We start from the raw sequence: 72,089 nt of genomic DNA, 5'->3' as shown, positions 1-72,089 counted from the left end.
AGGTTGAGTAAGACACTCAGCAGCATGGCTACAATATCATGTAGTTTATCAAATGATCAAAGGTTCCTAATAGCTTAGAGGTATGGAATATTTATACTAGCAATAACCCTGCTAGATGGGTATGAAAACGAAATAGAGTTTCTGAGGGAAGGCAATGTGAAAGGTCCCCTCGGAATGGATTCCCGAACTGGCTTCGCGTGACTGTTGGCCTCCAGAGCAGTTTACAATAAACTGACCATAACTTCTTATTGAGAAGTCCAAATCATGAACCGTTTCTTGGGTGTGAAACTAGACTCCAAGTGCTTTCCAGCAATGTATGCCATGCACTACGAAACATTGTAGATTGGTACAGTTTTGCACGGCAAGTGGTACCAACATTATGTCACGACAGACTGTTGACCTTCTGAGCAGTCTTGACTAATCCAAGCATAACTCTTGATTGCGACGTCCAAATGAGATGAGACTTGAGGCATTGGAAATAAGACTTGATGAGCTTTCAAAAATGTCCTTATGGGCCTTCATAGCTTTTGTGAGTAAAAGGTTATGAAGATTTCTTTGCACTGGTCCGTTCTTGACTCTACTGGTCCATTTTGCTAGTCTGTCAGGGACTTGCACTGGTCCGTTCTTCACTCTAGTGATCTGATTTGCTAGTCCGTCTTCAGGGTCCAATTCATCCTTCTCTTCTTCTATATACCTGAGTACAATCAAGGTACAACACTTAGGTAGTATATAATTCTCATTAATATTAAAATGAATCTCACAAAGTAGCGCGTGGACCTCTTGTTGTAGCTTCTTTGCATGACTTTGTGTAACCGGTCCATTGATGACTTGGGCTGGTGTCGGTGTAGGTAAAACTTGAGTGGTTGTAGCTTGACTTGGAGCTTGTGACATCTTGCTTGCTGGCATGGTCATATCACTGTTGGTGCTTAGCAATCCACACTACTACAAAAAACTTTTTGGGAGACATTTTGCTTTGGGCTACGGAGGCGGCCGGCTGGCAGCCCGCCTCGGTTAACCTGGGCTGGGCTGCCAGTCGGGCAACCGTCACGGTTATTACATTAACTGTGGCGGTCACTGTAACGAAACCACCACGGGTAATCCCTCATTAACCGAGGCGGTCGGCCTAATCAAACCGTCACGGTTAATATATTAACCGTGGCAGTTTCTTTAGAGGAACCGTCTCGGTTAATTTTTTAACCATGGCGGGCGGCTTAAGTGAACCGTCACGGTTAATATATTAACCGTGGCGGTTGCTTTCGTGGCCACCGCCACGGTTAATGTGTGATTATCCGTAGCGGTTGCTTTAAATGACCCGCCACGGTTAAGGGTGTGCCTATAAAAGCAGCAGCTCGGCCCCTTCTTCTTCCCCGTGGCCCTTCTTCATTTATTAGGGTTTTGACCTCAAAACCCTAATATTTTTCTTATACTCTTTTGTAATTTTCTTAAACTCTTCTGTAATTTTCTTAAACACTTTTGTAATTTTCTTGATGTGTACCATACTAGCATGAAGAATGATGTAATCTTATTTTCAGATGAATATATATAAGTCATGATTCCTTTATATATTTTTTAGATGAATGTACATAATATCATCTTCATATATTTGCAAAATGTCCGTATAACTATATCTTCGTCATAGCTTCCAATGTCGGTCGAGCGTGCTGGAGAATGGCGTGAGCCAAGCCCGACATCGAGTTATAAGGAAGGCTCATCGTCATCAGAAGACAGCACCTCATATGAGGCGGAGGTGCTAACACCAAGGCTAGAGAAGAAAGGTAGAACGGAGGAAGAACAGGATCCAACCTATACGCCAGAAAAGACGGGGCCTTCATCACGGAATTCATGCACCACAGCACAGAGTGAAGAGGGCCGCATAAGTAAACAAGTAATACAATGTCAGGGGATCTCATTTAAAGAAGGAAACTAATGTGTGTTCTTCTCCTATCCAGCTACCGGTGGTTCCTATGGCTTTGGAGTTCCCTGGGGAAGAAAAGGCAGCAGAGGAGGGGCATACCTCTGTTCCCACCCCGAGCACTTCAACCAACATCGCCACTGACAAGATGTCTGGCCTAAAAAGGGGCCAACACGGGAGGCACAAGGTGAGCAAGAAGGTGCATGTCATAACCAAGATAGGGCCACATGGAGAGCCCTTGGAGCCACTAACTGTGATCAGCGTCTTCAGCAACCAATGCTCCTGTCTAGTCAGAGAGCATGTGCCGATCACTTGTATGGATTGGAGAAAAGTCCAGGAGGACCTCAAGGATAAAGTGTGGAGCGACGTGAAGTGGTTCGAATATCCACGAGACCAAATCAATGAAGATCTTTGCAAGGGGCATGCTATGGTTATTGCAGGCAAAGCACTTCGCAGCTTGAGGTTAAAACTCAATAAGAACTATGTGCAGAAAGGGAAGACACCTTTTGAGGACTACAACTTCATCAAGCATCATGTCTGGGAGGAGTTCGTCGAAAAAATGAGTACCTAAGAAGCAAAGGCCAAGAGTGAGAAGTTCACTGACCTTGCAAAGCGGAATACGCTCCACCACCATGTGGGCATGACAGGGTACGCCGCTAAGAGGCTGAAGTGGCGACAGGAGGAAAGGGAGGCAGCTGAGGTCGGGCTGGATAATCCGTTCGAAGGAGTTGACGAGCGAGCACGTGACTTCTTCTATGCCCGTCAGCCGAAGAAGCTAAAGGAAGGAAGGAACAAGTACAATGAGCCACAGACCGAGGAGGCAGAGAAGGCATTGCTCGCGATCAAGGCGGCCAAGGAACGAGGGGAGTTCCAACCTCGCAGGGATCACGACGAACTGACCGAGGCGCTGGAAAACCCCGAGCGCCGTGGCCGTGTTCGGGGAGTATCCTCGAGGCAGAGCTAGAAGAATGTAGAATCATGGCAGTCTGACGCTGCCTCTTACCACACTAGGCAGAGATACAAGGAGGAGATATTCCAGAAAGGCAAAGAAGAGGCCATGAGAGAAATAGTCATGGGGACGATACAAGATGCTTTCACCAGCACTGACCTGAAGATGGTAGAGTTGAGGGCGCAGATGTTCCGACAGGCAGGTGTGCTACCACAACAGGGTGAAGCCATCGTACATATGTATTTTGCTTTGTATATGTTTCAACCTAACAAATTTTGGATTCAAATTTGAAAATAAACTGAAATGAGGTTTTTTTACTCTGGATACACTTAAAGGAGGCGGGCAAGTTACGAAAACCGCCTCTATTAATTCATTAGTAAAGGCGGGCATTTTAAAAAAAACCGTCTCGGTTAACATGTTAACAGAAGCGGTTGCTTTAAAACGGCCGCCTCCGTTAAAGCTATTAACCAAAGCGGTTTTTTAACAGCGGCCGCCTCAGTTAACATATTAACCGTGGCGGTTGGACAACCGCCACGGTTAAGGCAACAATTACCCGTGGCCTTTCATCTGTGGCGGTTGCATTGCCCGCCACGGTTAAATATTTCTGTAGTAGTGCCACTTGCTGTACACCAGATTGGGAGTAGGATCGGTTTCCTTGGGCGCCGATGGGTCAGCGGGTGCTTCCAGCGTCAGGAATTCGGACGGTGGTTTGGCGGAAGGAGATATGTAGCTCAGACACTCGGCTCCCTTGAGAGTGGAGGATACTTGGGCATACCACATGGAGTACTTGCCCTTGGTGAGGACAATGGTGGGAGGTGGAAGGAAGCCAAAGGAGAGAGCAGCAGTTTGCGCCATGGATCGTGAATTGTGTTCTGTATGGAAGGTTTAGGCTGATACCATGTAAGAAGAATGGGTTGAACGGGTTACCCTTCCTGGGTGCCCGGCTCCGTGTTTAATAGGCAGGGAAGAGCCCCCTGCGTGGCATTTACATGCATGGTCAAGTATTACAGTTGTTGATCCTAAGCATGCACTCAACAAAGACTAATCTCGCCCACTCAAAATTCCTGAGCATGACGTTGTTCTCATGATGCTATTCTAGCCACACGCACATACATACTATTCTTAACAAGGATGATATCATCATATGCATTCTGGAGAAACTAATAGTATCATTGATCATTGAAACTAACACATTATTCTGCGAGAGCTCCTATTTTAGTTATCATGTCCTAAGGACCAAGGGGGATTAGGTATTCTAAATTTAGAATTGCAAAATAAATGCCTTCTAGCCAAATGGTTGGTTAACTTACTTAACACAGAAAGTATTTGGCAATCTCTTTTGAGGAATAAATACCTAACATCCAAAACCCTAACTCAGGTGGTAGCAAAACCCAACGACTCTCATTTTTGGAGGGGTCTCATGCATATCAAAGATGAGGTGCTGCATAATGGTTCTTTCGATATTAAGGATGGAACCAACACTAGGTTTTGGGATGATAAATGGGTAGGAGATAAGCCACTTAAAGTGAAATATCCATCCTTATATAATATAGTGCGGGATCCTCATACAACAGTCTCAAAAGTGTTGACTACTAGACCCCTAAACATCTCTTTTACAAGGGCACTGGTGGGTAATAAACTTACAGAGTCGCTTAGTTTAGTAGCACGGATCTCAAATGTAGAATTGGTGGAAGGTTCGGACTATTTTAGATGGAGGCTAACCAATTCTGGTTTATTCTCTGTCCGCTCTTTGTATCTCTATAATATGGATACACAAACACCTTTTCGGCATAAGAAGATCTGGAAGATGAAAAATCCTCTAAAAATTAAGATATTTTTCGGGTTTTTGCAAAGAGGTGTCGTTTTAACCAAAGACAACCTCGCTAGGAAAAATTGGAAGGGGAGTCAGAAGTGCATTTGCTGTAATGGGAATGAAACTATCCAACACCTATTCCTGGATTGTCCCCTCACCAAGACGATTTGGAGGATTATTTTCTTTGCTACTAGTTTGACCCAACCTAGGTCAATCAACCACATGTTCGGTGGCTGGCTTTCTAATCAAAATAAAAGGATTAGAAATCTAATCTGGGTGGGGGTGGCTGCCATATACTGGGCAATATGGAGATGTCATAATGATGTTATTTTTAATCAAATAAAATCTAACTCCATTATGCATGTAATTATCAGAGGAGCATACTGGCTACGAACTTGGGCCCCGTTGCAGCATGATGAGACAGCCGCGGACGCACTCTCAACAATGAGTAAGAAATTAGAAGTTATTGCTTTAGAGTTATCCAATAAAGGATGGAAACATATTTATTGTTTGATCTAGCGTCCTAGTCGATCTATAAGACTAAGACTTCTCTTTTCTTTTTTCCAAACTATGTAACAATTGGCTGTGTACATCCCCTGGATGTAGAGGCCGGATAGTTTTTATTCATTATCTAAAAAAATGTATCATTGAAACTAACAGTCTAACACAGTATCAATCTTGTAGATCAACAATCATAATCTTGGATATTTGGAATGGTGTGTTCTTTTAAACATTTTTTTTTGGAGAAACTCTGCAAGGATCTGTTTCATCTGGTAGAACACTAGCTTCCTCAGCATGTGTTGGATAAACTAGGAACTATTTTTTCTTCACTAATCTTTGAGGTGTATTAGACTTCCGCTCTAATGTTTGCAAATTGCACTACGGCTTATGCTAATGTTGAGATATAATCCAACTGCATATATTTAACATTTTCTGATTTAGATCAAGTTAGATTCTCGCCAATGTCCTACCTACATGGGATTTGTTTTTGTTGGCACCTATCAGTGGAGTTCTTGATCAGTAATATTTTAGTTTCTTTTTTGTTCAGGTGGATCAATGAAATGGTCATAACCAGGATCCATAAAGCTAGATCAACACACAGGTAACCCTTCCTGTGTTCTAGATAAAAATTTCTGGATGGTTTCTTTCTCGATCAGGTTGCATCTTATCAATTCCCTAGCGCCTAGACAATTAGTATTGTTGCAGATTGTCTAGTCATATCACTTTGGACTAATGTACCGAGATTACATGCCAACTCAATAAGGACCTATTTGAATTTTTCTACGGGCATAGTAATATTTGATTTTATATTATATATCTTTTTTTATTTTGTACTGTACAAAGCTTTAGCTGGTAAAAGTATTTAACAATAGATTGTATCATATTAACCGTATATGGATTTGCTTTATCAGTCAAATTAATTGAGACTATTATGTATTGCCTAATATTGCTAAAGAATTGTGTTGCAGACCTGCTGCTACCAATCTGCATCCAAGGTTTGTCAACAAGGAGCAAGGATATGAACTATCAATTTTTACTAGTAGATTCAAGATATGACTTTTTTTGTTTACATAGATCTCATTTTTGTACTTGTGCTGATCCAAATGTTAGAGTCAATAGTTTCTGGCCATATAAAGCCATGGTATTCTAAGAGGGATCCCGTTATATTTTATAATTTACTCCATAGAGCTTGTAATCTAAACAAATATTGTGTCATCAATTTTGTGGATGGTAGTCATTGTAATGCAACAAATTATTTATACCATATGGCTGTGTATGCTTATTTTCTTTGTGTTGCATAGTCTTGTGTTTCTCGTTAAATTGTATAGACAATATCTCTATATATTTGACTCAAAATTAAATAATTATCATATTATTGTCTGGATGGTTTATAACGTTTCTATATTACTATATAATGTTTTTATATTAATAGACATGAAATATAAATTTGTTTATCTATAATTTTTGAAACGCAAAATGATGTTACTAGACAATGTATCTATATTTGTTAGACACATAATATAAATGTATCTACTCAAACGTCTATATACTTTTTAATACACAATATGATGTCATTACAAAACATGACTAAATTAGTACTCATAATACAAATGTATCTATATAACATCTCAACACTTTTTAACACAAAATACAACGTCATTACACAACATGAATATATTAGTACACACATAATATATGAATGTATCTATGAGAATGCCTCTATACTTTTTAGCACATAATAAAGCGCTGCTATATAATGTAACTATACAGATAGACATGTTATATAAATGTATTTATAAAAGTGTGTCAATATCTGTAGCCATGCAAGTGACGTCTCTACAAACTGTTTCTTTATCTCCCTTGACACACTAATGGAACTCGTCTCTAGAGATTCTAACACGGTCCATGCGAAGACGCTTCTAACACGCTTTATAAAAACATGCCTACAACCTTTTAGAGATTAAATAAAACACGTCAAACATATAAATAAAGCGTCACTACAGAGATAAGCATCTCCTAAGATCTAATACAATTTGATATCTAGAACTTAGTAAGATCAAGAACGTACTTAACACATGCGTTAACTAATTTCATCAGCTCTGGTCTTGGATCTAGTTAGTACTAAGGAGGCTTTTGATACCAATATCAAGTGCTAAACCAAATGGATTTTTGTCATAGGGCTCCAGAACCCAGAGAGCAAAGGGCATCTTTGCAGTTTTCACCTTAGTAACTTGTATAATTCACTTTTATGGTGTTGGATATATGAATGCCATATATATTCAGTTTAACTTAGGTACGTAATAATGTAACCTTATATACTCATATCTTGATAATCAAAGTTGAGCATGTTTAACTCCGCCGCCTACAATCAATCATTATATAGATGGATTTTTTTTCCTTTCCGTTTTGGCATTTAAATACAAAGTGGTTCCCGTTTGAACTCCCCTGTCTTGTAATATAGTGTATTCTACGAATTTTAAGACAAATTAAGAGAGAATATAAAAGACGCATGTACTCTCATTTTATTTCCTAATCAGACTCTATCATCAATGTGACTAATGATGATTGGTTGATATATGGAAAGTATTTAATGCAAAACTGTTTTTTATCCTCTAGAATGTATTATATTTGAGGATAAATTTTGAATGATAGATACTATATTATAGGACGGAGGGGGTACAAATTATGGTTAATGGGAAAATGTGACTGATAGGTCAATGCTTTAACAATTCCACTTGCCAACATTAGAAATTAGTATACATTGTTACTCGGCTTGGTCAAAAGTTTTAAGAGTGTACGTGCAAGGACCCCAAGGCTACTCGTGCGTTCATATATAACACACATACCAAGATCACATTTGTTTAATATAGGTCATCTCTAATTCTCGATAGTTCTCACGAAAATAGTCATTACTATAGATCGACCAGCAGATGGAAGAGTTGACCTGAAGTGGTAATAACCAAGTTTTGTAGTCATTGTCATAGAGTTGAGCAAATGCCAGCACGTGGCGTGAGCATGAAGAACATTGTTCGCATTGGCTCAGACTACACTTTCCAAGTTTCATCAGACTTGTGATACAATTAAAAGAATAAGCGCGGCCAACCAACACGTTTTGCGGTCTGAGATGCTTGTACAATAATCAGCTGATTGGTAGATAAAGATCTCTGCCAATGGCTTTATAGAAGTACAGTAGTAGTAGTAGTGTTTATTGTTGTGATTAGTGAAATTCTTATACAATGTTTTGACGTGTTAAAATGGTCACGAAGCATAGAGAACCAATCTTGAATATGTAGATTCCCTAAAAAAAGAACAATCATGAATTTATAGATCGAGCCAACGAGAATAAATAAAAATATAAAAAAATCTGCCGACTCCTCTCTTCTCTACCATGGCCGTGCATAACCAGAATTTTAGACTTCTCCTAATAATATAGGTTTTTTTAATATTTTAGCACTCAAAATTTAGTATAAACTTACCCTACCAAATGCCTCTTAGTGACAATTCTCATGTTCTATAATTAATGGTAGTGTTTTATTACTTAAAAACATTAGGACAATCCACCATTTTGTTCGGCTTCCTCCTTCCTCAGCTGCCACTAACAAAATGGTGGAATTCATTATGTGAAAGACAATGTTTCTCCTCGCCGACGCACTGCCCCATGTTAATAAGGAGTTTATACTGTCTTTTAGGTTATTTAAATTTGAAAACCAAATTGACGTAAGCATAAGCTAGAATAAACAATATTTCCTTCTTAATAAGGACTTGCCAGTTAACAATCAATTAAATACTTCCTCCGTCCTAAAATAAAGTATATTATAACTTCTAAAATTTGTATTGAAATACAATGTATTCTACATAACGACAATGTTTTGATTTCACAAGGTTTGTTAAAAAGGAAGCCATGATTTGAGAAAAAACTCCATAATTAGAATAATTTATGGGTACATGTGTCATTTGATTGTTTCCTTAAGTTGTATTAAAATTTTTAGAATGCACAGGACAGTGGGAGTGTAGACAAAACAAAGAAGTTCGGGGGAACAACATGCATGGCTACCCATTCATGGTCCTATAGAGGTAGTCGTTGTGTTTGTCCTTATTGGTTAGTTATTTTGGTGATATCTTTTACAGTTAGATCACTATAACAAGGTCTTTTTTGGATTTATTTTCTGATAATAGTTAGCTAGCTAATACCTCATTATCTTATTTGGTCTAACTACTGGAAAGTTATTATCTAAAGGTCTAGTTAACAATTAGCTAGCTAGTCTATTATCAATATCTGTTTGGATCTAAAAGAGATAATTATTAGTAGATTACTACTATATATAGGGATCCAAACAGGGTCCAAGCTTCAAAGTTTCAATGGGTCGAGCTACTCTATAGTTGAATGTATGGTATAAAATGTTATTTGGGAAGGAGTGCTCATAGTCTTTTCTTTTGGCAAATTTAAAATCCTCTATTGTGGAGTTTCGAGTTACTCCATGCATCTTGAAATATAATGTATTGTGACTTTTATAATTTATACTTAAACATAGCGTATTTTCTGTAATGACTATGCCTAGATTTGATAAAATTTTGTTAAAAAATAAACCATAGTTTAAAGAGAAACTTCTTAATTGGATATATATAATCTATGAGTACATATGTCATTTAAGTATTCTTATAAGTTGTTTTAAAATTTTTACAATATACTATATTTGGAACGAACGAAGTAGATTTGACTCCGGTGGCCTTGTTTAGTTCTAAAAAATTTTACAAAAAGTTTTAGATTCCCCGTCACATCGAATCTTGCGGCGCATGCATGGAGCATTAAATATAGATAAAAATAATAACTAATTGCACAATTTACGTGTAATTTGCGAGACGAATATTTTAAGTCTAGTTAGTCCATAATTGGATAATATTTGTCAAATATAAACGAAAGTGCTATAATGTCCATTTTGCAAAAAAAAATCGAACTAAACAAGCCCTAGCCTTTTCTTTTGACAAGCCCTAGCTAATGTGAGGTTCTTCTTCTCGCAGAGTACACTCACGATAAGTGCTGCTCAAACTAGAAATAGTGTATGTTTGGTTGAAGTTGTTAAAGTTTGATAGGTAGTGTCGTATTTTCATTTTATTTGACAATTTGTGTCCAATCATGACCTAATTATGCTTAAAAAATTCGTCTCGTAAATTACTTTCTAGCTATATTTTTAGTTTCATAAATAATCTATATTTAGTACTACATGTATGTATCTAAACATTCGATGTTGACCGACAGCAGGCGCCTAGAGCCATTCTTGTTGATCATCAGATTCATGGCCAATTTTTTATTGAATTGTCAGCATCAGATAAAATACGACGAAGAACTGAACCAACCACGCGCCGAGACGTGGGTTCGTGCCTCCTGATCGTTGCATGTGCGAATGCTACAAGTAGTCAGATGCAATGCAAATTAAACCAACAAACGCATTCACCCAGTAGTTTACTGAAATGCTTACCTGTGAAGAATTTAAAGTATATATTCAGCTGAACATGGCACGCAACCACGTAACCATTGACTTGACCGACCTTGGAATATGGATTTCTTGATAACCAAGGCCCTGTTTAATTTATAAAAACTTTCTTTTCATTCCATAACATCAAATCTTTAGACGTATAATATGAAACACTAAATATAGATTAAGAATAACTAATTGCATAGTTTATACGTAATTTGCGAGACAAATTCTTTTAAACCTAATTAGTTTATGATTAGATACTATTTATCAAGCTAAGGAATTGTTTAGTTCACCCTAAAAATTCTAAAAAAATTTCAAGATTTTCCGTCCCATCGAATTTTTGAATGCATGCATGAAGTATTAAATATAAATAAAACTAAAAATTAATTGCATAATTTACCTATAATTTGTGAGACAAATCTGTTGACCTTAATTAGTCTATGATTAAACAATAATTGTCAAATACAAATGAAAAGTGCTACAGTAGTCAAACTCAAAAATTTTCGTCAACTAACCAGGGCCTTAATTTTTTTTTTGGAACTAAACAAGACCCAAGATGGCATTGACTGATGAGCATCGATCGCCGTCGCTAATCAACGCTTAAACCAACGCCCTGCTAACAAACGCTCAATCTAACGCTCTGCTAATCAATGAGCCATGAGCACCACCCTCGCCGTTGCAGTTGCAGCGGCCCTGCAGCTGATCGGTCTCGGCTTCCTTCTTCTCCCACTGCCACCCGCCGGAGCGGCTCGCGGCGACATCCTCACCCGGGACGGCGGCGCCATCGCTGTCGAGGACCACGCCACGGACTTCTTGGTCTCCCCGGACGGCACGTTTGCCTGTGGCTTCTACAACGTGTCACCCACCGTCTTCACCGTCTCCGTCTGGTTCGCGCGCGCCGCCGACCGTACCGTGGTCTGGACCGCCGCGCCCGGGCGTCCCGTGCACAGCACGGGCGCCCGCCTCGCCCTCGACCGCCGCGGCGGCGCGCTCGTCCTAACGGACTACGACGGGGCGGTGGTGTGGAACTCCACCGCCGTCACCGGCGCGCAGACCCAGCTGCCGACGGCGTCGCGCGCTCGGCTCCACGACACGGGGAACCTCGTCCTCGAGGACGCGTCCGGCAACGCGCTGTGGCAGAGCTTCGACAGCCCCACGGACACGCTACTCCCCACGCAGCGGTTCACGGCGGCCAGGCACCTGGTCTCCCGCGGCGGCAGGGGCAGGCTGCTCGCCGCCGGCTACTACAGCCTGGGCTTCAGCGACTACGCCATGCTGTCCCTCTTCTACGACAACCACAACGTCTCCAGCATCTACTGGCCCAACCCCTACAACAACTACGTGGCCAACAAGCGCAAGATCTACAACTTCACCCGCGACGCCGCGCTGGACGCGCTCGGCCGGTTCCTCTCCAGCGACGACGCGAGCTTCGTGGCCGCCGACCTCGGCGCCGGTGCCGGCGTCAGGAGGCGCCTCACGCTGGACGCCGACGGGAACCTCCGGCTGTACAGCCTCGACGTGGCGACGGGGGCGTGGGCACTGTCGTGGGCGGCGTTCGGCAACCCCTGCACCATCCACGGCGTCTGTGGCGCCAACGCGGTGTGCCTCTACGCGCCCGCCCCGGCGTGCGTCTGCGCGCCGGGCCACGAGCGCGCCGACCCCGGCGACTGGACCAGGGGCTGCCGCCCGGTGTTCCGACGCGACTGCTCGCGGCCCACGAAGCTGGTGACGCTGCCGCACACCGACTTCTGGGGCTACGACCTCAACGACGGCGAGATCATCCCGTTCCACGCGTGCGCGCGGAGGTGCCGGGACACCTGTGCCTGCGTCGCGTTCCAGCACAAGCAGAACATGGAGTGCTACCTCAAGAGCGTCCTCTTCAACGGCAGGACGTTCCCTGGCTTGCCAGGGACAGTGTACCTCAAGGTTCCAGCAGACTTCCACGTGCCGGAGCTCCAGGTGCATCAATGGCGGCAGTCGCAGGACGGAGGCCTTGCCATCCAAGAAGACATTGCCAGATGCGACGACGACGACGGTACCAATCCCGGCACGGAGGTCTTCCTCAACGTCTCCACCTATAGCAGCACCAGCGATGCGGGGAAGCCGGTGTGGCCATACCTGTTCGGGTTCCTATCGGCGTTGCTCGTCGTCGAGGCGATCATCATCGGGCTCGGCTGCTGGCTCTTCTCTAGACGTGGTCTCTTCAGGCCATCGAGGGTGTGGGCGATTGAGGAAGGATACAAGCTCATCACCAGCAACTTCCAGAGGTACACCTACTCAGAGATCAAGAGAGCCACTGGCGATTTCACCTCCGTGATCGGCAGCGGCGGCTCCGGCGTCGTCTACAAGGGGATCCTGGGTGACGACAGGGTGGTGGCCGTCAAGGTGCTCAAGAACGTGAGCCAGAGTGAGCAGGAGTTCCAGTCTGAGCTGAGCGTGATAGGGAGGATCTATCACATGAACCTGGTCAGAATGTGGGGGTGCTGCTCTCAGGGGAAACACAGGTTTCTGGTCTCTGAATTCATCGAGAATGGGTCACTTGCAGAGATGCTATTTCACAGGGAGAGGGAGATGGCATCAGATGCTGCTGTTCTTGGCTGGGATCAACGCTTTCGGATCGCTTTAGGCGTTGCGAAAGGATTGGCCTACCTTCACAGCGAGTGCTTGGAGTGGATCATCCACTGTGACATGAAGCCTGAGAACATACTTCTGGACAAGGATTTGGAGCCCAAGATAACGGATTTTGGTCTGGCGAAGCTGCTAAACAGAGACGGTTCTGACGCGGATCTGTCTCGGATTAGGGGAACCAGAGGGTACATGGCGCCGGAGTGGGTGTCTAGCCTACCCATCACAGAGAAGGTTGATGTGTACAGCTACGGAGTGGTGCTGCTTGAGCTAGTGAAGGGAGTGAGGATCTCAGAGTGGGTGATCCATGGGGTTAGGTTAGCTGACACGGATACTAGGATGGTTGTTAAGGCAGTCCAGGAGAAGATGGCGATCCATGGTCATGAAAGCTGCGTGGAGGACCTTATTGATCATCGACTGAACGGTGAGTTCAATCGTGTGCAAGCGATGGCGATGATTAAGGTCGCCGTTTCATGCGTGGAGGAAGACAGGGGCAAGCGGCCCAACATGAGCTCTGTTTTGCATGCGATCTTGTCGGTTGAAGATGAATAAGCAAGGTGATAGATCTGTTGCTCTCCTCAAGGGATCGTCAATTTTGAGGCAGCTAGTGTCTTGTGGATTTATGGTTGAACACAAAATTATTGTTGTCACGATAGTACTCTGACTTCAGTTAGATTATGTATTTAATGTACTGTAATTACTTTTTATTAGGTGGCCAGTGTTAACGGTTAGTAGATTGTGCTGGACAACATGGTTTAAAATGATACTAGCCAAAATATTCCTGCTCCCCTCCTTTTTTTAAGTACCCCCTCTATCTCATAAAGTGTTATTCCGCTCTCTGAAAAGTGAAAAGTTAAACATTATTAACTTTGACCAAATATATATAAAGAAAAATATTAATATGTATGATGCATAATCAGTATTATTAGATGGATCATTGAATATATTTATATAATACACTTCTTTAAAGATACAAATATTACAGATATTTTATAAACTTAGTCAAACTTAAAAATATTTGACCAACACGAATTCCATAGTGATATTTGTTAGACCTTAGGATCAACTAGGAGTAGATCAGTGGGGTAAACCATTCTCCATTCGGGATAAACAAGTGACGTAGTACTAGATCTACGAGATCCAGGAAAAGGAAATGCACTGGGGTCATACCATCAGAGAAGGTAGGAGCAGGTGCGGTGGAAGATCCGGATCCGGAGGCTGTCATGTCTTCGGTAGTGGATCTGCGCTAGGCAGCGACGGTCGGAGAAGACTCGTGGTGTAGTGGCGGTGCTGGGGACTTCCCGTCATTGCCTGCGCCCCTACTCGAGATCGGGTTTAGGGTTTGTCGGTGGAGAGTGACGACTCACGATGAACCTTGTCCTGAGAGCCGGCGGCCCCTACCTTTATTTATAGCGCAGTGTGACAGGGGTCCTCCAGCCATAGATGGGTTGGACGCCCCCGAACAGGGCGTAGGTAAGGCCCAATTAGGCCTTTGGGTCTAATCGGTGGGAGATCACTCCAACAATATTATTTTTAGGACCGAAGGAATTGCTGCTCTCTATGACTATAATTTTCCTTGGAGTGGCGGTGGAAAGAAATGAGAATCTCACTAAATGCATGAGAGAATAACATCATACGAGTAAGGTCAGTTTGGAGGTAGCTATAGTGTGGTCGGTGGTTGTTTATATTACAGCAGTAACTGATAACCAGACACAGCAAGTGGAGGATGCCAGGTAGGCCATTATTTGGGCCGTTGGGGGGAGAGAGCTTCATGGTGGCGTCAGCCGCCGGAGATGCTAAAGGTGGTACAAGGGCGATATATGGCGTCGTGAAGAAAAAAAATGGACTGCCACAAACAATCAATCATCGTATAGACAGATGGATCCTTTTCTTTTTCATTTTGGCATAAAAATAGATATATCAAGATCATTGGTTAATAGTAGGTCGCAAAAAAAAGAACATTTGGTTAATATATGTTATCTCTATAGTTCTCACCAAAATAGAGTAATCGCTATAGACCACAAGAAGATGGAAGAGTTGACTTGAGTCTTGAGGTGATAACCAACTAACGAAGTTTTGTAGTCATAGTCATAGGGTTGATGAGCAATTGCCAGCACATGGCATGAACATGATGAAAGGCATCGTTGTTCGCATATCGGAGTCTCATCAGATTTGTGTTATATTTAAAAAAAAAGCACTGCGTTCGAACCACCATGTTTAGTGGCTAGAGATGGTTATACAATAATCAGATTGCTAGTCAAAATAACTCTTCCAATAATGGCTTATAGAAGTACTAGTAGTTTATTGTTGCAATTACCTCTAGTGAAGTTCCCTCTTATGGGTCATGTGGGAGAAAAAAAAGTTTTGGATGACGGGCGAGCGTCATGCTAAGGGAACAGGGATTCTGACCGTATTCGAGACCAAATTCGTTTAGAAGTGTTTAGATCTATCCGTATTCGAGTTCGTATATTCAACATCTAATACCATATCCATATCTGAATACTTAAATCGTATATTTATGATGTTGACATCTAATCCTATCTTATCCGACATGGTTGACATTAACCGTATTTGAATCCGAATCCGACCAGAAATATAAAAACAAATATGATATCGATGATATCCGTCCGTATCCAATCCGTTCCCATCCCTATATGAGACTATCTCTAGTCAAATAATTCCATGCGAGATTAAACACTCAAAATCCTCATATTTATTGTGGCTCTTTGGGTTTATTTGATTTAATTTACTATAAAATATTATTGGACCGAGTACAATTAAATTCAACAGGTCTTGCTGCCAAGAAACTTTTTTAATATTTAAATACAAAATGGCTACGATCGCTTCCTTCTTCCACACATGCATGTTGTTCTTGGGTTCCTGTTAGGGATATAGTATATAAACTAGATAAATGCTCGTGCTTTGCAACTGAAAAACATAATACCACGATAACATATGTATGAGCATGTGTTATATTGTTCCCTAAAATAGATACTGCAATCGTGATATTCCAATCAATACTACATAAGTCTGTTTCTGAATTTGAATGCGAAACTGAAACATCAACTTCAGTTGTCCATAACACTTCATGACTACGATACGCGAAAGCTTGCATTCACCTTAATCATAACAAGTTTGTGTTTCATAATACATGTTTTATGATCTATTGTACAATTAAGAATTTATATTCTCAATAGTTTGTCCAGGAGAATGTGCTTTGCATGGACACCATGTTGCAGCTGGTCACCAATCAATCACCAATCAAAGATGATCCGAAACATGTTCCTAGCGTATTGTCAGTGTGTTGCAGCAGTTAAAAAATAATACCATAATAAGAAAGTAATCATTGCTAATAAAGGTTTCCGCTAACTCAGCAATCAACATACCACTTAGGAGTCAGAAACAACGCATAAGCTATTTTCTTTGACCGTTTTGATTGAAGACAAATGAAGGGGTTTGTGAACTGATGCCTAGCACCAAGCAGCAAGTGTCGCCAAAATCATAAAACAAAACCAACAATCAAACATGGACCCTTTTGTACACCCTTGACAAAACATTCCAGAACTACTCTACTCCCTCTACCACTGGAGACTAACATACGACAAGAACATTCTTTTAAGTTATGGTTTAGGTACAACCTAAGCAGCTGGGGTACGGTAACGTGGGCACATTCCCTATTCCGGGACTTCATTCCCAAACGTGATGGAGCGCGAATTGTATCCAAAAGCAATAAGAGGAACGCCAAATACCAAACGACTATGGAATGTGTCTCGCAGCCATAGTGATTCGGGGATATACGAAGCTTAGGCAGGGAAGAAAACACACCTCGGGTCGTGTCGCTTGTGGTCGCCGGCGGCGGCCGGAGTGCCGGAGTGCCAGAGCCCAGTCCAGGAACTAGTAAATAAAAAATGAACTAGTTGTTTTTCTCATAAGTCATAACTACACTAAAATATTAATCACTAACAAACGTTTTTATGATTACAGGTCTGCAATCTATATAAGGACATAAGGAGCACATGTGTACAAGAGAGAGATCATGAGGCTTCATGTCATATTGTTCGTTGCAACCTTCTCCAAAGACTTATTATCTACTAGTAATTCCGTCAGCCAGGATTATCATCGGTCGTTGCTCCATCGGCCGTTGCGGGTACAGAAGTCACGTCCCCTCCAAGTATGGCGGGATTGGTTAATGAACAATCAACACTGATGAGATCCGCTCCAATGACTTCAGGAGGACGGGTTCAGCTTAATACAGATCTATCATCATTGGCTTTGTTAGGTCTGTATTCCAAAGCAGTCAGGTTCCTCCTAACTGGTGGGGATATGGTATGCCTCTAGAGTTTTTATCAAATAATTATGGATCTCAAATGGCTGACATAACAGGGAAAGCTCCCATACCATCGGCACCTCCAGTTTCACCGATGACTCAAGTGCCTGAGTATTCCACGACAACTACCATGCGGCCAGTTGCTGGGAATTTTCAGATGTTAACATTCCAAGCGCCTAATGGAAGCCCATGGGCAAATCCGTTGCCGACACAACAGAGGTTTATGTCTCAGGTAGGGTATGTCAATTCAGCAATGACAGCCAATTACCAGCCATCGGCAAGTTTTGTGCCGATGAATGCCAATAATGGTTGGTTGGGACAGTTGCCCTTTCCACAAACAGCATAGCAAAATCATCAAGTTGCAGGGGTTCAACAAGGTCACATGTAGGTTGGCTTTCAGAATCAAGCACCGGCAGCTCAACTAATGAATCTTACTCAGCAGATCAGTGGCCCACAAGCAATGACCAATATGATGTTTGCTGGAGATCGTGTACCCCAGAGACACGTGGAAGCATATCCACAGCTGCAGGAAGTTCAACTAGCACATCAAGAGGATGTCGATGCTTATTGGGCCGATAAGATAGCAGAGGTCATGAGAGATTAGTTTGGGATAAAACCTAAAGTCAATACTTACTCTTATCAGACACCATATCCTCCTGCATATGATCTAATTATGCTTCCAAATCGGTACAAAGTGCCAGATTTTACTAAGTTCTCTGGATAAGATGACACATCAACGATGGAGCATGTCAATCGCTTTATCATCCAGTGTGGAGAAGCTACTAACAGAGATGAATCAAGGGTTCGATTGTTCTCATCATCTTTGTCTGGATCGGCATTTACTTGGTTTATTTCATTACCTCCAAACTCTATCATTACTTGGGCCGATCTGGAGAAATAGTTCCATAAATATTTATTTTCTGGAGTTCATGAAAAGAAACTTAGCGATTTAGTGAGAATGCGACAACGTAATGATGAATTGGTAGAAAGTTTTGTGCAGAGGCTTCGGGATGTGAAGATCAAGTGTTATAGCTTGGTTTTGGATGATCAGCAGCTGGCCAATTTGGCTTTTCAAGGGTTATTGCCATACCTCAAGGATAAATATGCTTCTCAAGAATTTGGGAGTTTGAGCCATCTGGTGCAGAGAATTTCTGATCAAGACACTAGGGTTTTTGAACCTAGAAAGAATAGGAATAAAAAGTTGTCATTTGTCGATGAGGCAAAAAATTCTGATTCTGATGAAGAACCAGTCATCGGTTTGGCAAAGTGGATGAAGAACAAGAAGCTGATGTCTTGTCCTTTTGGCTAGAAAGAGCCAGAAAAGTTTGCTTTTGATATCACCATGGCCGATAGGATATTTGATTTCTTGCTTCAGGAAGGACAGATTAAACTGTTGCCAAATCATGTGATCCCATCGGCAGAAGAATTGAAGAAAATCAAGTATTGCGAATGGCATAATGCAACTTCGCACGGTACAAATGAATGCAAAGTGCTTATGCAGCAGTTGCAATCGGCTATAGAATCTGGGAGAATCAAGTTTGATAGTTCTAAAACTCAAAAGTTGATGAAAATTGATCAGCACCCTTTTCCCACGAATATGTTGGATGCTAAGGGTAAAACCAAGGTTCTGACACCAAAAAATGCTGAGGAAAACGTATCGGTAGATCCCCAACATCAGGTAACTACCGATGACGCTAAAGGAAAGGGTTTGCTAAAGGAAAGTGGCAGTTCTAGAAGACCTCCTCGATCCAGCGTCATGATCACTCATAGGCAGCATCGGGAGACATGGCAGCAGCGTGAAGATCGGTATCGACGACAGCAAGAAAAGAGGCGTCGACAAGAGTGGAATCGACATAGAGATCATTGGGATTGTTCGTTCTTTGTTCATTGCTGGGAACAGGGTATCAAACTGCCGACCGTTCAGGATTGTCCCAAGTGTAATGGTTACCATCGGCACGATCGATCAAATCGAAGGTTCCAGCCCGATGATCGACGTTTTAATGGGCCAATCAGAGGAAGGACATCAGTTCATGATCGGCTGGGCGGCAGGCTTAATGTGCATGAACGACTGGGTGAACGTGTTGGAAACATCCCAAGGAATCAGGAGGAATTAGAAGAAATGGCAAATGCTAGGGTTCCTGATGAGGAAGTATTTTATAGGGATCCCAACATACGTCGTGTAGAATCATCTGAGGTTTGTTATCAACCGGTTTGGAAGACTAAGCTTCCCCGATGGTGTCTAGAGGGTTTGACCAGAACTCAGAGGAGAAGGATGCAGCGGGAATGCCAGGAAGATTTGTGTAGAGAGGAAAGTTCTTCTAAGCCTGAGAATCGGCAACAGCCAGATCGTAAGGGAAAAGGTCCATCAGTAGATGTCAATATGGTATTTATGTTGCCAATGGAGTTTTTGGCACCTTCTAGTGATGATGAAGCTAATCTCTCTGATCAAATAGCTCAGTTGGCGCTTGACCTGATGATGGCTGTTTTTGAAAAGCCAATTGATGATGAAAGACAGCAACTCAAAGCTTTGTTCGTTAAGGGCAAGGTTGATGGACAACCAGTCTTTAAAGTACTCATTGATGGAGGAGCTGCAATTAATATTATGCCCTATGTGATGTATTGGAAGCTTGGCAAAGGAGATCAAGATTTTACCAAGACTGATATGATGCTGAAAGACTTTGAGGGCAATGTGTCTCCAGTTAAAGGAGTTGTATGCGTTGAATTGACTATTGGCAGCAAGACCTTGCCGACAACTTTCTTTGTCATCAATGGTAAAGGTGCGTACAACCTACTGTTGGGAAGGGATTGGATTCATGCCAACTGTTGTACAATGCATCAATGCCTCGTTCAGTGGGTTGGAGACAAATTGAAGTTGTCCCTGGAGATTCTTCTTATATTATTGCATCAGCGGAGTCAGATACTTATGAGCGGACTAAGTGCATATCGGGAGAAGCCTGGGAAAAGGATTTCCTCAAGGTTGCCGATTATGAGATTCCACTGATCCAAGCAGTCGATTTTGATGAAGAATTTTGATGGATAGATTCACCGATGATGGAAAGTTAGGACAGGGGTTCACATCGGCCGATGATTTGGTAGAAGTAGATATTGGTAATGGTGATAGGCCAAGACCTACTTTTATTAGTGCTAAGTTAGATTCCGAGTGTAAGCAACAATTAACCAATTTGTTAAAAGAATATAAAGATTGTTTCACTTGGGATTATACTGAGATGCTTGGATTAAACCGATCAATTGTTGAACATCGGTTACCTGTCAAATCTGGATTTCGGCCACATCAGTAGCTAGCACACCGATGTAACCCTAATGTTCTTCCTGATATTAAGGCTAAAATAACCAAACTAATTGAAGCCAAATTTTTTCGGCAGTGTTGGTATGCAGAGTGGATTTCCAATGTTGTTCCTGGCTATAAGAAAAATGGGAAACTCCATGTGTACATTGATTTCAGGAATGTCAATAAAGCTACGCCGATGGATGGCTACCCGATGTCGGTTGCCGATTTGTTGGTTGATGCTGCAGCTGGGCATCGAATTATGAGCTTTATGGATAGTAATGCAGGATACAATTAGATATTCATGGCTGAAGAGGACATTCCCAAGACTGCTTTTAGATGTCCTGGTCATGTTGGTTTGTTTGATGGATAGTCAAGACTTTTGATTTGAAAAATACCGGTGCTACTTATCAAAGGGCCATGAATTTTATCTTTCATAAATTCATCGACACGTTGGTGGAAATTTATATTGATGATGTGGTGGTTAAGTCTAGAGATTTTATAAAGCATCTAGCCGATCTACGGAAGATACTCAAGTGTACGAGGAAACATGGTTTAAAGATGAATGCTAATAAATGTGCATTTGGTGTATCGGCAGACTAGTTCTTGGGTTTCATGGTGCATCAGAGAGGGATTGAAATTAGTAGAAGATCCATTGATGCAATTAACAAAGTAGTTGCTCCTGCCAATAAAACCAAACATCCGTCCTTGATCGGCAAGATTAATTTCATCACGAGGTTTATATCCAATCCGTCGGGTAAGATCAAGGCTTTCAGTCCTTTGCTCAAATTGAAAGCTGATCAGGAGTTTGTGTGGGGGATTGAACAGCAGTTGGCCCTAGATGAAATTAAGAGGTATTTGATAAATCCCACCTCAACGTAGAAAACCCTTCAGATTATACTTGTCGACCGATGATACTGTTATCGGGTCAGCCCTTATTCAAGAATTTGAGGGGAAAGAACATGTGATTTATTATCTAAGTAGGAGATTGGTGGATGCCGAGACAAGGTATTCAGCTATTGAGAAATTATGTCTATGTTTGTACTTTTCTTGTGTTAAATTGAGGCACTATTTGCTATCGGCCAAATGTACTATCATATGCAAGGATGATGTGATCAAATACATGTTGTCGATGCCGATTTTGAGTGGTAGAATCGGCAAGTGGATTCTGGTGTTGTCAGAGTTTGACCTACGTTACGAATCGGCAAAGGAAGTCAAGGGGCAGGTTATGGCCGATCTTGTTACTCAACATTTGAAAGCCCAAGTTTGGTTTTGGTAATTAATGACACCAAGTTGCTAATGCTTTGTGTTTAAGCGATTTGAGATAGGCATAGCAACACATGTGATGAAGGTGCATGGTGGCATGGGAAGGTGGCCACATCATCACAAAGGGATGAAGCATGAAGTGAAGATCATGGTGATAGACGAGGAGCAAAGTTATCAAGGCAAAGGTATAAATATAGGGTTTTACTTTTACCAGTCTAAGATGAGTAGAGAAGTGATTGACCAGGTTTAGGATAGATACCCGACTATCAAGAGGGGAAATCATGGTCATCTCTCGAATCAAGTGCTACTAGGTCCATATCTTGAGCATATGCATTAGGATCTAGTAAAGTGCTAACTTAATTCCTTTGGTGAAAATGTTTGTGAAAAGCTAACACACACGCACTTTGGTGGTGGACACTTGATGGTGTTAGCACATTTGCAAAGGAGATGGAGTTCCTAAGGTTGAGAGGGGTTTGGGTTCCTCTCTCCCTCCTGCCGAGCTTGCGAAGCGGGATTCAGCGCTTTTGAGAAAAATAAGTGTATATTTTCTATTGTACCGGTGGGAATTTTGGAGAAGTCACGGGAGTGTTTCTCACCGGACGCACTGCGTAGAGGCACTGGACGCTGGCCTTTAGCGTCCGGTGTACTGTCGGGTGTAGCAGAGTGCACCGGACGCACCGGAGTGAGTCCGGTGCTCAGCGTCCGGTGTGCGGGCGTTTTACGAACCTCTCTGGGTATGAGTCCGGTGAGCACCGGACGGTCCGGTGCTTAGCGTCTGGTGACCCTGAGGTTTTGCATACCTCCCTGAGTTTTAGTTTGGTGTGCACCGGACGCGTCCGGTGTGGACCTGCAGAGCGTCCGGTGCTTTGCAGGTAGCCATTAGAGACTGACACGGGAGTTTCAAGGACACGTGGCTAACTCCAGTGCACTGGATGCAGGGGATCGAGCGTCTGGTGCTCACTTAGCAGCGTCCGGTGCCCCCGTTTTCAGCCCAGTGAAAGTGGCCAACGACTAGTTCTTTGAGGGGGCTTATAAATAGGAGGTGGCTGGCTTTGGGAGGGCATCTCTTGCACATTTGATTACTTGAGGCATACTTTGAGATAGAGAACACTCCTTCCACTCATCTCCTTGCTTGATTGTTAATCTTTGTGAGATTGAGTGAGATTCAAGTGCTTGCATTGAGAGTTGCATCTAGTGGCATTTGATTCTTGAGTTTGCTGCGGATTTCTTGTTACTCTTGGGTGTTTTCTGACGGCCTAGACGGCTTGTAGCAGCGGTGGTGTTGAGCTCGTGATTGGAGATTGTTTCGAGCCTCACCAAGTGATTTGCGAGGGGTTCTTGAGCCTTCCCCGCGGGAGATCGCAATTGGCTACTCTAGTGGATTGCTCGTGGCTGGGAGGATCCCCATCATGTGAGTGGATGTGCGGCACCCGCTGAGGGTTTGGCTTTGGATTGCCAATTAGCTCGTGATCTATCAAGTGGGTGTATCGCCACAACGAGGACTAGCTTGTCGGGAAGCAAGTGAACCTCGATAAAAATCTTGTGTCATCTCTTGCTGAGGATTCTCTTATGATTGTAAGTGATTGGTTAGATATATCTCTACTCTACAATGTTGGTATAACAATCACTCTCCACTCCTTTACTTTCTTGTATACCTTGCTAGTTGTTTAGCTTGTTTAGTTTAGTCTTCTTGTTTAGGAGTGCAACTAGCCTTCTCTTGTTGTTGTGCTTTAGTGTTTAGCCTTGTACTAGTTTGTGTAGGTGGCTTGCATAGCTTAGTTGAGCTAGTGCTAGAATTGCTTCGCTATTTGTTTTACTAATTCACTTGCTTAGTGAAGTTTGTAGAAAATTTAAATAGGCTATTCACCCCCCTCTAGCCATTTGGACCTTTCAACATTGCAGTTCAGTTGATTCTTTGGAATTTGCTCCTTGGACGCTTTTCTTTGATGGATCTACATGCGATCAAGGAGCAGGTATCGGCATAGTGCTAATTTCTCCTCGAGGAAGAAAGTATGAGTTTTCATTGCTGATTGTTGCTACATCGACGAACAATCAGACTGAGTATCAAGCTTTGGTGAAAGGGTTAGAATTACTAATAGAGATTCATGCCGATGCCATGGAAATCTTTGGTGATTCTATGCTTGTTATAAATCAGTTTACTAGGGTTATGAATGTCGAAGTGAGGTTTTAATCTCACACTACAAGAAACATATGGTTTTTTAACGTTTAGTTATGTCACAATATATTAAATTTATGTTACAAATTAAGATTTGTGACATCAAGTTGACAAAAATCAAAACGTGGCAAAGCCCGCGTCATAAAATGATTATGTGACATTTGTTTAGTTCATGTCACTAGCTTATGACATTGCTTTATTGTCACAAAATCGTAGGCCTTGCCATGTGGCAGCTGACATGATAGGGAGAAAAAATGTCATAAAATGAGTTTTGGCCTACTAAAGCCCACATAGCTCATGGGCCTAAAATCTATTTAGAGTGGTGTTAGCTGGTCTATTGTTTTCAATTAGAACCCATATAGATTTCGAGCCGACAACAAGTCATCCCATATAATATTTTTTTTAATCTCATAATACATCACGTATTTTATCTCACATATTTCAGCCCATATTTTTCCCGAGTCCACAAAATTCAGCCAATTTTTTTCCCAGCACACACAATTCAGCCCATATAATTGCATCCATATAATTTTTCAACATATAAAACATCGGATCCAAATAAATTAACATCTCCACAGTAAATACAATATCATTACATCAATCCACCAATTCATTACACATGTAGGGTCTCAAGTCTCAAATTTAAACCTGCAGCAGCAGCACATGTGTAAGGGCATAACGGCATTCTAGTGATAAGCAAGTACCAATTGCTTTAGTCAGTTATTCCTCTGAAGTTTAGACCCTACAAATATACAGTAAAGGATAAGCTGCAATTATTCAAAAATCTCTCACAAAATATATAGACTCAAAATCTAGTGATTTCAAAGACATGAAAAAGATATATTTTACCACACAACAAGATATAATTCAAAGTTATTAGTATTACTGGATATCACATAAATATCTATGCATAAACATTATAATAATACAATGTTCAAAACCAATGTTAAGTTACTTCGTGCACATGTTTAGGCAAAATCAGCAAGTCTGAAAATTGAAGCAATCTGAATGTATTAGAAATAGAAACCAAAATTTACAACCGCAAGCAGAATGCAATTTAACAGGACATGCATGGCCTGATTTCCTGAATAGGCTGCATAGGGGTTGTCTGGCATGAAAAGCTTAGCTGTTGCAACCTTATTTTGAACTAACTAGTGCAGAGCGCGCCTAGCTGCTGATGGCTTGATGTTGCTCTTATAGTATTTTGGTTAATGAGCGGTTGCATTATGCCTTTGTCGGTCCAGGAGTTGATGCAGTCTGCATATGTTAGTAAGCAAGATAATGCACATTTCAGCTAACTGATAGTTAATGCACTTCTAGAATATCATCACTTGGACATAACTAGTAGGATTAACCTAGTTCAGTTCGCCATTTTCTCTGATGCAAAGAGAAGAAATTACCCAAATAATGTCTTCCAAGGTGCTGAATTGCTTCATTCAGCAACTTAACAGCGCCTTCTATGTCATCCTGACCAGTTAAGAATACCAAGATATCCCCTGATGGTTCTTGTAGAAAAATTCTGCAAGTGAAGATATGCTATTTGATTAGCCAGAGAACTCCCAGTGAAAAAATATGAAAGATAGTAGTTCCATATATTAATTCGCAAACTAGCCAGATCTTTCATTCAAAAAATTAAAGCACCAAAACTTGCTAGATCTCTATTTTTTTAATAATAATTTTCTAATTGCACGTGAACCATGAAATCGTCTACTGATGAGCCATGAAATCGTCTACTGATGAAAACTGAAAACCACATGACTGATCATAGTGTCGGCGTCTAGACTCGTGGTCTAGGCACTAACAAGTATAAGTCTGCGTGACTATCCAAATTTGGATGGTGATGCAAGTGAGACACAGAGAGTTTATACTGGTTCGGGCCAAGAATGCCCTACGTCCAGTGTGGCTGTGGATTCTGTATAACCTTACACCCAAAGGTGCTTGTAGTAGGGGGTACAAGCTGGTTGCGAGAGAGGGCTAAGTCCCAGGTCTCGGCTTGGTGGTGGACAGAGTGCGGGTTGCTGCTCTGAGAAAGAGTGTTGTGTGCGTGTGAACTTTTTGAACCCGTTTTTAGTTGCGAACCCTGGCTGCCCTTTTATAGTCTCAAGGGAAGACCAAGTATTTACATGAGTAGATTTCTTTTATTGAATGGTGAAAACACAGTCCCGACCCTGTTGAGGCTGGTCCATCTCGTCCTTGAGGGATGGTTGACAGCATGGTTGTTCCTGTAGGGGGTTACCGAGCCCTGTAGGGGTCGCGGGGGTCGGATCGCCAGCACTGCTGCACATCCCGTCAATAGCGGAAAAGACCCCAAATAGTGGTGCTGATTTACCTCTCCCATTCCCTTTCTACTGTGCGGCAGTACGCCACAGTGAAAGAGGTAAGGGCACACAGTGAAAAAGGTAATGCTGCAGTGCCCGGGGTGGTTGGAATAGTTGTCGCCTTGCCCTGCTGCGGTATGGAAGCCATCGCGTCTGTCACCTCGTGGGTATGGGCGCCGTATGGTGAAAGTCTTGTTGACCGGGTGGATCGGGATCCGGCGCCCGGGCCCATAAGGGGTCGGGCGAGACGGAACCTGCGTCCGAGACCCTGAGGGATCGGGCGAGTCGGAACTTGCGTCCGAGGCCCTGAGGGGTCGGGCGAGTCGGAACTTGCGTCCGAGGCCCTGAGGGGTCGGGCGAGTCGGGTTGGGCGAGGCGGAACTTGAGTCCGAGGCCCTGAGGGGTCGGGCGAGTCGGAACTTGCGTCCGAGGCCCTGAGGGGTCGGGCGAGTCGGAACTTGCGTCCGAGGCCCTGAGGGGTCGGGCGAGTTGAATGAACTGAGGCCCGTACCCTGGTGATTGTGGTTAGTATGTTTTTTGCATTTTTTATTGCTCTGATTTGGGTATCCCTTATTATGGTACCCAACAGTAGCCCCCGAGCCTCTGAAGTGGTGAGGTCACCTCTTTCGAGGTTCTTTCCCCACAGACTGTAGTCGACTAGGAGCCTTTTACTTTTCTCCGGGGGGTGCGCGCGAGCGCACCCGCCGGGTGTAGCCCCCGAGCCTTTTGGAGGAATGGTGTTTATTCCTTCAAAGGCTTTTACCCCTTGACAGCTATAGTCTGGAGTGTTTTAAGGGATAGGTTGCGTGTTCTTTACACGTAGTGCCTGTTCCCACGGTGCGAGGAAGTCCCCGAGCCCTTTCCCCGTAAGGGTCGATCAGGTTCTTTCTCGTCTTGTAATTACGTCCCTCATTCTTCCTTTCGCTCGGAGGAGGGGTGGGTCGTGCCGTACTACCCTCGATGGGCGAGTGACGATGCTTCCCGGGAGCTGCAGGCGGGTAGATCCGAGTGGATGTCCGAGTCCCATTCGATAGGGGTCGGCTAGTGGCCTTATGGGCACATCTCAAAAAGTACCCGAGGGCAGTCACGGTGGATGTCGGAACGGTTTGTTAGGTTCCGAGGGCTCGATGCCTCCCTCGGTGAGATCCAACTCACGTGATACCCGCATGGGTCTCGGATATGACTTGTAAAGATGCGCCGACTCCCTGTTGGGCTCGGACCTTGGCCTCTATTGTGCTCATCTCTAGTCATCCCTCACTCAGTCATCCTGAGGCGACTGTTCGAACCTGTGTCGCAGGTCAGTCTCGCAACCTCTGGAACGTAGGTGGCCATGGCCTGGGGATTTTGGGCCTCGAAAGGCTTTTTTCAGACTTGTTTTGTAGTGTTGGGGGTCGGGCGAGACGGAATCTGTGCCCGGCGGGAGACCGCCTTGCAACTTCAGCTCAGGGTCTTGATGGGGTCGGGCGAGACAGAAAACTGCGCCTGATGGAGACCTCCCTACGACGCTTGGTCCGCGGGGGGTCGGGCGCCGCGTCCCCTGGAAGGAACCGCCCTGACATAACTTTTCAGGGTGCTTCTTTTGAGGCGCGGCGCGCGGGGACTCGAAACGGCCGTGCCGTCTCGCCCCGGCTTGATGGGACGTTTCGTCTGCGAAATTAATGCGTGCGTGCGGCGGGCGCGGGAATCGGAGGGAGTTGGCGCTTCGAGTTTTTCACCTGAGTGGGCGACGGTTGCTCTCTCTCCCGCTTGGCCTTCCTCGTAGGGGCGTGGTCGTGGCTCGCCCCCTTCTATAAAAGCGGCTGCTGGGGGTTTGGTTTCTTTCCTCTCGCTCCTGCGCCACAAAACCTTTGCCTCCTGCCCCTTCTTCTGCCGCCATCTCTTCCACCTCCACCGCGCAGACTCTCCTCTTCCGCCCGGAGCCATGGCCGGCGTCGAGGCGTGGCCGCCCAGCAATGTGACCAAGTCCGCGCTGGAGGCGCGCGTGAAGGCCGGGATTCTCCGTCCTCTCAAGGACGTCGGGTTCCCAGAGTGGATCGTTCCCTCGGCGAACGACAGGGAGCCAAACCCGCCGCCGGGCTATGTGGTGTGCTTCCTGTCGTTCTTAGATCGGGGGTTCGGGGTTCCGACCGCCTGATCAGGGCCATCCTCCACTACTACGAGGTGGAGTTACACAACCTGAACCCAAACTCGGTGATGTAGGCCGCCGTCTTCACCACGGTTTGTGAGGGATTCCTGGGGGTTCCAGTCAACTGGAATCTCTGGCTTCACCTCTTCAAAGCGGAGATGGCGGCCCGTTACGTGGGGAAGGAGAAATTCCCCCTGCGGGCCGGTGGCTGCACGCTGCAGCTCCGTCAGCAGTGGGCCGGGCTGTACATCTGGAGTTCGATGCCCTCGTCGAACTGGGGGTGGCAGAGCGGGTGGTTCTACCTCCGGAACGACGGCGGCCTGCTGCCGAAGTACACCGGGAAAATGGTGACGGAGGTTCCCATGAAGTGGGCGTGGGGTGCTCCGGCCGAGGAGCAGAAGAAGCTCGCCCCGCTTCTCGCGGGGCTTCAGAAGTTGAGAGATGCCGAAGTCACCGCGGCCACGGTGGCAATCGCCTTCCACAAGAGGAGTTTGCTTCCGCTGGCGCAGCGGCGAATGCCCATGTTCGAGATGACCCGGGGGGTCCCCTGGTCAGGGACGAGGATGTTAGCCGAGCCGATATCGGCTTCGTACATCACCTCCCGGGTGGAGAAGACGACTCACTCGGACATGAAGAACTCCCGGGTGGTTCCGATGCGCCCGGAGAAGGGTTATATTTCTCTGGTAAGTGTAGATATTTGCGCTTTCTTCTCTTTTTTTGCATTTTTCTTAATCCCTGATTGTTTGCAGAGGATGGGAGTTGTCAAGGATTCCCCACCCCCTGTCCCGGAGGACAAGGAGATCCGGGCCAAGAATCGGGCCCGGAATGAGGAGCAAAAGAAGGCCAAAGAGGACAAGAAGGCCAAAGCAGCGCGGAAAGCGGAGCGGCGGGAGATCTCCGCCAAAAATCACCGTGAAGCCGAGAAGGCGGGGGTCGCCCCGCCTCCGTCTCCCGAGACTTCGGTCTCGGAGATAGAGGGCGGAGAAGACAACACCGACTGGCTCGACGAGCTGGCGGAGGAGGATGACGTTATCCCTCCGGCCGGCGGGGGGATCGAGGCCCCGGAGGGGTCGAAGGCCCGAGGGGGGTCGGAGGCCCCCCAGGGGGCCCAAGCGCCGGCGGCGGACAGGCCGCCCCCCACATCATTGTGGATGATGAGGACAGCGCCCCTCGTGAGGGTTCAGCCCCGGTGGGTCCTCAAGAAGGGGAGAGGGCGTCGGGGGTCGGATCTGAGGCGCCACCTCAACCGGTAGTGCCAGAGGCTCTGGCCGAGCCCGCCCCAGCGTCCGGGGCGGGAACCGGTGCCTTGGTGGAGGCGTTGCAGGCTGAGACCGCCGTGGTGTCTCCTGCGCCGTCGGCAGGCGAGGCGGGGGTCGGACCGGCGGCCCCTGGCGCCGCGGGAAGCCCCCTAGGAGCTCCGAGCTCCCAGAAGAAGTCTGCTCCCCGAGCGAAGTACGTATAGGATTTCTGATTCCTCTGCTGATTTTTTGTTTTTCTCTTTCTTCTAACCTGATGTTGTTCCCCCAGCCGTAAGCAAAAGGCGCCTTCGGTGGCGCTGGCCCCCCTGAAAGCTGTGAAGAGGGGGGCTCAGTCAACTCCCGGGTCGGCTAGGCCCGTATCGCCGCCGCCTCCGGGCTACGAGGAGGGAGGGCGCCACCGGAGGCAGGACACGGGGGCGCCGAAGCCCCAAGGACCGGAGGGGACGGCCCTTGCCCCCGGGGCTGCGCCTCCTTCGGGAGATGCTGATCTGGGGGGCGCGGTCCGACCTGCGCATACCGAGGAAGGCCGAGCCATCGTGGTGTCCAGCGCGGTGCCCGAGGCTCCCGCGGCGGGAAGGGAGGCGGATTCCGGATGGGGTAAGAGCCCCGTAATCTGGCCCAACCTCCGCGATGCCGAGGGGGGAGCCAGATTCGTTCTGGATGACCCGTTAGAGAATTACCTCTGGCAGGGTCTGGACGCGTGTGGGCGTGCCGGTGTCGAGGCCCTCAACCGAGCTTCTCAGCTCGTGGCCCGTGACATGTTTAATCTGGCTCAGGTAAGACTTTTATCCATGTTGTGAAGTAGTTTTATCCTCACTTTGCAATACTAACTCCTGGTGTGATCTCCGATCTTGTAGGCGCTCAAGGCCACCTCCCTGGAGAAGTCAGTATTTCTCCATCGGGAGAGGGACGCTCGGGCGTCCTATGAGAACGAGAGGGCTGCCAGGGAGGCGGCCGAGGGGGAGCTCGCGAAGGAGTGTGAGATTTCTGCCGAGCTTCGGCAAAAATGCTCGGCACTGGCCACCGAGGCTCGGGAGGCCCGGGACAAGGTCACCCCCCTGGAGGAGAGGATTGGGGCCCTTGCCCAGGAATCCGAGGCGCAGAAGGCGGTGGCTGAGGGGTATAAGGGTGAGGTTGCTCGGCTTGAAGCTTTGCTCGCCGAAAAGGACCTCGCCCTGAACCAAGCTCAGACCGACCTAGCCGGGGCTCTAAGCCGGGTGGCCCGCTGGCATCAGAGCTCGGCGGAGCACGAGAAGCGTGCCGAGGGTAAGACTTGCGCCCTTTACCCTGGACTCCTTTATACTTTTGAGTTAGCCTTTCCTGAATTTTTGCTTCTTACTCTGTTTTTCAACCAGAATTGGAGAGGAAGGTGGTCGAGATGACCTCTACTGCCGAGGCCCTGCAAAAGTCCCTTGACGCCGAGGCTTCAGACCGCTCGGCTCTTGAAGCCGTGGTCACCTCGGCGTGTGAGGGGCTCGGGGTATCGGCGTCGGGTCGTCGCTGCGGAGTCGGGTCGAAGCTCTTTACTCCCGGGCCGGGGAGAGGATGAGGGAGGCACTCCACGCCGGGGTGAAGAAAGCCCTGGCGGTGGTGAGCTCTCACTATGCCGGCATTGATTTGCCGGCAGTCTGTGAGGGCAACATTCTCCCGGATGACGAGACTGAGGCCCAGGAGGAGGTGCAGAGGCTTGAGGACGCCGTGGCTGCCCCCGGAGATGCCTTGGCCGCCTTCTTCGACGACGAGGTGGAGCTTCCGCCCCTTGGGGCTCAAGGACCTGGGGAGATAGGGCAGTAGGACTCTTAGTTTTCTTTTTTCTTTATGTGGGTGTTGAGGCCGGTGGGCCTTTGTATTATACAATGTTTAACGTTGAATGTAGGCATTTGTGTAATTGCTCTTTAAGCTTTTTTCATAAATGTCTTGTTTTCTTTTTCCTTATGCCGATCCGACCTCGGCAGCGCGAGGTCGGGTAAGCTACTTGCGATAGCCAGAGACCCCGAGCCTAAGTCTTTTTCCTTTTTCCCTTAGTAGTTTTTAGAAGTCCGAATCCGTCCCCCGAGCCTAAGGTGAGTAGGAGCGGTTTTTGCTCGTGAGCGCTGACTTTTCCTAGAGCTCATGCCTTAAGATTTGTGGGGCGAGTTTCTGGTTTTCTTAAAACATTCTAAGAGAAAAGGGGGAAGACCTTGGGTCGGAGTTCTTTTAACTTGCACGAAGAAAGGAAAAAGATTTGGAGTTGACACGGGGGGTTCCCCCCCATGTAGCCCCCGAGGGAGGCTCGGACTCTGCTGGGCAGGTCCGAGGCTCCCTGATTAAAAAGGGCCATATAACTTAATTTTTCATTTATTCCTCCAAGGTGATGAACAAACAAAAATTTTTACAAGAAGTTCTAAGGGTAAAAGCGACGTAGCTGTTCTATGTTCCATGCGTTTTTGAAGACCTCTCCCGCTTCATTGGCGAGCTTGTAGGTCCCGGGTCGGAGGACTTCGGCGATGACGAAGGGTCCTTCCCAGGGGGGTGTGAACTTGTGACGACCCTTGTTGCTCTGTCTGAGCCTTAGTACCAAGTCGTCGACTTGAAAGGCTCGGCCTCGGATCCGCTGCGCATGGTATCGGCGGAGGGCCTGCTGGTACTTGGCGGAGTGTAGGAGGGCTACGTCCCTGGCTTCATCCAGCTGGTCCAGCGCGTCTTCTTGGAACGTCTTGCCGCTATTCTCGTTGTAGGCTTGTACCCTTGGGGACCCGTACTCTAGGTCAGTGGGGAGGACGGCTTCCGACCCATAGACCATGAAGAACGGGGTGAAGCCTGTGGCTCCGCTTCGGGAGGTTCTCAGACTCCAGACCACGGCCGGTAGCTCTTTGAGCCACAATTTTCCAAACTTGTTCAGACGGTTGAAAATCCTGGGCTTCAAACCCTGGAGGATCATGCCATTGGCACGCTCCACTTGACCATTGGTCTTGGGGTGAGCCACTGCCGCCCAGTCCACACGTATGTGGTATCTGTCGCAGAACTGCAAGAATTTTTGCCCAGTGAACTGTGTGCCATTGTCGGTGATTATGGAGTTCGGTACTCCAAATCGATGGATGATGTCTGTGAAGAACAACACTGCTTGCTCAGCCTTGATCCTTGTAATGGGTCGGACTTCGATCCACTTGGAGAACTTATCGATTGCGACAAGCAAGTGGGTGAAGCCCCCGGGTGCTTTCTGCAGAGGCCCGACCAGGTCGAGGCCCCAGACAGCAAAAGGCCAGGTGATCGGGATCGTTTGCAGGGCCTGAGCGGGTAGGTGTATCTGCCGAGCATAAAACTGGCATCCCTTACAGGCCCTGACGATCTCTGTGGCGTCGGCTACGGCGGTGGGCCAGTAGAAACCTTATCGGAAGGCATTTCCTACCAACGTCCGAGGTGCGGCGTGATGGCCACAAGCCCCCGAGTGAATGTCCTGTAGGAGCTTGACCCCCTCTTGACGTGGGATGCACCGCATGAGGACGCCCGAGGGGCTTCGCTTATACATCTCCCCATCAAGGAGGACAAAGGTCTTGGCACGACGAGCCACGCGCCTTGCTTCGGCCTGGTCCAGGGGCAAAGTGTCGTCGACCAGGCGTTGAAGCAAAGGGTAGCGCCAGTCGGGCGAGTCGTCAGGTGCAGGTGGCTCTGGCTCGATGTCCATGGCCTCCTGTTCTTGAGCGGCAGCGTCTTTGGGGTCGGAACTTTGTTTGCTTGGGTGTTTGTCCGACCCCCCGTCGTCCTTGTAGTCGACGGAAGGTTTGTAGAGGTCACTGAAGAAAACATCCGGGGGGACCGTGGCCCGCTCGGATGCCATCTTGGCGAGCGCGTCGGCGGCCTCATTATACTTCCTTAGCATGTGGTTAAGTTCGAGGCCGTCGAACTTTTCTTCCAGGCGTCGAACCGCTTTGCAGTACGCGTCCATCTTGGGGTCATGGCAGCTGGATTCTTTCATGACTTGATCGATGATGAGTCTAGAATCGCCTCGGACGTCGAGCCGTTTGATCCCAAGCTCGATCACGATGTGGAGACCGTTAACAAGGGCCTCGTACTCTGCTTCATTGTTTGAAGCAGGGAAATGGAGCCGGATTGCGTATCGCATCCTTACCCCGAGGGGTGAGATGAAGACAAGGCCCGCGCCGGCCCCGGTTTTCATCAAAGACCCGTCGAAGTACATGGTCCAGCACTCGTGCTGGATTTGAGGTGGCGGGAGCTGAGTCCCAGTCCACTCCGCCACAAAGTCTGCCAGGACCTAGGACTTTATGGCTCTGCGAGGCTCATAGGTGATCCCATCGCCCATGAGCTCTATGGCCCATTTGGCAATCCTTCCGTTGGCCTCTCGGTTCTGAATTACTTCTCCCAAAGGGAAAGATGAGACCACTGAGACCGGGTGAGATTCAAAGTAATGTCGGAGCTTGCGCCGGGCCAACACTACTGCGTAGAGTAATTTTTGGATCTGGGGGTATCGGGTCTTTGTGTCGGAGAGTACTTCACTGATGAAGTATACCGGCCTTTGGACCGGCAGGGCGTGCCCTTCTTCCTTCCTTTCGACCACGATAGCTGCGCTGGCCACCTGATCAGTGGCTGCGACGTAGAGAAGTAGTGGTTCCCCCTCGGCGGGGGGTACCAGGATGGGAGGATTGGTGAGCAGAGCCTTGAGCTTGTCAAGGGCTTCCTGGGCCTCGGGGGTCCAGGAAAAGTGCTCAGATTTCCTAAGTAACCTATACAGAGGCAGCCCTTTTTCCCCGAGGCGAGAAATGAAACGGCTTAGGGAGGCTAGGCATCCCATCACCCTCTGTACTCCGTTTAGGTTACGAATTGGGCCCATATTTGCGATGGCCGAGACCTTTTCTGGGTTGGCCTCGATCCCCCGTTCAGACACAATAAACCCAAGGAGCATACCTCGGGGGACCCCGAAAACGCACTTTTCGGGGTTGAGTCTGATCCCTTTCGCCCTAAGGCATCAGAATGTTTCTTCGAGGTCGGCAACCAGGCCGCTCGCTTCCCTGGACTTGACGACAATGTCGTCTACGTAAGCCTCTACCGTTTTGCCTATAAGGTTCCCCAAAACCTGGAGCATACATCGTTGATATGTAGCCCCCGCGTTCTTGAGGCCAAAAGGCATGGTTACGTAGCAATACATTCCGAAAGGGGTGATGAATGAAGTCGCGAGCTGGTCGGACTCTTTCATCTTGATTTGGTGGTAGCCGGAATAAGCATCAAGAAAAGACAAAATTTCACATCCCGCGGTAGAGTCAACTATTTGATCGATACGAGGTAAAGGAAAGGGATTCTTTGGACATGCTTTATTTAAACTAGTATAATCTACACACATCCTCCACTTCCCATTTTTATTCTTAACTAGCATGGGGTTGGCTAACCACTCGGGATGGAATACCTCCTTGATGAATCCGGCCGCCAGCAGCTTGTGGATCTCCTCCCCGATGGCCCGACGCTTCTCCTCGTCGAATCGACGCAGGCGTTGTTTCACGGGTTTGGAGCCGGCTCGGATGTCCAAGGAGTGCTCGGCGACTTCCCTCGGTATCCCAGGCATGTCCAAGGGACTCCACGCAAATATGTCGGCGTTTGCGCGGAGAAAGTCGACGAGCACCACTTCCTATTTGGGGTCGAGGCTGGAGCTGATCCTCAACGCCTTGCCCTCAGAGGTTTCGGGGTCGAGGAAGACTAGCTTAGTTTCCTCCGCCGGCTCGAAGCTCCCGACGTGACGTTTGGGGTCGGGGACGTCCTGGTCACAGTCGCCGAGGCCAGTGAGGATGGCCAGAGATTCTGCCAGAGCCTCGGCCTGCTCGACGCACTCGACGTCGCACTGGTAGGCGTGCTGGCTGGTCGTGCTGACGGTGATGATGCCCTTTGGCCCTGGCATCTTGAGCTTGAGGTAGATATAGTTGGGGACGGCCATGAACTTGGCGTAGCATGGTCGTCCCAGGATCGCGTGGTAGGTCCCTGGGAACCCGACCACGTCGAAGGTGAGGACTTCCCGTCTAAAGTTGTCGGGGGTCCCGAAGCAGACGGACAGATCGATCTATCCGAGGGGGTGGGCACGATGTCCCGGCACCACTCCGTGGAATGGCGCGGTGTCGTTCCTCAGCCGGGACTTGCTGATCCCCATGAGGGCTAGAGTCTCAGCATAGAGGATGTTGAGGCCGCTGCCTCCATCCATCAGCACCTTAGTGAGACGGGTCTCGGCGATGATGGGGTCGACGATCAGAGGATAGCTCCCGGGATTGGGAATCCGATCCGGGTGATCATGTCTGTCGAACGTGACCGCGCTCTCGGACCATTTGAGGTGCGAGGGCGCGGCCGTACTGACTGCGCAGACTTCTCGGAGTTCGCGCTTCCTCTGACTCGCAGTGAGGCGAGCCGCTCGTCCCCCAAAGATCAGAACGCAGTTCTTGACCTTGGGGAAATCTTCCCCCTGGAGGTCGTTGTCCTTGGGAGGCTCTTCGGCACTCTCCTTGGTGATGATGTCGGTGTAGTATCGACGGAGGACGGTGCACTCCTCAAGGGTGTGTTTGGTCGGCCCCCTATGATAGGGGCACGGCTTCTTCAACATTTCGTCGAAGAGGCCGGGGCCAGCAGGAGCCCGCTTGGGGTTCTTGCGATCTGCCGCGGCGACCAGGTTGTCGTCCGACTGACCCTGCCGCCCCTTGCGGCCCTTCTTCTTCTTCTTGGGGTCGCGCTATCCCGAGGCCTCGGTGGCCTCAGCCTTCTGTTTCCCCTTGGCTGTGCTGTCGGAGAAAATGGCGCCAACTGCTTCTTCGCCTGAGGCAAAGTTGGTGGCGATGTCGAGCAGCTGGCTGGTGCTCGTAGGGGTCTTGCGTCCGAGCTCGTGTACGAGCTCCTTGCAAGTGGTGCCAGAAATGAAGGCTCCGATGACGTCGGAGTCCGTGATGTTGGGGAGCTCGGTGCACTGCTTGGAGAATCGCCTGATGAAATCTCGGAGGGACTCATCGGGCTTCTGCCGGCAACTCCTGAGGTCCCAGGAGTTCCCAGGGCGCACGTACGTGCCCTGGAAGTTCCCAACGAAGATCCTAAACAGGTCGGCCCAGTCGTGGATGATGCGCTCAGGAAGGTGCTCAAGCCATGCCCTGGCCGTGTCGGCCAGATGCAGTGGGAGGTTGCGGATGATGAGCAGGTCGTCGTCCGCTCCGCCTAGCTGGCATGCCAGGCGGTAATCCGCTAGCCAAAGCTCAGGGTTAGTTTCTCCTGAGTACTTGACGAGGTTGGCGGGCTGTCAGAATCGCGCAGGGAACTTGGCCCTGCGTATGGCCTCACTAAAGACGCGGGGACCCGGAGGCTCTGGTGACGTGCTGCGATCGTGATCGGGGTCGTACCTCCCGCCTCGGCGGGGTCGGTAGCGTCGGGACTCGGCCTCGTCCCTGTCGCGTCGCCTGGCCTCGAGGTTGGCTCGCACGTCCACACCTGCCCCGACGCGTTCGTGGACTGACGGGGCCCTGTTGCCCCTTTGTGGATCAGGGGACAGCGGACCCTGCACCGTTGGTGCCTTGTTAGGAGGGGGGCGGTCTTCTCGGCGTTTCGAGCCGTGGGATTGTGACGCAGAACTTTCCGCGTTCTGTACCACAGCCTGCTCCAGGAGACCACGTAGTCCCTGGCGCACTCTCCTTCCTTCAGGAGTCGATGGCTCGGGCATGGCTCTGAGGAGGAGTGCGGCGGCCGTGACATTCTGGCTGGCCGTGCTGAAGACCGGGGCGTCACCCCCTGTATCCTCGACGATGCGACGGTTGACGTCTCGGGCGCGGCGTCTAGCTTCACCTCCGTCTCCGCGGCCAGCCGGCTCTCGGACCAGGGCTTCGCGGAGTTGGCGGAGACGTGTGCGTTCTTCTTCGAGCCTGGCCTCCAGCTCGTCGAGCTGCACGAGGTCAGGGCGATGTCCTCCAGCGGGGGCTGATGCTACCCCACGGGCTCCGGGATTGGTTCCGGGAGTTGGATTGGGGGGCGGAGTTGCATTTTCTTGCCTAGAGGGCCCGGCGTCCCCCTGGGCGTTATGCGGCGTGCCCCCAACTTCCAAGTTGAAACACTCTTGTGACGGGTCGTAACTTCCGTCGTCGGAGTCGGAGTAGCCAAGACAATAGTTGCTGGCCTCCAAGAAGCGCATGATGGTCTCCGGGTCGCCACACTCGGAGAAATCAGCGCCAGCCCACTCGTCGTCACCCGAGGTGAGGTCCTCTGGGTATGATGAGACGGGCGGTGTGGAAACGAGGTCCAGAGTAGACCTCAAGTGGTGCCCCGGAAGTTCCGCATACGCACTTAATGAAGTGCTCACGGAAGAGGCATAGGTGGTGGCGGCGTTCCTGAGCCCAAAAGGTAACTCGAGAGGTGCCGCTGTTGCTCTTACCCATGGGTGGAGGAGGAACAGATGTTGAGGCCCCTTTGTCCCCCTTGCGGGGGACGGGCGCGGGCCGTGCCTTCCCCTTCGAACGGGGTGGGACGGGTGGCCGCGATGATCCTCTGTTGGTCCTGGGGGCGGAGCCTGATGCCCCGCGAGCCCTTCCTCTAGCGCCTGTCGGGCCGGAGGAGCGGGCGACCTGGTGAGGAATATGCGGGGGGAGGGCTGGACGGAACCTGGCCTCAGTGGTAGGGTCGGAGATCCTTGATCTCTGACGCCCCCGCCGGGCGCCCCCCGCATGGTGTCCCGAACGGCTCCCACGCACTGACTGTGGTGGGATCGGCTCGGGAGCAGGCTCGACATCACCACGTGGCGGGAGGAGGACCATGTCGTAGCCGGAACTGAGGGACATGAACTCCAAACTCCCAAACGTCTTGATGGTGCCACGACGGAGCAGGCGAAATCCGTCTGCCATCCAAATCTTCCTAGTAGGGACAGGTGGATGTCACGCAGAAGGCCCCTACCTGGCGCGCCAACTGTCGGCGTCTAGACTCGTGGTCTAGGCACTAACAAGTATAAGTCTGCATGACTACCCAAATTTGGATGGTGATGCAAGTGAGACACAGAGAGTTTATACTGGTTCGGGCCAAGAATGCCCTACGTCCAGTGTGGCTGTGGATTCTGTATAACCTTGCACCCAAAGGTGCTTGTAGTAGGGGGTACAAGCTGGTTGCGAGAGAGGGCTAAGTCCCAAGTCTCGGCTTGGTGGTGGACAGAGTGCGGGTTGCTGCTCTGAGAAAGAGTGTTGTGTGCGTGTGAACTTTTTGAACCCGTTCTTAGTTGCGAACCCTGGCTCCACTTTTATAGTCTCAAGGGAAGACCAAGTATTTACATGAGTAGATTTCTTTTATTGAATGGTGAAAACACAGTCCCGACCCTGTTGAGGCTGGTCCATCTCGTCCTTGAGGGATGGTTGACAGCATGGTTGTTCCTGTAGGGGGTTACCGAGCCCTGTAGGGGTCGCGGGGGTCGGATCGCCAGCACTGCTGCACATCCCGTCAATCGCGGAAAAGACCCCAAATAGTGGTGCTGATTTATCTCTCCCATTCCCTTTCTACTGTGCGGCAGTACGCCACAGTGAAAGAGGTAAGGGCACACAGTGAAAAAGGTAATGTTGCAGTGCCCGGGGTGGTTGGAATAGTTGTCGCCTTGCCCTGCTGCGGTATGGAAGCCATCGCGTCTGTCACCTCGCGGGTATGGGCGCCGTATGGTGAAAGTCTTGTTGACCGGGTGGATCGGGATCCGGCGCCCGGGCCCATAAGGGGTCGGGCGAGACGGAACCTGCGTCCGAGACCCTGAGGGATCGGGCGAGTCGGAACTTGCGTCCGAGGCCCTGAGGGGTCGGGCGAGTCGGAACTTGCGTCCGAGGCCCTGAGGGGTCGGGCGAGTCGGAACTTGCGTCCGAGGCCCTGAGGGGTCGGGCGAGTCGGAACTTGCGTCCGAGGCCCTTAGGGGTCGGGCGAGTTGAATGAACTGAGGCCCGTACCCTGGTGATTGTGGTTAGTATGTTTTTTGTATTTTTTATTGCTCTGATTTGGGTATCCCTTATTATGGTACCCAACACATAGGTTTTTGTACATGCTGCTTGATTAGTATAAGATCAGAGAAAGAATAGGTGTGTTTCCATCCAACTACACTAAGCTTAAAATATATATAGATACATGGACTACCTCTGTGTCTTCTATTTGTTTGTACACACTGAATCTAGGGGGACGAGCTATAAGAATTTTACTTGTGTCTTTGATTTGTCTGAACTCACTAAATTTTTTAGGTTCCAGTCTTTTTTGTACACAACAAATTGGAGCCATATTGTACTAAACAGAATCATACAGGCAATGTGAATGGCTCAGAAATCATATGATTAATATGTGAAGGTGTGGATTATATGGAAGGGAAAGTTTGTAGATACACTGAATCTATGGCAGCATATAACGAGAATTATAACTTTGGTTCTATTTCCTCTGAACTATAGGTACAATGTTTCTCAGTTCTAGGTCTAGTTTACTTGATAACATCATATTTAAACCATGTCTATGTTCATTAGGTTTCTATAATATCAGTATCCATATGCATGGGTAGGAGTCACTAAGCCAGCATTATTTTCATAAATCATAATGCTGCCTGCATGAAGTTTAGACATATTATCTTTTGTTCATGTTCTAGTGCTATCAACTGGATTCTTGCACAAGCACAAGTAGTGCATTTCCTGTCCCTCAAATAAATCATCAAGCTATAGATTCAGAATAATCAGTGAATCAGCAGTACATATGGGTGAATCATCATGAAAAATTAAAGAACCACAATAATTTTAAGCTAATCCATCTTACTAGTGCATCTCCTGGCAAAGACACGCACGCCCTCACTCCCGTCACAAACAGAAGCAAACCAACATACATAAAGCAAACCAAATTGATATGAGTACTCAAAGTTGAAAGTGTTAAAAAGGCATTCCACTTCTAATTCAAAAAATCTACCAGCATGTTTGTGTTTCACTCCCTGCACCAACCAAGCTATATGAAACAAACAAAGCAAGCCCAACTATGTAGAACACCAGGTGTATCCGCCTGCAAGCTGAGCTAGAGTCAGTTCAGTTCTAGTATTGCTCAACCAACAAACCAGCACTCAGATAGCACCACAATTTGGTTATACCTTGTGCGTGCTCCTCCCAGGGGCCAACGAAGACCTAGCGTATGGCAGCGGCGTTTGCCTAGAAGCCGCAACTGAGCCTGCGCATGACCGTGAGGCCACGGCTGAGCCCGCACGTGCGCCAGCGCTTGCGCCCGTCGGTGCCATGCTGCACGCCGTCGTCATGCCCCGACCTCGACCCACGCCGCCTGCCTGCTGCTCCTCATCGTCATCCTGGTGGAGGGGGCACCGAGCACCAGATCTGGTGGAGGCGGCACCGCCACCGTAGAGGGCCACCACTGGAGGAAGCAGCGGGGTTGGGGCCGGGGCGGGGAGGCGTGCTCGCGGCAGGGGCTGAACAGTGGGGCTGTGTGGCGGCTCGGTGCAGATGCGTGGGAGGAGGAGGGGGCAGATGGTGTGGAGTGGGGGAGGGGATAATAAGAAGTTAGGGTTTCAGTTTTGCAAAGATTTCATCCGTCCGACAGACAGAAAATCATGGGCCATACTAGAAATCATGTGCCAAATAGGAAATTGTGGATCCCTTTTTATTTTTATTTTTCTTTTTTCTTTCTATAAGTTTATAAACTTTTATAGTTTGGAGTAGTAAATGATTTCGAGTGAAAAAGTTATCATCTACAAAGTTCTATAACTTTTTTAGATCTACAACTTTTATTTTGGTCATCCTTTTATGTGACTTTGTTTCATCAATTTAAAATTTGAATTTTAAAAAATATCAACTTGAAACAATATTTTAAAGTAGTAAATGATTTCAGTTGAAAAAGTCAAGATCTACAACTTTTTTTTGGTCATTTATTCATCCGACCAAGTGACAGTTACATTATTCACAAAACTTACATATTTTCTCATATGGAAAGTTCTTTTAAAAAAATTAATAAAATAATTTGTGACACACAAACAGGCCTTGTGACATAGAAAATAGTCACTAGATGAAATCAAACTTGTTAAATGACATTTATTGTGACATACCACTTTTAATTGTCACTAAGTCACTATGCCTAAAATATAATGTCACAAAATGGAGGATATAGTAACATTTTTACAATTGTCATACTAAAAACGTTAAAAAACCATATATTTCTTGTAGTGTCACATTATGAGAGATGTTTGCAATTGTTGAAAGAATTTAAGATTTTCCATTTGTAACATATTTCCCGATTGCATAATGAAGAAGCCAATCGGCTAGCTCAGTACGCCTCGGGATATTAGTCTGTCCTGGAGGTGCTCACATTGGCAACCAGTGCCGATGATTGGAGAATGAAAATCATCAATTACTTGAAAGATCCCTCTAAGAAAGTCGAAAGACGCGTTAGATTTCAAGCCACTAAGTATGCACTCCTCGATGATGACCTATATTATCGTACTTTGGATGGGATTTTACTCAGATGTCTTGGTGATGATGAATCAAAAAGTTTGATGGGTGAAATTCATGAGGGAGTATGTGGAGCACATCAGTCGGCTTTTATAATGAAGTGGATGATTAGAAGGAATGGATATTATTGGCCGACTATTCTCGAAGATTGTTTCAAGTATTTCAAAGGATGCCAAGGATGTCAGCAGTTTGGCAATATTCAAAGAGCACCTGCATCGGCCATGAACCCTATCATTAAACCCTAGCCGTTCCAAGGATGGGCTATTCATCTAATCGGTCAAATTTATCCACCATCGAGCAAAGGGCATAAGTTTATACTTGTTGCTACCGATTATTTCACTAAGTGGGTTGAAGCAATTCCTTTGAAAAAGGTGACATCAACCAACATGATTGATTTTGTAAAGGAGCACATTGTCTTCTGATTTGTATTCCTCAGACGATTACTACCGATTAGGGTACTATTACATCAGGAGAGTTTGATGGATTCACAATCGGTATGGGAATTAAGATTTTAAATTCCTCTCCTTATTATTCTCAAGCTAATGGACAGGCCGAAGCTTATAACAAAGGAATCATTAAACTTATCAAGCAAAAGATTGAAGAAAATCCTAGGCGGTGGCATGCAGTGTTAAATGAAGCCCTATGGTCATATCGAATGGCATGTCATGGTGCAGTTAAAGTGTCAACTTATCAATTGGTATATGGGCACGATGCAGTATTACCTTGGGAAATTAAAACAGGCTCTAGGCTGATATTCTCTCAGGATCAGTTAACTACCGATGATTATACTACTCTGATGAAAGATGAATTGGAAGATTTGGGAGGATATCGGTTGAAAGCTCTGATTAGCATTGAGGAGAATATGAGGAGAGTGGCCAAATGGTATGACAAAAGAGTAAAAACTAAGTAGTTTGCCGATGGAGACTTAGTCTGGAAATTGATTCTACCAATTGGGACTAAGAGTTCAAAGTTTGGTAAATGGTCTCCTAATTGGGAAGATCCTTATCGGATAAAATGGTCTGCTCCTAGCAATGCTTATATTTTAGAAACCCTCAAAGGGGTTGAATTTCCCAGAGCATTAAATGGAAAGTATTTAAAGAAGTACTATCCTAGCATCTGGGTCAATGCATAAAAGTTTAAGTGCCGATAACAATCCTATCAGGTGGACAAAATACTAGTGTTCGTAGAGGGGCTGGTACGACATATTACCGATGAAAGAAAGTTACAAGTTCAACAGAGTCTGGATAGGCAATATCACACGCAGGCGAATATGATTGGCTTCCTCTATCTCTTTGGTGTCTTCATCGGCTGAGCCCTCCACTGGCTTAAGCTTCTTCTTCATTAGCAGGGCTTTGCGGGCTTGGGCATCCCTTTCTTGCTGAAGACTCTTGATCATATCGGGCAGCTGACTTTCTTCTTGCTTGGCCTGAGTCATCGCTTCTTCGACCTGCTTAAGTTCAGCTAGTAAAGCTTCTCTCTTTGCCGATAGGTCTGAGACCTTCTACTTCAATTTAGTGCTTGAGACTTGCAAATTGCTGATGCTTTTGTGCTTCTCCTCGGCTATGGATTTCACTTGTAGCATCTCTTCCTTGAGTTGAGCTTGGGCGGCGCTATCGGCAAGACGTTGAGTGGCCTTTTGATATTGAAGCTAGCGACTCTCTAGATGAGCAGCTTGAAAAAGTACTTCTTCAGCATTGGTAGGAACCTTGAGTGCGGATTGTCTTGAAAATGGCTTTTGCTGGGTCAGAGTCATCCACCAGTTGAGTTGTGTCCTGCTGCAATAAGCCCAATAGGTCCTCCAGCTTGGATTTGACTTCAGCTGATACTGTAACAAGTGCTAGCATAGAGCTTGCCTCTTCTCATTCATCATCTGGAATGTCGATGGTGAAAGAAAATAAGCTATCGGAGGAGTCTTGTTCCTGAAAACAGAAGGGAGATGAGTCACTCGGAGATAAGTATGGATAGTGCAGATCGACTAAATCAAATGACTTACTTGTTTCAAGGCAATTTCTTGCCTTTGGCTGGAAGAGATGATTTGAATTACACCCTGATCGGCTGGATTTACCGATGAAATGTCTTCAGCTGCAAGATCGGTTAATACTAAGTATAATAAATGATCATCAGATAAAAATAATAAGTCGTTGAGGTACCTTGTGTAGGGACAGCTATAATTTGTTCGGGAACAATGGCCGATAACGTTCCTTGGTTGCTTGGATCAACTGTTTGTTCAGGTGCATCGGCCGGTTCGACATTACTCTGAGGTGTTGGTTGAGGAGGAGAGGATGGTGTAGCCTTCTGTCACTTCAATTGGGCCTTAGTGTCTTTTGTGACCTTGCATTTGGCTTTAGCCTTTGCAGTTGTCGGCTGGGGCGCATCGGCACCTGATGGTTGAATGCCTTGGATTCTTGCCGATGCACTAGTTTGTTGCTATAAGGTGCATACAAGATATAAATTTTATAAGTTAATATAAAGATTGAAAGTATGAACTAGGATCGGCATGACTAGAATGATCATGGGTTTTTACTTTAAAAGTCTGTGCCAAAGTGGTAGCTGTGACCGATGGAGAGGTCTTGGAGCATTTGGTAGTCATCTTCTTGAAACGAGCTCCCTGATGCATCAAAGCTGCCAGAGTTGGAGCGTTGTGGCCGATGAGAGAAACCGGGGATGTTGGTTGAAGGTCAAACGGTCGATTACTTTTGCTCATTATTGGTACTGGATCATCGACCTGTCAGATAAAAGAGTTAGTTACCGATGAAGTTAAAAATATATAAAAAGAAAATGCTAAGTGATAGAGAAAACTACTGCATCATCGAGGATAAAATGCTCTGAGTCGATGAGATGCCGATATTTATGAGCCGATGCTGCAAATAGCTGCCCTTTCCATTCTTGCCAGCATAATTTGTAAGATCCAGTGATGAAGGAGGCTGGTACCCAGTCGGATAGATTGTCGTCTGCAGTATCGGCATTGGGAGGAAGTTGAGCTATTCCGTTCCAGTCAAGACCACTGGTGATTGTCTCTCTTGGTTTGATCACATCGGCATAACAAAGCTTAATCGGCACTTGACCGAAAGCCAGTTGACGAGATAATGCCGATGGGTTGTGAAATTCGTAGGTAGCGCTGGTGTTCTTTCCACTACCAAATGTGTTTACTAGGATCGCCCTAGGAGTAATGATGGCCATCATCAGGTCATCATCTTTGTTTAGCGCTTCATCGGCAGGATGGAAAAGGAGAGGGAACTTGGAGTCCTCATTAACATAGGGCATCTAAGCCCGATGATCCTGAGAAAGGCCATTGTAGAGAGTCTGGAAGAATCTGCCGATCTGGTTTTCATTCACCTCAGTCCCATGAAGGACTATGATTGCTTCGCCGAAATTGAGGGGTGAGCGGGTTGCCGATTCATCCTCTACCAACTCATAATCTTCAGCAATGTCTTGTGGGAATTGCTGAGTGAAAAAATTCTATTGCAGACGTTTGTGCATGTGGGCATTTATCCACATGTTAATGAACCACCAGGGGCCTCCCAAATTGCTGATGGACTGACCGAGCAAGAGCTTCTCAGTTACTTGGTGGAGAAGATAGTAGGTGGAGCTCAGCAGGTATCGCCCAAGAGGGAATCTGGCGCCATTGGCTAAAGACTCAGCTGCTGCGAGGTAAACGCAGGTTGGCCCTAACAATCGACCGCAGAAAACGAACTTATCTAGCCACATGTTCAAGAAGATAGCATGTTCCCTCTGGCTGACCGATCTGGTTTGCTAGTATTTCTAGACATATCCTGTCCAACCGCCGATGTTATGGGTGTCTACTTTGTAATCAGACTTTCTGTTGGAGAGCCTACCGTCATCGGTAGTTGAAATATCCAAACCCGTGAGCATGTGCACATCGGCAAGGGAGGGGGAAGCTGGGCCATGACCCAACATGAAAGCATTGAAGGTGTCCAACCAAAAATAAGCGGTTGCTATCATCATTGACTCATTTTTCTCTATATCAGCAATGGTGAGTCTGATGCATTGGTCTAGTTTGTGTTCTGCCCAGTATACTTCATTGACCCTACTAACCCACAGAAACCAATTCTTCCATCCCTTAGTGGTTTTCGGCCAGGATCAGAAGGTGTCTTTCCACAAATCTAGGGAAAAGTTCTCAGCTCTGAATGGGATTCTGTTGGTTTCTATGTTTATTATATCAGTTGCATCCGAGTTGCCCATCGGGCCCAGGCACTAGATATGAGGTTGTTCGGTTGGGATGACTATTTTATTGCTCAGTTTCTAAGTTTGAGAGATCAAAGAAATAGAAGAAAAGAAAGGAAAATGCTGAATATATGAACTTGCGAGAGTAAAAGAAACTACAACAAAAAGAAAGTGGAAACGGGATTAACCTTAGGAACATTGAAGTTGATTGCCATCTCTTCCGAGCGAGATGAAGATGAGGCCAGGGGCTTGAAGATTCTATTGTAGAGAGTTTTCGCCGGTTGAGGTCGTGTGTTTGCTCGTCGAGGTCGCCGCCGGAGGAGATAGGTTTTGGAGATGGAGAATCGCGAGGTAGAAGATGAGTACCTGGGAAGGATGTATTTATAGGTTGAGTCAAGTAACGGCATTTCAGACTTATCTCTCTGCCGCATCAGTAAGATTTGAGGTTGTTCAGATGGATATGGTAACTATTTGTACGACAATCAAGGGATTGTGCAGATGATTTGATGGCAAGTAATCATGATTGTGCGCAATATTTCAATAAACCATCGGCAGCTGTCTTGGTATTGAGTTTTTACCGATGGGCGGTTTTCTCTATGACTTGGCATTAATCGGGACACAGGTGGTTGAGAGACGTGCGATGAGGCACGAAGATCAGGGTTGTGATTGTTTAGATTTGGTAACAGATTGTTGTCAAAAAGGAGATAATTATGTAAAGACAATATTTGGAGTAAATTTCGGAGCATTAATAATTTTATACTCCAAAATTGGAGGGCATGTGTTGACACCGTTTTTGGTACGGGTCAAGATAGTTAAGAAAGACTGATCAGCAATAAGGGAGTTATTATGTTGTGTCAGCAGAAAGGTGCCGATGGGATCAGATGGTAGAAGTTAGTGCCGATGGGAGGTGATAATCGGAAAAAGGCGTTCTCTTAATTTAAGTCAGGATGAAAGTAGAGATTGCCGATTCGATGATTGTCACCGATAGGCCTTATGGTTGCTGATGCCGATGAAGGAAGATATGAAGACTACTGCTGATGAAGTTCAAAGACTATAGGGACATGCCGATGAAGCAAGAGCCGATGAAGATTTCATCTTAGTTGGAGCGGATACTAGAATAGATAGGTGTTGTTTTCTATATCTATTAGAATATGCCTTAAATGTAAGAGTCTTGTTTACTTTATTTGAGTCCTAGTCGTATTTGGTTGTAACTCTTTATGTCAGGGTATAAATATAGACCTAGCAGCAATGTAATAGATATCAATCAATATCAAATACAATTTTACTCCTATTTTCGCATCTACTTTTCGATGACTTCATCAACTCGCATATTTCTTTTCTTTTTACGAGTTCTCATCGATTCGGCGAGTTACACTCGATGATCCTCGAGTTCCGCGTGAATACCTCTTGGCCATGACATCCGAGCGCATCGCTGTTGTCAGGACCAAAGTATTCGAGTTACCACTATCCTTGTCGATTACGGTCAAATCGACTGGCATGCCTTGACATCGAAATTGGGTATTAGCCCTTTGTGTTTGCAGATCTATTTTTGCATCAACAGGGTGCTTGCGGAAGTGCGGGGCGATGCCTGGGAGTGAGCGACGCGAAGTGCCGGTGGACGGAATACTTTTTTATCTTTTAGTTGTAGAGATAGAGATAGAGATATATATTGAGGCCACTAGACTTTGACAAGCTGCATGACTGAACTCTAAACTTTGAATTTTCATCATTCATACTTAAACCAACATTTGAAGTGAAACAATTAAACATGGATCGGATACCTTGTATCGGACATAAATTGTGCTCAAGTCGTTAGAACTTTAATTTAAGGAGATGTAAATATATAGCACACTCAAATCATTATGGCTATTTTTTCTTGACACATATAAGCTCTTGCTTGTACATGATCCTGTTGTATGCCACTCAAAAATATATTTTCTGGCACATGTGTGTTTTGCTAATCCACCATTATTCCACTGCTTGGGTTCAGCAGCTATCACTTAAGGTGTTTCGGTACTGCTAGGAATGGCTTAAAGGTCAGCACCAGCCCAATACATTGGAGCACATTCAGAATTAAGAACAACATGTGATCCCCTGCACGATTAAAACATAGTTGATGCTATACCCAAGATAATTAAAAACACTAATGAAAAAGAACAGGTACTAGGGTGGTACCTAAAAGAAGAAAATTAACTTTAAGAAATACCTGGAAAGAAGGCAGCATCTTGTCGTTTTTGGGTCCATGAGAATCTACATTGGAGAAACCCATCAATCAGATCTTTTTATAAAATCTACTAATGCATGGTGCATAGGATTCTGTACCTAACATCTGTGGTATTAGACAAACAAGGCACTAACACACTTAAATATATATGACATATCGATCTATTTGATCTGCCTCTTGAAGATACTATATGTACTATAATGTTTGACATATCATATTAAACAATTTATATTTTGGTGGAACACAAATTAATCTATGTTGAAAGTAAATCTGGATGTATGATGTGGGGACAATACTCACAAAGCGCCTGCTCCTGCTGGACCAATAGCCTTAAAGAAGGACATTGCAGTCGTCGCTATGCCATTTGCGGCGCCTCTTTGATGTTGTGGCTGTTTTCGAAGGTCAGTGTATTAGCTAAAATTTGTAGCATTTGAAATATAAAACTCAGGTAACCCAATATATGTGATACTTACCACAGCATAGTTCTGAAGAAGTGAAGTGCTTGTCAGCGTAGTTGTCTGATCACATTCATAAGGTGTAACATTAACAAAAGATGATACTGTAACTAAAGATTAAAATACAATATAGTTTCTAGGTTCTATCCCATGATGATAATAGAAACATGAGTTTGAAACAATTCTTCAACGACCAACAAATGATTTGAAGAACAACACATATGTAAGCCTTTATTTATTCGTGCTCAGTATAAAGTTACAAACAGGTAATGTTGGCAGAATACAGAGAATATGTGTCAGAACTTACCCCAAGAGCAGCTTTAAACGTAGTAGCAAAATAAAGAGCTAGTCCAAGTTTTAGTCCTGACAGGTGTGTCATGAAGGGAAAAGCAGCGATAAGTGGTACGGATAGGGCCTACAGTTTACATATGGAAGAAAGACAATAGTTAGTGGATAGGACTATGTGATGCAAGTTTCTATTTTTCAAGTCATTAGGCACCCACAGATGCAGCACGGCATGAATTTACACTTCCAAGATATTTGTGGACCGGTCTGTAGATGAATATTTGATACACAATAAGTCCAGCACCTAGAAAAAATAAAATGTCAAAATAATATCCAAGGTTTAGCAAAATAATACTCCCTCCCGAACTGTAAGTCATTCTGACTTTTATAGATACATAATAAAGTCATATATAAATCTACCTAGACATAACACATACTTAGATGTATAGGAGATACATAACTATGTACCTTGCTAGAAAAGCTAGAATAACTTACAGTTTGGAATGGAGGGGATAGTAAAAAAACATATTGTAGCAGTTATTGTAGTATAGAATTTATTACATCTTGAAATAAATATACCTGCAATTGCAAGAACTTGTCCAATTTCCTTAGAAGAAAAGCTTAGCCCACCATACTTTCTGTCACTTACGGTCCACAAGGAAAGTATCTGTTTTAAAATTATAACAAAGATGAAAAGGGGATTGTCATTTTTCTTGGATTGATTCATAGATTCAGGGTAAGTCAATCAACATATATGTATATTGAAATAATTACCTCAGTGTATGCGGTTTCTTGAAGCGTGAAAACACAGTATGCACTGATGGAAGACATCAATGGCCAGTTCTTATATAGACTCTTGTCTGGATGTATATCTTCTGTTTGCAGAGTCCTTGAATCTCCAGACATTTCTGCTTCATTGTCCATAATCTTGTGCGTATGAAGTGTCTCCTATAAACAAATATCAAATAATATGGATTTTTCTCAATCATAACTTTGTAATTTATTAATCCCGCAAAAAATTTAGCACAACACTAACAAAGAAATGGTTTTCACTGATGCCACATATTTTTCACTGGCGGTCACAAAAGTAGACACCAATATAGTGCATTAGCAAAAACCTGAAAGTTACTAATGGCTGATAAAAGACCTTTTGGATGCAAAAATGGAGCTCTCTAAGTACATTCACCCAAAAGGGAGCGCTCTTCTTTAGATTATAGAAAATGCATATGGAAGTGATTGAAATGACTTATTATTCAAAGAATATGGGAGCATGTATCACATACCGGTAACCATATGCAGCTTACTAGAACAACAGCAGAAAAGATGGAAATGCTTAGGTTTGGCAGGAGATACGGGAACCTTGGAAAATGCAAATATATATAGTCAGATCCATGAATTTAGCTTGCATTTGTAAAAATCTTAATCTCATTTGTTAGACAACAGGTGTACCTCCCAAAAACTGATTTCTCAGAGAATATGTTTGGATATTGCCGTGCAGGCTGACATACAAAAAGGAGAACAAAAGGTGCAATTTTGGTTACATTATAATAAATGGAAAATTCAAATAAATGTCACTCCATCTAGTCACAAACAAGTAATGTTTAGGGGTTACCCTTTAGTCAATTAATCATTCCAAATTTTGACTAGAAATACGTTTCGCATGTTGAGTTAATTTTGGAAGTTGTATGGGTAGATTTATCTTAAAAGGTAATTTTGTAATAGTATATGTTTGATATGTTTTATTGGTATATATTGTAGTGAAAAGTAGAGATCAGAAAGGAATATGGTTGACTTCTGACTACCAATAAAATTACTTATTTGTATATATACTACCTGTGCCAAGTAGCCTCCAATGGATGGGCCAACAATAAGACCCAAGCCCCAAGCAGTGCTTACCTGTATTCAGTTATTAAGCTCAACTCGAGCAATGATGAATGGAACTGCTGCTTCCTATATGTGCTTAAAAGTATGGATTGTATTTACTTACAATTGATAATCCAAGCGCTTGGTGTTCCGGTCGACAAATCTCTATTGAGTAAGCCTACCAAAAACGATAGTCATAACAAGCATATTTATAGAAATTGAAAGTAGCTGACATATATAGCATAAATACAATTTTTGCATCCTAAGGTACCTTTATTGGTGCAAGCATGCCATTGAGAGCACCTAAAAGCAATCTTGTGGTAATTGCCATCCAATACTTTACACTAAATCCAAACAGAGTGTTGAATATGACCCTGAAAAACATCCAAGAGAGAAGAAAACCAGTGTTGCATTACAGAGTTTATAGAAAGCTGCTATATCCAAGAAAATTGTACTCACACTGAAGCGACTGAAAATATAATGATTGGCTTTCTTCCAATGCGATCAGCCACTACACCCCAGAACAGCGAGGCAAAAAATCGACCAATAAAGTAAGATGCACCTGTGGAATACAAACAGTAGTGACTATATAGCCGTATGTTTTTAGGTTTAAGTGTGGTTGCTGAAACAAGTACTGTAGCATAAAGCTTCAGTTGTTTTTACATTTGAATCTTACCAAGAAAACCAGCATACAGTCCAATATCTTGTTCTGTTTTGGCCACGTGCAGATCTTCAATCTATATATTATTGTGTCATGAAGAAAAGCACAACTTAGGTTACATATTATTAGTCTGAATTGAAATGTTTTGCATTTAGATTCGGATGAAAAAAGTAAGATTATTGGATTGTCTGCCATATGCCTTTTTCTAAAAAAAAATATGCACAAATAGCTTGACTTAATATTGTGTGAACAACCAATGTGGGACACATGTTTGACTGACCCCTCTAGGTCTATGTAGTTGTGGATGATGACAACATGAATAAGAACTATGTTTACTCATATGCTTCAAAAAAATGTTTACTCATAATAAAAATGTTAATAAAAATTAAAGTGAGATCAACCTACCATGAAGTATAAGAAGGGAAACAGGGACGATATTGGCAAAGCTGGAAAAGAACATATTGTCAATGTAAGGAAACATCGTTTATATATAAGCGTAAATATTTTCCACACAATTAGTACACGAAATAAATGTTTAGTCATGATACATGTAAGCAGCATTGTAACAATAATACTAGCATGATTCTATCATGGATATTCTTTATATAATTTAGAGAAAATACTAATCCTACAATCTTAATATTACTAATTGGGGGCCTCTGTTGGATTATATGAAAAAAGAGATAAATTATAGAAATGATCAAAAAATCAGAAACATATGACCTTTAATTTAATAATAGTCTATTTACCACTACCAATAAATAATAACCAGTAAAGCTATTCTATTTTCTAAGTAATTACCCACATCTACCATTATGCAAAGTACATAAACTAAACCCAAAATACCCACTCATGCAATTATGAAAATAATTTAAAGCATCCCCTAAATTTGTATCTAATTTACCCACATCTACAAATATCAAAGATAATTTAAAATAATCCTTAAATTTGCATCTAAATACCCCTACCATTATGAAAGATTGAAAAGTAGCCCCTAAATTTACACATTAGTTGAGCACACTTGCCGTTATGAAATATAATACAATAATTCAATAACCATAAAGTGCATTATATATTTGTAAATCAGACACTTTATAATAGACTTATTTGGAGATATAAATTTTGCTACTATTTTCTATAAATCTAATCAAAGTTAAGAAAGTTTGATCAGCATGCATTCCATAACAATACTTATTTTGGTATAGAGGGAGTATATAATAGTGAAAGATGATGGGATATTATGTAAATGTTTTGATGAAACAAAAAAAAACATCTGTCTTCATATTGGATTCAAGAAGAGTACATGACTCTTTGAGCAAGGGTTTTGCTCTAGAGATGCGACATGCAAAGGAATCACACATATGGCAAGGCGTATAGTCAAAGTAAATAAAAGTATAGTGTGTCAAAAGGAGCAAAGGGTGACCGAGCTATCTAGGGCAATGTGTGTCTAGTTATTATGATCTCAGAAGAGAAGAGGCCAGCAACACAAATAAAGTGTATCCTCTACTTGTTAGCAGGCACTACTACAGATTTGGTCCTTCCCTGCCAACTTCATCACTGCTGGATTATAAAAAACCGACAGTGATAGCCCGTCACAACACATCATTGACGGTTTTTGGCTTAAATCGGCAATGATATATGTCCAACCGATTGATATTCGGGTCTTCACTGTCAGTTTACATCACTGCCAGTTTTAGCCAAGAATCAGTGGTGATAATGGGTCATCACTACCCGTTTTAGCCAAGAACCGACACTGATACTATAACTGTCGGTCCATGGCTTGAACTGACAGTGATGCTGCAAGAAAATTTTATAAGTTTCTCATATGATATCCAATGAAGACGAACTTTATAACAAAGTTGTAGTACTCGATGAGATTTACAACTTTCTAGTTCAAATGTTTTTAAGATCATTTGGGTATCCAAATATTTTTATTTGTAATCATCTATCCAACGGAAATTAATTTCGATATCTAAAATTTAAAATTTGAATTTTCGAAACGACCTCGTATGGACAAATGCCAATAAAAATTGTAGACCTGAAAAAGTTATGCAAGTTTATAATTGACAATATTTCATTCAAAATTATTTACTACTTTAGAATATTATTTGAAATTAAACTTTAAAATTATTGAAGAACTCTGTTTTCTGTTTTTGATCTCTGGCTAAAACTTATAACTAGTTTTTCTCCTTTATACTAACTTCAAATTTGATGATTCTTTTCTAAAAAATTCTAAAATCATGCTCTTGCAATTTATTGTGTTCTTACAGCTATTGTTTTATCTATCTTTTCGTGTGACTGTGTTTTATCTATCTAAATTTTGAATTTTAAAAAATGACAACTTCAAACATTCTTTTGGAACACTAAATGGTTTCAACTAAAAAAGTCATGAACATGGAAGTTAGAACTTATCAAGATCTATAATGTTTATTTTAATTATTTCTTCATCCGATAAGTGGCGATAACATTGTTCACAAAATTTACTTGTCTCTCTTATAGTTTCATAGACTATGAGAGGGATGTGTAACATTTGTGAACAATGTTAATACCATTATATCGGATAAATGATCAAAATAAAAGTTATAGATCTTGAGAAGTTATACAACTTTATAGTAGTTAGCATTTTTATTTTAAATCATCTTGTCCTAGAAAACTAAGTTTAAATTCCCAAAAATTTAAAATTTGAATTCTTAAAATGACCTCAGATGGAGAAACTTCCAAAATAAAAGTTGTAGATCTCGAAAAGCTATAAAACTTTATAGTTGACAACTTTTTTATTTAAAATAATCTTGTCAAAGAAAACTACATTTGAAATTCCAAAAAATGAAATTTGAATTTCCAAAAAATTGAAATTTAAAATTTTTAAAATGACCTTGGATGAACAAATAGCAAAAACAAAAGTTGTAGATCTTAAAATGTTATAAAACTTTATAGTTGATAACTTTTTCATTTGAAATCACCTTGTGATGGAAAACTACGCCTGAATTTCTCAAATTTTAAATTCAAATTTTGTAAATTACCTTAGATAGAGAAATTACCAAAATAAAAGTTGTAGATCTCCAAAAGTTATAAAACTTTGTAGTTGATAATTTTTTTATTTGAATTTATTTAGGGTTTGAAATAATCATTTTGAAATAAGATAAACATAAAATGGCTAGGGTGAAATCTCATTTGGACACAAACAGATTATAGGTGGAGTAGTTAGGGGCTAAAGATGTGAAGCATGAGGAAAAATCGTGTGACTTGTGACCTATCTAGTAGAATGTGTGGTTGTCTGCAGTGGGTCCTCTTTTGGTAATAAATATTTTTTCCTATTTTTTCGTTGTATTTTTTTGGGCTTATTTTCAGGAAACCAAAGCACTGCTGGTTCAACATCAGTGTCAGTTCATAAGGACTGGCAGTGATGTCAATCTCCCATCAGTACCGGTTTACAGTGTTGGCTCAAATTCCGGCAGTGATAGGGTTTTTTGAGGCAGCAGTGACGTAGAGATATGGCATACTGAGAGAGACCGGGTAACTATGAGTTGGCAGGTACCAGAGGCAATGGTGGTGACGGCGACGAAGAACAACTCCTTGTAGGGGATGCCCTTGCTGCTCGCCTTCTTCCGTTCCATGGCGCACCCCGGACAGCCATCGAGATACAGTGGTGCCGGCGGCGTCGTCGGGGACGCCTCGTCACCCATTCAAATAGATATTAGCTCAAACTCTACTCTAGTACCAAATATGGGATAGCTATAGCTCTGTGGTTTAACGCACGCCACTGGATCGCCTCTTGTGTGAGGTACTCTATTAAGGCGCGGGGTGGTAGCTGTTATATATATACACACAGAGACAGAGAGAGATCGACACATTGTATTATTGCTAGCTAAAGTCTTCCAGGTGAATGATGTTGACGACGATCATCACACTGTAGCTAGTCAGCCAACATCTTCTAGATCTAGGCCTTGTTTAGTTCTTAAAAAATTTTGCAAAATTTTTCAGATTCTCCGTCACATTCGGCACATATATGAAGCATTAAATATAAATAATTAAATATAAAAGAAATAACTAATTACACAGTTTATCTGTAATTTGCGAGATGAATCTTTTGAGTTTAATTAATCCATAATTAAATAATATTATTCAAATACAAAAATACTATAGTGTCCATTTTGTAAAATTTTTTAAAACTAAACAAGACCCGCTAGAGCTGAGACTCTCTACGTCTCTGTGGCAAGCAGGCATGTGCATGCGTGCATGGGCCGATGGGCAGCATGCATGCCGCCGGCCGCTTTTGCACCTGATGGAGGAAATTAATTCTATATTTATCGCCGCAAATCACAGCATGGTTTCTGATTTCTGGATGAAAGGGTAATAAGTACTTGTGGTCGCTAAAAGCTTCTAACTCTTGGAATCTGCGCTAGTCAATTTTTTGAATTTGACTAACTTTATAGGAAAAAATATTAATAATACTAATTTGGTACCATAAATCTTAACTTTTTTTCTAGAAATTTAGTTGAAGTTTAAAAAATTAACTTAAAATAACTTTAGGAATGGAAGCATTTAGGCAGTGAGAGAGTAGTATAATAAGGATTGATGAAATGATCTAGGCCAGACACGTACTGTCGAGGCAAATCAAATTATGGGTTGGCAAATTGAAGGCCACACATACGTACTCCATGTGTCCTAAAATAATTATCGTTTTAGGTTTTCATGTCACAGGTTTGAATAGATTTATAAAAAATATGTGCAATATTTATATCTCCAAATAAATTTGTTAAAAAAACTAGATTCAAAAATCTTTCCGGTGATACTAATTATGTAACATAAGTATTAATACTTTTCAATATATATTTAATTAAAGTTGTTTCTTTGGAAGCGAGAATGACAGTTATTTTGGGACTAATGGAGTACTTGCATTGAAGAAGCTGCAGCAGCAGAAGCATAAATTAAATACATATGCTGGTTTATATATATAGACATATAACATACTAATGTGGCTGGTTTTGCTTGGATGGGATGGGCAGGTAATTTGAGTATATATCATAATATGATTAAGATGTGTGTCAGCGCTGACGGAAGCTATCAGCGGAGTCAAACTACTCTGACACAACACAGGCATCCACAATGCAAAAAACATGGATATACCGGTGTAGGAGTAAGGGAGACAACGTGAAATGTGCCGTTCGATCAATCGCTGCCATATGCATTGCTTCTGGCTTGATGATCTCAGTCGCTCCAGGAAACAGATACCCGGCCTACTAACGAAGCTGCTACGCAAGTAACAAGTCTACAGCCGGCCTGGGAGGCAGAAAGTGTCACTATCTACCTACTGTAGATATGGGCTTAATAAAGATGCTATTTGGACTAAGATCACGGATTACAAATACAAAACGGATAAACCGAATATATGTTGTTCTCTTGGTAGCCAGGTTTCTCCATTTTGGAAGGGGGTGACCTGGGCTCTTCAAGCAGCAAAGATGGGGATCATTTGGAAAGTTGGGGATGGGAAAATGATTCGATCTTGGGAAGACCACTGGTTCGATAATTCTAGCTTAGCAACACAGTTCTGGCCTCTTTATGTTATCTGTGAACAACAAGGGAAAACAATTAGCCAAATCTGGGATGGGGAAACTTTGATGCTTTCTTTTACTAGGTCTGTTTCCGAGAATCTTATGAACATGTGGTTTGACCTCCTTGGTATTATGGAGGAGGTCAGTCTCAGTAATGAGGCTGATCAAATCATCTGGAGCTTTAGTTCCACGGGTAAATATTCAGTGCAGTCGTTATATGCTGTCATTAATCATCATGGGGTGAAACCTGTTTTTGTCCATGCAGTTTGGAAGCTTAAAATACCCCCAAGAGTGCAAATTTTCTTATGGTGGTTGTCCAAGAACAAATTACTTACTCGTGATAATTTAGCTAAAAGAAGGAATGTGGATGATAAGTCGTGTATTTTCTGTTCTGAACCTGAGTCTATTCATCATTTGTTATTTGATTGCTGTGTAGCTAAGATTTTGTGGTCTGAGCTTTCTCAGTGTTTGGATCTCATCGGTACGTGAATCAGTTGCCTCCTTATGGATTGCAAATAAGAAAAATTTGCTAACAAATGTTATTATTGCTGCTGCTCTTTGGTGTATGTGGAAGTTGCGTAACAGTGTTTGCTTTCAGGGAGTCACTTGGACAGGACTGAAGCCGCTAATGCTGTGGATCTCAAAGACACTAAGAAGATGGAGACCAATGTTCACTAGAGTGGTAGAAGAGAAACTGATGGTGGTGACACACAAGATAGAACAAAGAGCAGTGCTGCCTCCTGGAATAGGTTGGCACCTTTCCAGTCCACCAACATCATGATCTCAGCCTTTGGAGTCGGCCTACAACGTTGTGATTCAGCCGAGTTCTGACTTGATTTTACTTGTGGACAATGTGTTTGATCCTGGAGCGGTTTAGAACATTTTTGGCTGGCGGGCGCGCCTATACGCATATGTTGTAAACGTTGATACTGTTTGCTTTATGATCAGTAAAGCAGGGGAAACCTCCTTTTCTAAAAAAAAATCTACCTACTGTATATGTCATACCTCGTTTGCTTCATTCGGTTGGATTGAACGATACGAAGGCAATATACTAGTGTTATCTCATATATATTCATATATATATGGTTTTATATACAGTCTCACATAATTGTTAACATATATGAAAACAAACCTAACCACATAATAGGTTGTATTTTAAGTTGTTTTGTAGAAATTCAATTATCCTTAATTTGTTATGCAATCAACAAATAAGGAAAATTTTATGAGTTACATGGCAATATTAAATTGTATGATCACTACTACACAGAATCTTTTGCGAGACGTTTTGAAATTGGCCTTGGAGGCGGGCGAGCTTTTAAACCGCCTCGGTACGTTAGTGTCTGGAATTAACCGAGACGGTCTTTTTTTTATTAACCAATGCGGTTAAAGTCACCTACGTCGTAAAATTGAATTACAAGGCAGTCTAAAACCTAATAATGGAGATGGCCCTTATAAGAGACCCGCCTCCAAAAATACCCCTATTTTCGGGGCTCTGCCTTGGTTAATATTCCTGAAGTCTAGCAAAAAGCCCAACTCAGGTTCTTCCAAGCTCTGATAAATATAAGGACTTAGGGTTTCACTTGACACTAGCTCTGTGTGTGTGTCTTGCGCGCGCGCACACAGGGCCCCTACACGGCGCCCCTTGCCTTCTCCCCACATGGCACGCTTCCCTCTCCTCACGCGACAAGCTCCCCTCTCCCCGCGCGGCGCCCCACCTCTCTCACCTGGCCGCTCACCCTACTCTCCATCACCCGCTCACCTCCCTCCCTCTCCCACCGGCCCCTCTCTCTCCTTTCTCCCCCTCACCTCTCCCCCACCACAACGGCGGCTGCGACGACAGATCTTGGTGGTGTTGGCACATGGATGGGCTCAGCGGGCCCTGGCTGGGCTCGTTGGACTTGCCCATGGCTCCTTTTTTGTTTCTTATTTTATTAACAGAGACGGGCAGATAACTACCTCGATAGTTCATGTATTATTCGTGACCTTTGTTTGAGGCTGTTTCGTTGCCCACCTCGGTTAATCAAAGAATAACGCTAGCCTTAATTAAATTTATTGCAGTAACGAATGGTGAAATAATTGTCTTATAGTACTAAAATTCTACACATAGTTAAGGTGCTTCCTTCATGAAATAACCACATTTTCGCTCACTTTCATCTCTGTTATCTACTCCCACCATTTCAAATTATAAGCCATTTTGGCTTTTCTAGATAAAAATAATAGTTTTTACTAGGCATCTAGATATACGTTATGTCTACATACATAGTAAAAGCTATGAATTTTAGAAATTTATAACAAGGGACCAAGGGAGTACTTCATAGAAAATCTTATGTGAAATTAGAAGACCATTGAAACCATTGACCTATAGCATATCGTAGATCACTATAGCTTGACCTACACACCAAATGATGCCTCGTTAGGTTGAGTGAGTGAAAGCCCTAGTTTGGTTTTGATAATTAATAAAACCTAGGGACTAATCATTGAGCTAAGTGTTGACGGTAGTTAAAGTCAACATTCTATAGTTAAATAAACATGCATAGGGACATATTTGAGATCACCAATAAAGGTTTAGGGTTTAAACTAATAAATTCTATGAGTTTTGGTGAATTATTGTTTTCCGTATGATTTATCTAGGAAACAATCAAGGAGGACATATTTGTCAAAATAAATGATGGAATTCCAACACAGGAGATACGTGGTAAGGCTCTAGAAGGCAAAAGAAGGCAAACCACTGAAGATGGGCCCCAAAGGCCACAATAGTAGGCCCGCCGGTCTCAGCCTAGGACGGGCCACCCCTGCCCAGAGCTCTTTCACCTTTGGCTTCTGGAAGCTTCCTCCACCGCCTCTAAGGATGCATCTAAGTCGTCCCTTAAGTCGGTTCGATACAACGCCCCATGTTCATCACATCGGGCTATATAATCAGACCCCTACTCCCCTCCCTAGAGCTATCCTGAAACCCTAATTCATATTCTTCTTTGAGGATCAAGAGAGGGGTCCCATGAAAGGATCTACCTCCTAGGCCCAACCATCAAGAGAAGATTAGATCTCCATAGGATCTAGTCTTATGAATATAAATAGAGAGATAGAGAGTGAGGGAAGAGTTTGGAGGAGGTTCCGGCCTGTCGGTGCTCCCTCTATAGCTCGTACTTCAGCGGATCCCAGTTCTACTTGAGCTTGTCTTTGAGATTTCTCTGGTACTTAACTTTTTATCTAAGTTTACTTTGTTTATATTGTTCAATTGTTTGCCACTCTTTTTGAGTGCTTTCTTCCTGCAACTGAGAGGGAGTAGAGTATTAATCTTAAGTGTAGGCTTAGGTTAATCATAAAAGTCCCCTATTTTATGGATTTTGGTACTTCATGGGTGTGACACACTTGTTTATTCTTTTGTAGTCCATTATCCTATTAATAGGATTGATAGGTTTTATGGTGCTTGTATAGTAGAAATTTATATCTTCTTTCTAAGACATCTGGTCAAAGTTGAACAATATAAAACATAGTTTACCCAAGTTAGAAGTAGAGAACCCATAGTTATCCTTTCTATGCTCCTATTTATCCTAACCTTATTGCTACTCTTAGTTATCACAAACCTCTACCTAGTTATCATTCCTTTTTTTAGTTAAATCGTAGATAGTTTCACACGTTTCCCTATGGATACAATATTAAAACCTTCGGGTGAAAGCTACAATGGTATCTATGCACTTGCGGATCATTCCTTGTGATTATTCTGTGTGCATTAAAATATACCAACAAGCTTTCTAGCATCATTGCTAGGGAAGCGGTTGCTGACTTAACTTCGAGCCTAGCTTATCATTTTATCTTTTATTCTTTTTTGTTTTATCTTTTATTATGCATTCTGCTCTTATCTATCTATATGGCATGAGCATGAACTTTGGCTATCCGCAGTCTTCAAAGCCTATCCTAGCACCTAGCTATGAGCTAAGCACATGTCTTATAAAAATGATTGGGGATAAATCCTTCTCTAAAGAAGGAAACAAAAACCCATACTATCACCTATGGGATTTTGAAGAGACCTGTGCATGCTTGCATATCGCTGGCATGTTTGACAAAACTATAAGATAGAAGTTGTTTCCATTCTCTTTGAAAGGAATAGCTAAATAGTCATACAATTGAAACATAGGGAGTATGCAAGGAGATTGGAAATGTTATTCTCTGAATTTTGTTTACATTTCTTTTCCGTCACTAAAGTAGCTTGCCTTCGAAGAGAGGTCCTATCTTTTAGACAACTGGAGGAAGAATCCCTTGGAATGTCATGGGATTGTTTTAATGGACTCATTAACACTATCCTATATCTTGCTATTTGAGACCCAATACTTCTTCAACATTTTTTCAAAGGTCTTAGCAAAGATTCCAAGGAATTCATTGATTTAGCCTCTAGAGGAGTTTTTCTTCATCTGCCCATTAGTGAAGCAAGGTCTATGCATGAAAAGATTTGTGAAATCACTCCTTGCACTAGCACTCACTCTGAGCTCCTCGAGGAAGAGAAGCAATCATCTCCCAAACTAGAAGAGGAAGTTTTGATACCTAAATCACAACCAATCAAATCCCAAAATTTAGATATCAACCCTAAACCATCAATACCTTAGTGTGATGTTGATAGTTTAGACTTCTAGCTTGCTAAGATGCTTGTAAATTAATATAAATCAGAACTTCTTAGAATGGCATCTTTTAGAAAAGTGTCCTCAACTTCCTTTCTCCCCTAAAGGATATTGGGAAGAATGCAGGGATGTCATGCATAGTAATACCATAGAAGGAGAGCCAAGTCATTTAGAAGTCAATTCTATCTTCTCCCCTTCTATGCCCACACTAAATGACTCACCTTAATCCATTTTTCCACCCATATTGACCCTGATGATCCTTCTTATGCTCTCTCACCTAAGTCTCATAATAACCCTAGAAATCCAGTAAGACAACCAAACTATAGGAGTCATGAAGACAATAAAGATGACCAAGAAGAGCTACAACAATGCCTGAAAAATCTTTATAATTGTCTAGAACGCATTAAGAATTCATATGTTTTTGCTAAAAATTGGATGGACAAGGACAAAGCTTGGTTAGAACTTAGCAAAATTTTAAACGGTGAGCTTAAATTAGTAACTTCAATAAAAATGACTCATCCAAGTTTGGAAACCATAGACAAGGATCAACCATAGATACAACAAGTCATGGGAAGTCTTGGACAATGAAATATACAATGGTTGTCATAGGCATAAAACTATAAAGACAAACTTTTGCCTATAGACATCCATGAAGAAACACCCTTCGAGCTTAAAGAGGGAGATTATATCATTAATGAGCATGGAAGCTATTTCATAAACACCCCATTAAACCCATGGTCATATGAGAAATTTCATGAATTAATTGGTCTCTCTAACATTGCCTCACATGAGATTTTCAACCCCCTCATTGTCCCTGCTTATAAAGACTTAAAAGGGTGGTTGTAGATGCATATGTTTATCATAAATATTGTAGATCTCATTGTGTGAATCTTGAGAAAGAAAAAGATTGGTGTTGGTGGGAAACCACTTCACCAATAAGAAACATAATTCAAAGGTTTCCCAAGGACGAGCTTGTGTCCTAAAGAAAGCACTTTTAGGAGATAACTTGAGCTTGCACCTTTTGTAACAATGCCCTTGTGAAATAAGCCTAGTAACATAGTTGAAAATATTCTTTCGGGTATATTTCTCACTAACCATTCTGGTTTGATGTGAAAAGATGAACGCTGATAACTCAAGGTATGTCCAACCAATTATTATGCAACATTAAATTGTATCCATCCAAACTTAAATTTGCTTTGCAAAATTCAAGCTCGAGGGAATGGTCTTATTTGAATAATAATATTATTATTATTATTATTATTATTATTATTATTATTATTATTATTATTATTATTATTATTATTATTATTATTATTATTATTATTATTATTATTATTACCTTTAATCCATGCTCAAGTTGATAAATAACAATCATGCTCTTTCATCTCTATTTGAATAAATCTCTATAGTGCTTTCATGCTTCCTTTTCTATGATAGTAAGTTTTGGTTTGGAAGTACTGATCATACTTTTATAGGTGTTTTAAATTAAGCATGATGCTTAGGTTAAAATGCTTTCCTTAGTTATAACTATACATGGGTTTAGTTTGATTATTGAACTAAAAGTTACTTGTGTAGACATTGGATATTTTGTTGGACTAACACCTATAGGAAATTTTCGATCCAATCTGGGTAAGTCATGAGATAAATTTAAATAAGGGATGAAGCAAGGCACATGATGAACTCCAATAACTTTGCACAGGAAGACATAACTCATTCATCATAGATGTAAGAACTACATATTCAACACAGATGAAAGAACTATAAGTATCAATCTTCATTCACTTTACCTTCTATTGCAATTTACTATTTGCCTTGAGCCATGCTTGTATAGAACATGATAAATAAAATTTATGTTAAAATAATCTCAACACCATCATTTTATTAGTAAAGAAGGAACACAATAAAACTTTAGACAAATAACCTATGTTTCAAAATTGTATATTCCTTCAGGTGTGTGTTGTCCACTAATCTGTTAGAGACATAAGATGAGCAAAGTGGACAGAATAATGAGATCAAAGAATCAAGATGGCATGAAAAAAGGATAACAAAGAAGAAGTGCAACAGAGGAAACAAGATACTCATGAACAACTCAAGCAAGGAAACCTTCAAGTAGGAAGAGAAGACCACCATGAGTCATCTACTCTTCATCACACGATGTCATCGCACTCCAGTAATGAAGGTAACATTTTAAGGTAAGTGGTCTTGTCTTGATCTTGGTATGCACATAAATAAAGACACAAACATGTTTGAGTTACAATTTCACTTGATCCAACTTGATTAACTCAACATGTTTAGATCTTTAAACTTGCTCTTAGCATTACTTTCTTGATCCACATTTTAATTCTAGAAGATGATAGTCATATCATGTAAAGATTGATACATTACACATAGATAGACAATCTTTCCATGGGTTAACCAATTTAAATCTTTCCTACCACGTACTTAAATGCTACATTCATGCTAGCTAGTCCTTTTGATCTTACCACTCATGTTACAAGTGAACAAATTATGCAACATCAGCTTTGCCTTGTTTAATGTGACTGAGGTTTGAGAAAAATACAAAAAGAGAGAGTTATGGTTTTGTTGGTGTTTTTCCACCAATAGGGCCCATGCACTTGATCTCTACCTTGTCTTTACAAGCAGGACACACTTCAAGCAAAATATGAAGGAGTCTGTTAATTTCCCAAAACTCTACAAGTGAAAGTTCTAAACTTGTGAACATGCACACTAAGCAAGATGCCACCAGCTTCCACCATTAATGCTCTACTTCAACCTGCTAGTCAAGAAAAGTACAAGTGTATACAAAGGACAAGGATGACACCATCATCAAAATCACCATTACAAGAGGCAACCATTGAGGTCTCCAAGGATGAAAAGATGACACATATGATTAAGAGCAAGTTCATCTAGTCATCTTCACTCCACTCGTAGATAAGAAGGACATCCATTTGCAACATACTCTGAGAAGGATCACTCAACTTCTCATCATTCGATCATGACAACATCTAGGTTCGTGGAGGAGCATCCCCCATGTATCTAGCTAAGTATTCCCTTTTCTTTTATTGTTACTATTTTATAGTTTGATATATATATTTGCTGAACAAAAAGAGGCAAACAAACAAAATGAAATAAAGTTTATCTTAGCTAGTTATATATATATATATATGTTGATATTTGGTAACGCAATGAGAATTAATCCGTAAGCGCACGGATATCGGTGAGCACTTCACCCGGGATGTTATCCAGAGTATCGTATTTATATTTTTACCACTACGAGAAAGCGTGCATCTGACTAACCTGGTCTATTACTACTAACCTTTAGGCTAGAAACTATGTGACTCGATGTGAGTGATGTATAGAGAAGACTACAACCACACTCTCGTTCTAACCTTGGTAAGGATGATCTACTGTTCTGTTGGGGAGGCTCACGAAATCTAGACAGCACAAAGGATGTTCGACCCGCACCTATAAACCCTATCGAGCCTGCTAACGGAATATGGGCTACAAAGGTAACTCGGAAATGTCACGTTCCTCGCTACTACCACGGTCCAGCTAGTCAGGGGATATCTATGAGTATCCTAGCCCAAACAGCACGTTTACGCTAGAGATGATTACCCTAAACTCTACGCGAAGAGATCAAAATAAACTCATAAACCAAAGAACAATAAAACAAAGAACTTACTAGAATTTAGAAGTCGAAATACTGAAGAATCCTAGGAGCAAGCCTCGGGTTAGAAGACTTGATCCCGCAGGTACAACCTTAGAGTAGACACCGACAGGCCGGGCTTCCTCCGATCTACACCTCCACTCTATCTCTCTCAATCTAGTAGAACTAGTCTACTCTCACATTGGATGCTATGCTCTATGAGGTGCGAACCCTAAGGAACCTCTCTGTCTGAATCCTCTCTGGAAAATATGCTAATGAATAATTGGATTCTCTCCTCCAGGGCCCAGGGGGCCTTGCTTATATAGTCTTTTCAAATGAATCTGGGCCGTCGGATCAAACCGACATTGATTGAATGGTTCTCCTTGATCCTTTAGGTCGGTGGTGCATAATCCGCGAGACTCGTGCTGATTGGCCAGTAGAGGAGGGCGAGCGCCCAAGGGGGAGGGCGGGCGCCCTGCCCCTAGGCCCGATCAGCCTCTCGTTCGTTCCCGTGGCTTCTGGAGTCTTCTAGATGATAGAAAATTGCACGGCACGTTAATATCTCTATGTAAACCCGACGTGTGGGCCTTTCTTCCTTATTTCCTGATAACCCTCTGCAGAAACAGATAAACAACAAAATTCATAGAATTCTGTCAGATCAAACCCTAATTCTAGGTGTTGTTTGTATATTGGTCATTTTCCTTGTTTATTTCATAATTAAAATTGATACTTAAGAACCATCAACAAACACCCCCATACTTAGGCTTTTACTCGGCCTCGAGAAAAGGATGGTTAAGAAAGATATCTGGGGTTAAAACATTGTAAACATTCTCTTTATACCTGCAGGGTGTTGTAAAAATCCAGTGTGTACCGTAGTTAGGGAAATATATGGTCAAGAGTAGAGATCCTTTCTTCTTAATCCGGTTACTTGGAGTTTTTGTATATTTTTGAAAAGAAATTTAGCATACCTTTATCCTCATAGGTTCTCTTAGATCGCTCATTTATCTTTTATATCTCACTGAGGCTGTTTTAATTTGCAGAAATTCTCAAGCATACTTACCTTGCATTTATTGCCTGATCAAAAACGGGATCCGAGGAGAAGAATGCCATACTCTTAGATCAAAGACTTTGGAAATTAAAAACTTGTCAACTCTTGCTGGCATATTGCTTATTAGAGGGACCACGGGCTATCATTTTCTTCTTTTTTCTCCCTCTCTTTTTTTCAGGTGGATACCGAGGTACCCCTAATTCTACTGCCGGACACTTGTCCATTTTTTTCTGCGAGGTTGTCGAGCACTTGCTCCTTTTTATTTCCTCGAAATATTCATATTTTTGCATAGCCCATGCCTCTAACGCAATAATACTTCGGAAGAGTGAATCTTTCTGAATAAATGTCTTGATCTTAGGAGCATGATAAATCTCTCAACAAGGGTTTAATCTCGTTTTGAGAAAACTCAATACAGAGCAGATAGCTTTTATAATTATCATAATTAATATTTTTAGGTTTATCAGGCATATAAAACACTGAGGATGGTAGCTAGAATTTTTGAAGATTTTAAAATAAATTCTCCAAGCAACAATGATATCAAGAATAAGATACTCAAACTCTACCATCTCACATTCCATAATGACTTAAGTAACACAGGGTTTTTAAATGATTTTTAATAATTGCAAGTTTTAGGAAATGTCACAGAGTGAGATTAATCATGATTAGAAACATTTTAATCTTGTTAATTTATCATGTCGGAGACAATATATGTGTATGTGTAAAGTGTGCAGAGTATGTACCTGAATCGTGGAGTGGTGTAGTCGAAGTACGTTTGGCGTGTCGAGGGATCTCCCCATACTTGTTTTTTGCTTTCTTGCATAAAAATAAAGTAGAGACATACAAGACATAATAATAATAATAATCTTTATTAATCTTGAGGCATTTATTACAAATGACTAGTAATGAACTGTAGCTAATAATAGATCTAAACCGAATTTAAAGATGAATAACTAAGATGCACTGCCTCTAGATCTAATTTAGATAACTTAGCGACGCTCTAACTCCCTGATCTTCTTATTGGCACTAGCAAGATCATGCCTAAGACCTAGTATAACGGTGTTTTGGTTAGAGAGCTGCCTAGTAATAGAGTTAACCGAGGACTAGAGCTCTATGATGACCTTGTCTAGCCTACGAACGTCCTCATCAATATTTGCTATAGTCTTGCGGCGCTTAGGAGGTGTCTCAAGAGCGTTGAGAGCGTGCTTCGGGGCTGTCTTTGGAGGGATGAAACAGACTTTGGCTGCTCTAATCCCCTCGAAATAAGGCCTCTCCTCCTCCGTAGTGTAGCGGATGCTGCTGATCTCGCCGCTCTGGTTGGTCTTGACTCCAACGACCTGTTCATTGGGCCTGGGTGGCAAGATCCTCGTGCCGCTGGTACCTTGACGATGGCCTCCTTCTTGGCTGACGGTTCCTTAAGAAGTAGGGGCTGTGGTGGTGCGGTGAGAACTGGTTGAGCATGGTAGGATTGGGCGGAGCTACGCTGGCGTGGTGGTATGGCTGCTAGTTGTCGCTCTATGTTGGCCGGGACGAGAGCGTAGGCGTCGGGGTCTTCCTTGGGCTTCATGTTGAGGTCGAAGGGGACGACCTCCCAATCATCGTGGAACTTGTCAGCCATTGGAGCAGCGACGGACTAAGCAAGCTCTAATAGAAGAAGGAGATAAGGCTTGAATAAATTGGTGTTTGAAAACTGACGTCAGGGGTTTGTTTATATAGGGGTCAAAAAGTGCCTCTAGGGTTTGCTCGGGCTACTCCCGCCGCCGTGCGTGCGAAACCTTCCATCTATATGATTTATTTAGTTTACCATAAATGGGTTTATCACGACGGAGGAAATCGGGACTGAGAGTTGGCAGGGGCTGGGGGCCCGCCCTCATCATCAGGGCGCCTGCCCTGTGCCTGGCCCCTCTATGGGCCCGCTTCCTCGAGCGTGCTTCTATATGCAAAACTTATTCGAAAAATATATACGTGGCCAAAAAATGTTAGTTTAAAAAGGTTGGGTTCTAATTCTCTATGGGAAGGTAGAAATGGATCACATCTATCTCTTCTAATTCTTTATTGGGATCTAAAAATAATTTAAGACGTTGACCATTTACCTTGAATAACGTACCTTCGTCATTTTGAAGTGTGATAGCTCCGTAGGATGATGAATTGATTACCTTGAATGGTCCTTCCCATTTACTCCAGAGTTTTCCATGCCCGAAAAGCTTCACCCTGGAATTAAAAAGTAATACCTTATCTCCGGGTGCGAACTCCTTATTCTTGATCCTCTTGTCATGCCACCTTTTAACTCTTTCTTTGTAGATCTTCGAATTGTGATATGCTTTCTCTCGCCATTCTTCCAATTCTGATAGTTGCATTCTTCTATGATCTCCAGCAACATCTAGGTCCATATTCCATCTTCTTATGGCCCAGTGTGCTTTGAATTCTAGTTCAACAGGTAGGTGGCAAGTCTTCCCGTACACCAATTGGTATGGGGTCATTCCAATTGGGGTCTTGTATGCTGTCCAGTATGCCTAGAGTGCATCGGGTAACTTGTCTTTCCATGTTGTTCCCATCTCATTGACTGTTTTCTGAATAATATTCTTGATTTGCTTGTTGGAAGTCTCTGCTTGGCCACTTGTCTGAGGATGGTAGGGGGTAGCGACGTTGTGACGGATTCCATGTTTTGATAGATAGTGCTTGAAGCGTTTGTCGATGAAGTATGCTCCTCCATCACTTATCACTACTCTGGGAACTCCAAAACTTGGAAATATAACTTCTTCAAACATCCTCTTTGAACTGATGTTGTCGGCGTGCTTGCAAGGTAGTGCCTCTACCCACTTGGAGACGTAGTCAACTGCCACCAAGATGAACTCACACTTCTTTGATGGTGGAAATGGACCCATGTAGTCTATTCCCCAGACATCAAAGAGCTCAATTTGAAGGTTATTGGTGAGTGGCATGGCATCTCTTGTGTTTATGTTTCCGTGCCTTTGACATGGTCCACATCTTCTGATATATTGCTTCGTGTCTTCATACATTGTAGGCCAGTGGAATCCACACTGCCACATCTTTGAATGTATACGGAATGCTCCATAGTGACCTCCATAAGGTGATGAATGACACCTGTCGATGATCTTCCATCCTTCCTCGCTGGTCACACATCTTCTGAGTAAGCCATCAGAGCATACTCGGAAGAGGTATGGCTCATCCCATATATGTGAACGACTTTCGTGAATAAGCTTCTTCTTGTTCGCTCCTTGTGGTACATACCTTGAAACCAAAAAATTAACAATATCTGTATACTGTGGGGGTATAAACCCCTATACCCTTACGGCAAGACTTGGGCCAGGAGGCTTGGCCCATTACGAGACAAGTTCGAGGCTTGATCCGACTGCTCAGAGTTTCGCGCAAGGAAACAGGACGTGGAGATCAAGCAGGATTCTAGTCGGTTAGAATAGGAATTGATATCGAACTATCTATGGCAATTGTAACTGACTAGGATTAGTTTCCAGATCTGTAACCCTGCTCTCCGGACTATATAAGGAGGGGCAAGGGACCCCCCTAGGACACATGATTCTCTCGATCCAATACAACCAGACGCAGGACGTAGGTATTACGCCAACTCGGTGGCCGAACCTGGATAAAAAGCCTGTCCGTGTCTTGCGTCACCATCGAGTTCGTAGTTTGCGCACCGTCTACCGATAAACTACTACCGTGGGTATACCCCAAGGTAGACTGCCGACTAGCTTTCATCGACAGTGGCGCGCTAGGTAGGGGGTGTGCGTACAACTTCTCCAGCGAACAAGATGGTCATAGTTCCAGCTTCCGCGGCCGTGCCTGAAGGCCTCACGTTCACCTTCGGCCAGATCACGTGGACGACGCGCGGCGGTGGTCTCACGACCACGGTTTTGGAAGGAACCCAGATCCAATCTGGGATGACGTCAGCTCCGACCACTCGGATGACGGCACCGAGCGCCCGACCACCACTCCCGCGCTAAGATCGACTGCTCGGACCTTCTCCAAGCACTTGATCGCGCTGATTCCAAGCTACTTGAAGCTTCCCAACTAGTAGATGGGATCTTGCGCCAGCCCGATCAAGCCGCTCTAACGGATTCTTTCAACTCCCACCGACCAACTCGTGTCGTTACACACGAACGGCTGGGAACGTCTCTAACGATAACCTCAACTCCCTCAGGACGATCCGTCAAGCTCGAGGTTAACCCGGAGGAGGATTATCCTTGCGGTCTGAACAACTCGGCCTCTCTCTACTCACGGCACATCCAATCCCTTTTCAACAAGGCGGGTTGGCTGCCGAAACGGAACGGTCGACCAGCTCATCACCACGTCAACATGGTGACAATCCGAGAACTACGAGACAGCCAGGCTTCCAGCACAAATTCGAGCACTGGATCCGTCCCCACCGAGGTCATAAACTCCGAAGACGAGGACTACGACCTGGATTTGCCTTCACATCCTCCGGGCTTCTCTCGTTTCCCGGGCTTCCCACCCCGGCGAGGAGACATTGTTTTCAATGTCAGCGCCGACGAGCCGGTCGTCGATGGAGAAACAGACGAGCAGAGGCAGCTCCGCGAGCAGCGTAACGCCGATCGCGCCCGATAACGCGCGGACGAGGAACGTCAAATCCCGCCGCATAATCTCAGCGACGCTTTCGACATGGTTGGGGATCTGCCAGTTTATAAAACGCCAAGCGCCAACGTGGCTGTCGCCATGGCCAATTTAGATCGGCTCCCTGATACTCCCGAGTGCCAGGGCGTCCGAACCAGCGTTCGAGCACATCTGATCGCCGCGATGGGACAGATAGCCACTCTGCTCAAAAGAGTCCAAGCCATCTCCTATACGGAGGCCACCTCTGACCAGACTCACCGCAGCCGGACCTCACCGCAGCCCAGCAGGCACCACCGTAGCCGTTCCCCCGACAATCATCGAAAAGATTCACGGTGTGACGACGGCGGTCGGGATGCTGGCGGTCACCGCGAGCAGAATCGCAGGCGTGGTCAAGAAGTAAACCAGTACAGGGATCTTCGATACAACATCCCTCCCAAAGACGCCCGGGGCCGTATCAACAGGCGCGCCACGGAGA

General features: G+C 44.1%; 2 protein-coding genes across 2 annotated transcripts; one reads left to right on the top strand and one right to left on the bottom strand.

Annotated features, from left to right (window-relative positions):
* Positions 11,193–14,065, top strand: LOC8086136 (putative receptor protein kinase ZmPK1). The gene has a single exon (XM_002443054.2). It carries the CDS (start codon positions 11,310–11,312, stop codon positions 13,827–13,829), a length of 2,520 nt encoding a protein of 839 aa, XP_002443099.1. The 5' UTR covers positions 11,193–11,309; the 3' UTR covers positions 13,830–14,065.
* LOC8061196 (protein ZINC INDUCED FACILITATOR-LIKE 1) lies at positions 48,478–55,941 on the bottom strand. The gene is made up of 17 exons (XM_021445876.1): positions 55,686–55,941; positions 52,556–52,596; positions 52,166–52,226; positions 51,949–52,051; positions 51,761–51,863; positions 51,614–51,667; positions 51,460–51,522; positions 51,076–51,125; positions 50,910–50,985; positions 50,401–50,574; positions 50,206–50,293; positions 49,845–49,930; positions 49,649–49,756; positions 49,360–49,404; positions 49,187–49,275; positions 48,869–48,912; positions 48,478–48,756 (listed from the first exon to the last, which is right to left on the bottom strand). Exons 1-17 carry the CDS (start codon positions 55,831–55,833, stop codon positions 48,659–48,661), a joined length of 1,431 nt encoding a protein of 476 aa, XP_021301551.1. The 5' UTR covers positions 55,834–55,941; the 3' UTR covers positions 48,478–48,658.

This window comes from Sorghum bicolor, chromosome 8, assembly GCF_000003195.3.
Source record: "Sorghum bicolor cultivar BTx623 chromosome 8, Sorghum_bicolor_NCBIv3, whole genome shotgun sequence".
NCBI lineage: Eukaryota > Viridiplantae > Streptophyta > Magnoliopsida > Poales > Poaceae > Sorghum > Sorghum bicolor.
Note: the sequence above shows the minus strand (reverse complement) of the source record. Positions and strands in the feature narration are given on the sequence as shown.

Bases quoted from the DNA above. Each gene is read 5' to 3' on its own strand.
- LOC8061196 (XM_021445876.1), bottom strand. From the start codon at position 55,833: ATGGGTGACGAGGCGTCCCCGACGACGCCGCCGGCACCACTGTATCTC. The intron at 50,294-50,400 runs GTAATTATTTCA...ATTTTAAAACAG, and splicing joins AAGAAACCGCATACACTGAG to ATACTTTCCTTGTGGACCGT. The intron at 48,757-48,868 runs GTATTTCTTAAA...TTAATCGTGCAG, and splicing joins AGATGCTGCCTTCTTTCCAG to GGGATCACATGTTGTTCTTA.
- LOC8086136 (XM_002443054.2), top strand. From the start codon at position 11,310: ATGAGCACCACCCTCGCCGTTGCAGTTGCAGCGGCCCTGCAGCTGATC.